The sequence below is a fragment of the Lygodium microphyllum genome, unplaced genomic scaffold (assembly GCF_053477565.2).
Source record: "Lygodium microphyllum isolate KBCC unplaced genomic scaffold, Lygodium_microphyllum_v1.1.10 scaffold_42, whole genome shotgun sequence".
Taxonomy (NCBI): Eukaryota; Viridiplantae; Streptophyta; class Polypodiopsida; order Schizaeales; family Lygodiaceae; genus Lygodium; species Lygodium microphyllum.
The window spans coordinates 484,706-556,794 of NW_028229525.1; the positions used below are offsets into that span (position 1 = coordinate 484,706).

Consider the following 72,089-nt stretch of genomic DNA (forward strand, 5'->3'; position numbering starts at 1 on the left):
AGAGACAACCATTTAATAACTCATAGGGGTAGAACTCACAGACAGGGCACCTCTTAGCAGCGCCAAGAGTAGGCAAGTAGCGGAATCAATTGAACCGCTTCGTCTCAGCGAGCTACCTCGAAACGCTTTACTAACTAGAGATTGCCTTTTTTTGTCTGTTAAGTAAGTCAAGAAACCTCCGTCTCATATTGGCAAGAATCAGGACAGAGAGATCGGATTCAATGCTAACAGATGCAAAATGAATTAACAATCTTTAGAGATAACGTAATAATAATTGGCAATGATTTCTTTTATGGTTTAGGTAGCTCAGTTGGTTAGAGCAAAGGACTGAAAATCCTTGGGTCAGTGGTTCAAATCCACTTCTAAACATAGCGAATTATTAGATTGAAATCTCTGGACAATTATATACTAAATGCAATTAAACCCGCAGCTTATGAGTCTTAGCTAAAGCTACAGAGCTCTCTATTTGTTTGATCCTAACATTAATCTTATTTTGATATTATTTGCAAACGATGCCAAAAGTGATCATTTCATTTTATTGCCTAAGTCTCGGACCTTACACCGGGTAGGTCCTTAACCCTTCCGCCCTGAATAGAGGCCTTTTATGATGAAATGTTCCGGCTACAAGTCAGTGGACATGCAGGAAGAATTGCTCAATATGCATTAGCTCTTGAACGTTTATGGCATTGAAGAAGAGAGAAACGCAAATCAAAGAAAAAATGAGATTGTTTAAAGCTAGAACAACAAAATAACCATCCTGGAAAGAAGAATTACCGACTATTATACTAAATTGTCAGTGGATGAGACCGGTTGAGTGATAACGGTCGGGGATGGAACTGCACGTGTTTATGGATTGAACAAAACTTAAGCAGTGGAAACGGTAGAATTTGCCAGTTTAAGGTGTCAAAGGAATGGCTTCGAACCGGGTTCAAATCCTATAAACGAATCATAGTTGTGCTTTGTTTGCTGTTTGGATTCGCCTTACCTGCTTATGCTTTTATAGCACAAGATTTTACCACCCACTTTATACCCATCACCAATATATTGCTGGGTTTATCATGGTAGGGGCCATATTCTTCATTAGGGATTATGATCCGGAACAAAACAAAGACAATGTATTGTCAAGAATGTTGGAGCATAAAGAAGCAATAATATCCCATTTAAGTTGGGCTAGCTTATTTCTAGGTTTCCACACTCTAGGTCTTTACGTACATAACGATGTCATGCTAGCCTTTGGAACTCCAGAAAAACAGATTCTTATTGAGCCCGTTTTTGCATTTGCATTATTGAAAAAGAAATATGGTTACGGATCTTTCTTAACTTTACAAAATACTTTAACCACCAAAGAATATTTGCTGAAAAAATAAAAGCTTTAGATAAAAGCCAATTTAAGCAACAAACTTGCAATTCACTCCAAGATACTAATTCAAATAATAGCTATAAGAAATGCAAACAAAAGAAACCGCATAATCCGGTTAATGATCATGATTGCAGGGACAAAGATAATGGTAAAAAAAAACAACCAGATTAATAAATATATATTATCATAGCACGCTAACTAAAAGGCATTAGCGCATTGATTATGGCTTTCAGCATCGAGGTGCTAAACCTTCCCTAAGATGTTTTGATCAGCTTGTTATCCCACAGAGTCACTCTTATCCTAAGAGTGACGGCTCTTCCACTTGGTTAGCACCGTTAAATCATAGCAGGCCAACTTTCTAACTATTTGACTGATAAGTATTGCAATCAATCTCCCGCACTCTTTGGCTGATTCCTGTCTCTGCATGTTTTCGTTACTTTCTATCTAAAAGGCCTACGCGCCAATCGCTTGCCATCGCTGCATATTGCTTTGCCAGGCCAGACAATGCAGCTGATCGCGAATATGGCTTATCGCATGCCATAGCAAAGACTGGCTATATCGCATTGATTATGTTTGTTTTCTGCGATCATAATATTTTTTATAGGTCTGGAGATCATAACATTTTTTATAGGTCTAGCAAGTGTCATAAAGCAGCAATCCGGCTAATTCATTTTATTTTGGGCAAGCGGGTGCCTTCGTGGTTAAGATTTTAGGGCGTCGAAACGGATTTTGGAACCTATTTACATTTTCTATGAAAGGAACGGTCAACGAGCCCGCCGGTACGGACGCCATTAAGAGGACCCCCAATAATTTATTGGGAACTGTACGAAGTATTTGAAAGACAGGGAAAAAGTACCATTCGGGTAATATTTCCAATGGAGTCGCAAAAGGATTTGCTGGTTCACCAATCATTGATGGTTCCGGAACCGCAAGACCCACAGTACATGCAAACGTCCCTAAAATGACTACTGGAAAAATATATAATGGGTCGAGTCCATTTATTAGCTTTTTCTAGTGCAGAAAACTTGTAATTCCTTACTATCTGGCATAATTGTCTTGTTTCATCCTGAATATGAAGTTAGTTGCAACAGGTTGCTGGAGGCAGCAAAAATAGTACAGGTTGCCAGGCTAAAGGATTGGTTCATTTTTTTTTTCAAGCCAATAAACTTATTTTTAGTGAAACTATTCATAATTCTGCGACTGGAGAGCAACCAACAAAGAAAGATGGAGATCCGGCATTATGGCGCGTGATCCTCCTAACCCTAGATAAAAGGTGGAAAGCGAGGATAAAGTGCTTTAGTTAAGTGTCATTGCTTATGACGTTATTGCTGTAGCCTCAAGGAGGTTTGGCCATTGCTTCAACCTTCCCGAATTCCTGCAGATTCGGGTCGTTTTCCGCCACCGGAACGTCTTGAAATAATTCCCATATGGTGCGGGAGACTCAATTGATCTAGACTCAGAAGCTGGGATTTGACCCTTTCCATCGATCGGTTGGGCCAAAGCATTTACTGGCTTAAAGGCCTAAGAAAGAATTACTAACTGGTATTTGCGCAATTTTTCCCGTTGCTTTTACGGAACCCCCTTCCTGTATGGTCGAACCATCGCCCATCAGTACTTAGCCAACATTATCAGATTCTAAATTCAAAGCGATGCCTACTGTACCATCTTCAGATTCTACCAATTCTCCAGCCATTACTTTGTTCGAACCATGAATGCGGGCTATTCCATCTCCCACTTAAGGTACAGTGCCAGTATTAACAATTTCCATTTCTGGGGATCGGATGGGTCAAAAACAGCTAATTCGTATAAAGCCATTGAACCCGCAATACTGGCCGGAAACGGCGAGCAGACAGTCTTTGATTCATAGCAGTGCAGCTCTTGACGTACGGGGCTTTCCCTTACTTTGTTTCCGGAGTACAGTAGCTAAAGAGTGCAGTATTTGACTATTTATTAGGCATTTCCTTCGACCGGAAAAGTGGCCATTGGTTCACGATACGAATACTGTTCTAGGGATGTCGCTAATAGTTTCTGCTAGACAGAAGTACTGTTTTGAACGGGCTGGCTCAGCAGCAACTCCTGGTACTGTAGCCGTGGGAACGACGGTTCGGTACTCGTTGCTGTGACTGAGCCTAGGGGTTGTCTTTCATAACAATAGCAAGTTCGTAACTGATAGGTGCAAATAGGGTTGTGTTTATACAAGTTCGACAAAAAAGGAAAAGCAATGAATCCTTTGGTTTCCGGTAGATGGAAGATCTGCATGAGCGATACAAGAATTCTTGTATAATAACAATCGATTAATAAGAACCTATTCTTTTGGCCAATCCAAACTCTTTTAAGGAATAGCTTTTCCTATCCTATGAAAAAATATTTTGTACTCCGAACCGGATGAAATTGCATTATCCAGATAAGTCGCAACCACGCGTTGTCTATGTAAAGCAAATAGAATTGCATTACTACATACAATTTTTTCTCTTCTATAAGTACTGATTAATAACGCTTCATGAGCAAGAAAGAATAAATCTCGTTTACTATAACCCGTAGTTCCAAACCCGGTTCCTTTAAGAAAAGATGGATCAGCCTGTATGTTAAATCCTTTGACACATGATAGAATCGACAATTCTTTCTGACGCTGAAAACTATTAGGTTTACGAAGATTTATCAATTGGTTTAACCGATTTGGGGCTATCAAAGCTGGATCTATCTTTGCAGGTATGTGAGTCGAAGCCATGACAAGATTGTTACAAATGCGAGAATCCCTGTTCTCATTATGAATATTCCTCAATACTAGGCAAAGTAAAAATCTGGGATCAGCTTCTAATTTGTGATACGAACCATGAACACTCAATTCATGAATATCTTGAATCCATATTGTACAGGGAGACATCTCCTTTGCTATTCCAAAAATAGAATTGACTCGACGTACGCTTTCTTTTGAGATAAAAAATCCACGTACATTCTTCTTAAAATAGGATCGATTGTATAGCAATTTTCTTATCGGTAGTTTCACCAACGGGAAGTGGGAATTGGATGCTTAAAATTACGTGAATTGTTGACTGTATCATAAAGTCCTTTATGTCCACGTCCCAATCTGCCCCCTGGCGGAAGATGTGACTCCAGGATCTCCTTTATGCTATGTCCAATCCCAAAGTTTGTTCTGTACATGTGTCCAGCTATGATAAACACAACAGCAATAGCTAGGTGGTGATGAGCAATATCGGTCAGCCATAGACTCTGAGTCTGTGGATGAAATCCTCCCAGAAACGTTAGAATAGCGGTTCCTGCTCCTTGAGCACCATTAAATAAATGATCGTTGGAATCTGGATTCTGTGCGTAAATACTCCACTGACCTGAAAAGAATGGTCCTAACCCTATCAATTTCAATCTTTTTTGAAACTTTGCTTGCAGGATTTCTTTTTTTTTTTTGAATTATACGGAGATCAGCCAAATGACGTATTTTGCCAATCATTCTGGTTTCCCCGCCTACATTTGGAGTATTTCAGGTGGAATAAAGAGATTTTCAATATTGTTTCTTATCAAAGGGATGATCCCAATCCGGAATAAGCCCCATAAAAAGATATTCCCATTAAACCAATTACGAGTATACCGGCTACAGTACCTACTAGCCACAAGGGAATCCTTCCAGTGGAATTGGCCGTTTCTCCTATCCTCCCCCAGCCATATTCTCAGTCTCATTATCTGGTCGCGACTCGAGACATGAACAGTCATAAGTGGTTGGTATGTCAGTAATTCCCAATCAATGTTGATAAATCATTTCAATATTTCATTGAAAAAATAATTAGAGAATGAAACAGCAAGTACGAAGATCAGCAGGAGTCCCCAATAAAGGCTTGTACGATTTAATTCTACGCTTTGTTTGTTCGGATTTGGTTGTGTCATGGATTCGAAGCTCATGTAAGGACATACTATCGTTGAATGAATTGCATTGCTGATATTGATCCCGAGAAGAAAACCGTGGGTATAGCTAATCCGTGAACGGCCAACCATCTAACGGTGAAGATCGGATAGGTTCTGTCTAGAGTCATTGGTACCTCCTAGAAAGATCTGGTGAATGCATCAACTTGTTCTAATGAGTCAAAACGGCCAGTTATCAAAGGAACTTCTTGCCGGGTTTCTGTAAAATACTCGTTTGGGCGAGGGCTTCCGAAGACGTCATAGGCTAAACCTGTACTGACAAATAACCAGCCCGCAATGAACAGTGAAGGTATAGTGATGCTGTGGATAACCCAGTATCGAATACTGGTGATAATGTCAGCAAAGGGGCGTTCTCCCGTATTTCCAGACATGCTTCGCTCCGTACTCCGTTGTAGTATAAATAAGGAATTGGAAGTATTGATATGAGAGGTATAATAAAACTCACCAGGCAAGAACATCTTGCTAACCCTGATTAAGTTGTCATTATAATACCAAGGGTAGGCCGAACAGGGGAAGCTTTTGACCAACCAGTTACGATTGGAAAGGCTTACATAATGAAATTGATTCACCAAGTTGATGATAAGATTCATGCTCGATCCAGTGGACCCTATGCACCTGTTACACAACAACCTCTTAAAGGTAGATCTAGACGTGGAGGACAACGAGTCGGAGAGATGGAAGTTTGGGCTTTGGAAGGTTTCGGTGTATCTTACACACTACAAGAAATGCTTACTATTAAATCCGATCATATCCAAGCTCGTTACAAAGTACTTGGTGCAATTATGACTGGAAAACCTGTGCCTAAGCCCGATACGTCCCCAGAGTCTTTTCGATTGCTAGTTCGAGAATTGCGATCCATGGGTCTGAATTTGGAACATAACTTGATACTCGAAGAAGGTTTGGTAAGAAAAAGTAGAAAGATCTGATCGAAACGTTTTTAGCAAGAACCAATAGGAAATTCTTATATTATGATTCATCGAACCAATTATCAGCAGCTTCGTATTGAAATTGCCTCCCCCGAGCAGATTCGTAGTTGGGCTGAGAGGGAACTACCGAATGGAGCAGTCGTTGGGCAAGTTAATTAACCTTATACGTTGCATTACAAGACTCATAAACCAGAAAGAGATGGTTTATTTTGCGAAAGAATATTTGGTCCCACAAAGAGTGGAGTATGTGCTTGCGGAAACTACCGATCCTTTGATAATGAGGAAGAATCCTCCAATTTTTGCAAACAATGCGAAGTTGAATTCACTGATTCTAGGGTACGAAGGTATCGAATGGGGTATATCAAACTGGCATGTCCAGTAACCCATGTATGGTTTTTGAGAAGAATCCCCAGTTATGTTGCAAATCTTCTAGCTAAACCTCTTAAGGAATTGGAAAGCCTAGTTTATTGCGACCTTTTTCTTGCTAGGCCTGTGGGAGAAAAACCCACTTTATTACGATTGCGAGGGCCATTCAATTACGAGGATCGACCTTGGAAGAATGTTCTTCCCATCTTTTTTTCCACTCGGAACTTCGAAACTCTTCGGGGAAGAGAAATAGCCACTGGGGGGGACGCTACTAAAAAACGGTTGACCAACCTTAATCTACAGAATTTGATGGATCGTGCATACTCAGAATGGCAAATATTAGCAAAACAAGGATCTAATGAAAATGAGTGGGAAGATCAAACAATTCGGAGAAGGAAAGATCTTTTGATTAGACGAATCAATTTGGCCAAAGATTTTTTACAGACACGTATAAGACCGGAATGGATGGTGCTAGATTTTCTACCGGTGTTGCCGCCTGAATTGAGACCTATTGTTGAACTATACGAAGGTGAATCAATTACGTCTGATCCAAATGAGCTTTATAGAAAAATAATCTATCGAAATAATACACTTATTGATTTTTTATCCGGAAGCGAATTGACTCCTGAAGGATTGATGGTGTGTCAAAAAAGACTTATTCAAGAAGCTGTGGATGCCCTCATTGATAATGGTATACGCGGGCAGCCCATGAAAGATGTAAATAACAGGCCTTACAAATCATTTTCCGAATTAATTGAAGGTAAAGAGGGTTTGCCGGTTCCGCGAGAATTTGCTAGGAAAGCGGGTCGATTATTCGGGTCGTTCCGTTATTGTGGTAGGTCCATCCCTTTCGTTGCATCAATGCGGATTACCTCGAGAATTGTCGATAGAGCTTTTTCAAGCATTTGTAATTCGTAAATTGATTGGATGGCGCATCGCCCGTAACCTAAGAGCCGCCAAGTATATGATTCGAAAGGGAGAACCCATTATATGGAAGGTTCCTAAAGAAGTTATGCGGGGTCACCCTATATTACTAAATCGAGCACCTACGTTACACAGGTTAGGCATACAAGCGTATCAGCCTATTCTGATAGAAGGACGTGCTATTCGTTTGCATCCATTAGTTTGTGGAGGGTTCAATGCAGATTTTGACGGGGATCAAATGGCTGTACATGTACCTCTATCTTTAGAGGCTCAGACGGAGGCTCGTTTCCTAATGTTTTCACATGCTAACCTATTATCCCCTGCTACGGGAGATCCTGTCTCTGTACCAACTCAAGATATGCTTCTGGGACTGTATGCGCTAACCATCGAAAATAGACAAGGGATATATGGAAACAGATACTCCCTTATCGAGGGGGATTGGCAATCTTATTTCAAAATACCCTATTTTAATCGGCCAAACCACTTGAGCGCTAGGCTTTACGCGGGTCGGATCATCTAGCCACGCCTCGTAATTTGAGAAACGAGCTCCGTGGAAGTACATACCACTTAACCAAATGAAAATAATGGCTAGTTGACCAAAATGAGCACTAAATATTTTACGGGATATATCCTCCAAATCGTTGGTGTAACTATCGAAGTCATGAGCATCAGCGTGTAAGTTCCAGATCCACGTGGTCGTACTTGGACACTTAGCTAAAGTTTTTGAGAAATGCCCTGGTTGAGCCCATTTCTCAAAAGAAGTTTTTACGGGATCCTTTTCCACCATAATCTTGACTTCTGGTTCCGGTGAACGAATAGTCATCGAGATTCTCCTCTCTTTGAACGGAGGATAGCAACAACCTACCGACAGGAGATACAAAACTTCTAAGAGATTGGATTTCTATAACATAAAATACCCTTCTCCTCTATGAGTTTAAAACTGGAACGGCTATGGTAGAAGATTCATCCGTGGCAGGCATTTAATCTTATTATTACATGGCTCATAAGTGCTTCATGGACCTTGTGGAACGAACTATTTGTTTGAGAAGCTCGAGAGTTTAAATATGGATAAGGGAGGGGGCCAAATAGGGGACGAAAAAAGTTTTTGATTCTTATCAATTCGTTTGCCTCAACTCTTCTTGCTGATTATCAATCTCTATTTACCTCTCCTGGCTTGCGACAAAAATAACCTCAAAAAGTCATGATTATTAAGGACCAAAAGTCAGCAGCTCTATATAAAATTATTTAATTCATTACGGCTCGCGGTCCACTAAAAGAATTCGCCATCATTCCATTGATTCTCAAACGGATACATAGGTTTCAAGCAGCAAAATAAGAAATCACATTATATACCAATCCGGACTATCTATTCCAGTTGTTATGGTTCCTGAGATATCATACGAACACACGTTTTGAAATCCCAATCGATATTTGTGGAGTTGATTATCCCTCTTGGAAAGAAAGATTCAGAATAGTTTATAATTCACCAAGCATTCGATACAACTCATGCATTCGTGTCCAAATTAGTGTAAATGAAATCACTTTTGCAAGTTCGATAACAAGTATATTTCCATCAGCCGGCTGGTGGGAGCGAGAAATATGGGATACGTTTGGTCTATATCCATCTAATTATTCTGATTCTTGGCGTATACTAACCGATTACGGGTTTGAGGGCCATTCATTGCGAAAAGATTTTCCTTTGAGCGGATACATGGAGGTACGTTATGATGATCTAGAGAAACGTGTGGTTTCCGAACCAATGGAGATGGCTTAAGAATCTCGCTATTTTGATTTAGCCAATTTTTGGAAAGTGTAGCGGTGACTTTTGACTCTTATGAAACGTTGTTTTGAAGTGAATGGTTTTGACTCGAAGATATAAATATTTGACAGGCAACTTGTAATCGCTTTGATCCAATATATACTGGCATAAAATCTTATAGCTATCCTGTTAAGGCCAATGGTAAACATTAATTGCTTTTATCCTTTATGTCCAATAGCCATATTTTTTGTCGTGTGCTAAAGATCCGCTTTCACATTACAGACAAAAATAGTTTTTAATAATTGGCCTTCGTTTTTAGCAATAAGGCAACCAACTTGACAAGGATTCTAAAGAGCGTCGAAAACACACAGAATTGGTTATGGGACGGGGTTCTATACCCCATCCCCGAGGGATGGCTATTTGTTAATTAAACATAATTGCGAGTTGTGCAAGCAAAGAGATCCCATTTTTATAAGGTTATTTTACTGTTTACTTTGATGTTCTCCGTAAGTTTATCTTTAGGCCATATTAACTAGTAGAGAGTATATAGTGTTCTTCTTTATATGTTTTGTTTGTTGTTCAAATGATTGCTACATCTTTGCCAGCTATATCTGAAATGCTCTCATTAAGCTTGCCTAGCAAATTAAGTGTTCTCCTTACAAACGTTTCCTATGTCATATTGAATCTAGGAAATTGTTGATTGGGAGGATAGCTTTAGATGGTTATGTTGCATGGTCTTTTTTCCTTCATTAAAGGGGTTTTTTTTAACCTGAAGATAGTAGGAACACACTAAAATGGACTAATGAATGGAAAGCTCCTATTGGTAAATAGAAAACGGTACGAAAATCACAGATTCCTATCTGTCTTCTTGAATCAAATCAAATATCAAATCAATGGCTGGCCCTTAAGCTAAACTTTGCGACTAAGATGTTTTACCTTGACTCTACTAATGTTTCATAGCGTTTAGAGGACGATCCAGCATAGTTAAAGATAACAGGTAAAAATTTTATTACTTTTCTTGGCTTTCAATGGTCATCGATCCTTCCATCATGATAAAAAAGCATATCCGTTTTCTATTAGCCATTACCGACTACATTTTCGGTCTATTTATGAGTAATCAATTGAGACTTATTTTTTTCTCTATCAGTCAAGTGCTCTGTTCTAAAGAGATTAGTGTCCCGTGCTTATATTTTTATTTTTTATTATTTGGAAATTAATGCAAGCTCCTTTAGCTTTCCGATAACCATATTGACTCTCTTCTTTTATCCATGATAAACTTTCATAAGTACGAAGAACGGTATAAAAAGCTTCGGAAACTGTGTAATCAAGTCAAGTCCATGGAAGCCTAATCCGTTTGTTCCTCGTATACAATTGGATACAAAATTAGTACTAACTCATAAGGCTCTGTCCTAAATCTGAAACTGGGGTTTAGCCATGAGATTTGAATTTGAGTTACGCCTTCGGTTCGTGTTTTTTGCTTAAAACCTAATATTATTTGTCGTATTGGAATGGATCCATAAAAAGTCACTTAATTTGTTGCTAGCGTAAGAAGTTGCAAACTTCTCGAGGTTCATAAGGGAAGGGGTATAAAATATTGAAACGAGATTTTGCGCAGGAAGCGAGGAAGAAAGAAACAGATCATGTCATATATTTTAGGAACCAGATTAGTTTCTGACAGATAAATTAAACTCGCTTTGACCAAAATATTTGGAACTGGGCCTAGAAAAGCTATTCGGGTCTGTGATTTATCAGGTCTCAGTGACAGCATTAAGGTCAATAATTTGACTCGACACTAAATCGATGGGATTGGCGCCATAGTGCGCTGAAATGGTTTTTTAATCGATTCGGAATTGAGAAGAGAGATTTAGCGACGTATTAAATGATTAATTAATATTAGTCGTTACCGTGGATTGCGTTATAAAGCAGGATTGCCATTACGCGGTTAATGAACTTGCAGTAATGCTAAGACTTGTCGCAAGTTAATAAGAATCTCAATCAATCAACAAAAAAAAAATAGTAATTCACAGCGACATTTCTTCACGGGCAGAAATGGAAGAAAACAAAGCGCCAAAAAACAAACAAAAGCAAAAAAATAAAAATGAAAAATACAATCAGGCAAAAGCAGCCTTTTAAACACTAGCTATAATAACTATACTGTAACCGTAAACAGGGGAAACACCATTAAGGATTAAAAAAGCACCACGGTATTGCCTATACTTAATTAACTTTTGGTAATACCTTCATTACCATAACAAATAATAAGGGAGAGAAAAGAATAGGAGCTTTTTTCGGTTGTTTAAAAGGGTTTAAGGGTTCCCGTCGCTCAGACAAGTATGCGGCTTAAGCAACTGCGGAACATGTCGCATAAGCTGCCATTTGATTCGGAATTGGTTCGGTCGAAGTATGAATCAAGGGAATTGGTCTTGCAAAAAAGGGATTCTTGCCGAAAGGTTCAAAAGATGGAGGTTTTATTATTACCAAAATTCGCGATGTAACCTCAGTGCCATATAATGGATGCTGACCCCCTAAAAAACGTCGTGTCTAAATATTGTCATCAATTCATCCATTCTCAATGGCTGGACAACGCATAATGTAATCTTAGTGAAATTTTGACGGTGTTTGATTAACAAAAACAGGGAATTTAGAGAGGTCCATAAGCCTGGCAAATTATGCTAGGCTTAGCTTCAACGAAACTGAGCGGCCGCAAAGCGCAAAACAATCTTATCATATGTCGTTTCTCTGAGCGATCCTGTCCAAACTATTCAAAATAGGGGTCCATCCCCTGTTACCATTGCCCGTAAGCAAACATAAGTGATAAAGAGAAGGTTATAAAAAACGAGATTGAAAGTGGTTTTTATAAACTAATCGTTCTTCACTTCCTACTCGGCGTAGCTTGTCATATGGGTTGTAAGTGGGTTTTCCTTATATGTTCGCTATTGCGTATTTGGCTTTTGCCATAGTTGTTATTGTCGTATTCCTAATTTATTTAATTAGGCTTCTCGGATAGTATGCTTTTAGGCATTTTTGATACTTTTAATTCTATGATTATTTTTCAAACAAGGCAAAAAATACGTTGCACAACATATTGAGCATAGCTAGCGTATTTATTTGGTAATAAAAACTATTCTTGAGGAAGCAAAGGAATCTGGCTGTTATTTCATTCAATTCTTTTTTTAGTGTTCAATAAAAACTAGCAAATTTCTTTTTTACAACTAAAGATTGAAAAATCGACTCTTCTTTTTGATGAAAAATCAATCTATAAAACCTCGTGAAATTTGTTTGATAAACTAACGTGTGAAAAAGGAAGTCGAAATAGGACATTTAATATGAGAAATTATTTGATAGAAAAGATCAAGGATGATTATATTGTAGATATCTTGAATACATTAGATGTTTACACAGTAGAAATATTAGTAATATATGCATTAGGCCTAATATTCAATGATATAGCTAATAATAATCCTATAATGAAAGCGGCTACGGTTATAGATAAATTAGGAAGTATAGTGTTAAAAGAAAGAGTTGTTATGAAAACAGAGATATACAGTTTACATGAGGAAGATCTTATTGATGACAATGATAATCGGTTTGATAGTAGTATCAACATATATGAGAAATGCAAAAAGTTAGGTGGATGTATCCTAAACTATCTAATTGATAGGGAATTGTTAGAAATAGCTGAAAACCCCTTGCAACAAAAAGCAGGTTCTAGTAAGACCTTTCAAAAAAAATCATTATATGTGAAGTGCATATACGACCTTAATTTGATACCAGTGAAATTGAATTTACCAATGATTGTTCCACCTGTACCATGACATATAGAAACAAAAATAGAGAATAAAAAAGGTAAGACATTGGTTACAGCGTTAAGCGGAGGATATTTGACTGATTCCGTCGATGTGTATTATCGTTATCGTTTGCTGAGCAGTAAGAACCCAGAACTGTTTAAGCTCCGAATGACAGTCCGATCAGAACTAGATTACTTGCCCGTTATTTCACATCTTCAGTCGGTAGGGTTTAGGATTGATTTAAGTGTCTTGGATTTCCTGAAAAAGCATAAGAAGAAACTAATTAATGCTAGATTGCTATCAGATGTTGATTATATAGATATAAATCCTGATGAATTTGTGTCCGAGTACATGAACTCATCGTTCAGTATCCCAACTAACTTTAATTATAAGACAATACTGCATGAATTTATGGTTGAGTCACAAAGGGCGCGTAATGAGGAAACCGTTATAGCTATGGCTGAGGCTTACAGCGGCTACGACGTGTACTTTCCAGCATTTCAAGATTTTAGAGGTAGGGTATATCGTACTGGAATATTCAACTTGCATGAGTGCGATCTTTATAGAAGTCTATTAATCTTTAAAAAGAGGTATAACTATAAGAAGTTATCATTAAGTGAAATTCCAGCTACTATAAAAGTAGCAACGTCGAAACGATATGACTCATCTTTTAATAACGAAGAGGTATCGATCAAATGGTTCGATAAATGGTATTCAGAAGCGGGTGAGGATATAGATGAGTATATAATAGAATCAATGAAGAAAGCCAAGGAACCATTTCAATTTATGCGTAAGGCTTTGCGTTGAAAGGTGGATGTTTTGAGTCTGAACCAGTTTTTATGGATGCTAGCTCTTCAGCTTATCAGATTATGGCGTACCTGCTACAGGATATCTCAATAGCATCAGACACTAATTTGATTATGAGCAACAAGCGTAATGATCTATATACGATATTAAAAGAAGCTTACCTCAAGCACTTGAGAGATGGTAATCACCTTTCACCCAAGTTGGAAGCTTGCTTTACCAGAAAATTAATAAAACGCATGTTTATGCCTTTGACATATGGAAAAACCGTAAAAGCTATAGCCGACGACATTTATGATGTCATGAACCAATATATATCGTATAAAAGCAGTATGAACCTGGCTACAGAGGCTTATAAGTTCTGGTGTGATCGCTACTCCGGAGTGGACAACTTGTTGAAACTATTTGGTTCGGTGGGAATCTTGTGTTCATCCTTGGGTAGAGCCGTGAAACTATCAACTCCCTTATTCTACTCGTTTCAGGATTATCGCAAATTCGAGAAACAGTCGGTTTGGGTATATTCCCACAAGAAGGGTAAAGATAAACCTACTAGGCATAAGATCACAATGAGCGTGCCCACTACGGAAAGGAATGTGCTTAAATCGAAGTGTGCTACATTCACCAGAAGGATTCATTAGTAGCCATTAATACAGTTCGAAATTATATTGATAAATACGGACATAAACCAATCTATACGGTACATGATTGTTTTGTGTCAGACTATGAAATGTCCGATAAAATGGCAGATATCTATAAAGATGTGCTGTTTAAATCGCTAGATAATCCAATAGGTTTAATAAATGATTTTGTATTCAAAAACCTTATAAAACCCCTGTGTCCATACTATATGTATTATACATCGGATGTAAATGATGATATAGTTGTCTATATGATGGATAATAATATCGAGAGCTTCGTTGTTGTGAATCCTGAGACCCTACCTCGGGATAGGAGATCTCCAGGTTATCATTGGAAGAATGATCCAATTCCGGTTGAGCACTTGAACTTCTTCATGCAGAAGTGGTTTGAAGCTATTACTAAATCTCTAGGATTGAAAAAGGCTAATAAATTCAAAGAACGTGCCGATTCATTTGTTATATTTTACAACCAATACGTGGAATCCTTATGCGGTAAGGTTATAGAGAATGTTTATGGTAATAAAAACTTCACACTTGAACTGAAGACTCAACGACTTTACCTCCAAAAACAGCAGGATTTGTTTAGAAGTACTTGTTTTGATCAAAAAAAAGGAATAAAAAATTATAGTTTAACATGAAAAACTTCAAAGAATTATGGTATTACTTTACATAATCTAAACTTTATGAGAGGTCTAGTTCGAAAGGTAGGTGAAATTTTGGTTTTGTATTGTTTAGAAAGGGTATTCGAGGCGTGTGGTTTCAGCTACTTCTACTAACCGCGATCTATTTAATTCAATGGATCCGGCTTAGTACAAGTCCCGATAACTTCAAGTTTACGATCAATTACATAATTGACACCGGTGATACTGATAATGATCCTTTAAGCGAAAAAGATATTGAAGACTTCTATAATAAAGGGAGACATTCTAGACTAATGCAAGTAACAATTGGACTCTCAATTAAAGGGGGAGATCATTGGTATAGCGAATTGAAACAGAGAATAGCCTTTATGGCAGAGAAATACGAAAATACCACCATATTCGGGTTGGATATTGCGCTCTATGGCCCTAAAAGCTCTAAATCAACGCTTGAGATCCTACCTCAAGAGACAATGAAAAATAGTGTCTGGGAAATTGTCAAAGAACAGCCTGCGGTACAGAAAGAGTTTGGTAAGGACTTCGTTAGATTAAGCAACATGGAGGAGGCCCTTCGGAAACAAGAAAAGGTGGTAAGCATGAAAGAAGCCAAGGACGACACGAGAAAAACCTCAAAAAGACCTGGACAATACATATCTATAAGCAAGCCTGATAAGAAAACTAAGGCATTCATAGTTGGAGACATCGAGACTATCTTAGTAGACGACATACATGTCCCTTATGCCATGGGCTACGTTTATGCCGGTGAAAGAGGTAATTCTATATTGAATATTAAGAAACCAATTACGTATTGCACTGAAAACTTCTACTATAAAGGGGATTTCAAGGAAAGAAGTCGATTGATGTTCAACGACTTCCTTAGCGGTCTAATCAGCTATTCGAATCGTTACGGTACCAAAAGGGTATACTTCCACAATCTATCCCGATTTGACGGTATCTTGCTCTTGAGATTACTAATCGAGTATTCAAGTAAATGGATAGTGAAACCTGTCATTAGAGAACATAATATTTATCAAGTTATGATATATGATAAGAGGAGACCAAAAATCCTGGTACTTGACATCCGGGATTCCCTAAAACTATTGCCCGGCAGTTTGAAATCCCTAGCCGAAGCTATGTGCCCGGAGTTAGGCTGTAAGGGTTCAATCCCTCACGATGAACTAAATTCATTAAACCTTTCGGAGAATAAGGATAAATTGATCAAGTATCTCGAGCAAGATATCTTGATTCTGGGTGGAGTGCTTAGGAAAGCACAAGAGAAATATTGGGACCGGTTTCATATAGACATAACTAATTGTCTGACCGTGTCATCGATGTCGATGAAAATTTATCGCACCCACTATTATCCCAATGCATGTCCTATATATCGTCCCGACCCCAACCAATCGGCGTTCATTCGCCGGGTCATGTGGTGGTCATACCGACGTTTATATACCACATGGTAAGGGCCTTTTCTATTATGACATTAACTCTTTATATCCTTACGCGATGACAAAGCCAATGCCCGGCGGAAAACCTGTATGGGAAGGGAAACTACAAGGTTCCAACCTAGAACCCCTATTCGGCTTCGTAGAGGCAAAAGTAACGTGTCCCGATACCATCAAGGTACCTTTACTACCCTACAAGGACCCCAAGAATGGAACCCTAATTTTCCCCACCGGGACCTTCACGGGCGTCTACTTCACAGAAGAGCTCAAATTAGCGGTAGAAATAGGGTATAAAGTTGAACTTAAGTATGGTTATTTATTCGAGAAGATAGAAAGCCCGTTTTCCGAATTCGTGATGGAAATTTATGGGGAAAGGAAGGAAGCTAAAAAGAAGGGAGACCAGGTAATGTCTGCCCTTCATAAATTGATAATGAACTCCCTGTACGGGAGGTTTGGCATTAAACCCGAATGCAACATAACAGAGATTTGTGATCAGGAAAAATTATACAAGCTAATGTCGATTTACCAATTCAGTATGGTGGAACCGTTGAACGAAACCCACTACGTGGTAAGTTACACAGGCGCACTGCAGAGGTTGCAGGATCATCTGAACAAGGATGATGTTTCGGCTGATAAGATGATACACTGGATGGATTCGTTGCGCAATAATAGCTCATCTGCTGTGCAGATATCTGCAGCAATCACCTCATATGCTCGGATACACATGTATCCTTACATATCCCTACCGGGGGCGGAAAATACAAAAATTAGGAAATTGCCATTACAAAGTAACGGCTACAAACAGAAAGACTAGGAAATTGCGTAAAATAACGATAACAGGCGAAAACACTAAATCTAATATCGGAAATACATGACCCTAAACTTACATTGCAATACTTAGCATTAGAAAATGGTAATCCTAAGTAATTAAAGCATAAAACAATAACCTTCCGCGAAGGTTGTGATAAATTGTCCACGGCTATGAATACTAGAAACGCAAGAGAAATGCACAAAAGAAGACAGAAAGGTTGACCATGACCAGAAAGAAAACAATAGCTATGAATATTAGAAACGCAAGAGAAATGCACAAAAGAAGACAGAAAGGTTGACCATGACTAGAAAAAGATTGACCATGACTAGAAAAAGACAAATAATAAGTTTCAGCATTAGATGGGCCTTTATTATACTTTTTCTGATTATTCTGTTCTATAGTTTCAATGAGGTAGCTGTATGCCAAGGGGAACTTATTAAGCATCCCATTATAACACAATTGCATAATACGCCGTGGCCTATTCAGAAAAAAGAGTCCATCGAGGTTTTAGAATCTTATTGGGGTTCTCTAAATAATTTGAAGGAAATTCCGAATACTGAGGAGGGGAAAAGAATGTGCTTTTTCATACTTAACCCCGAAACGCTTGCTTGGAACTTAGGAATGTGTGATTTAATGCGGGTAAACTATGAACCATATAAAGTATTTTCAGCAAATATGCAAGATATAACCTGTTCGTTTATGGAAACTCTTCGTAATCTTGGGTTTTTAGATATTCCTACTTTTAATGACTTTTATCATTATAGAGAAGTAGAATACAACGATATGTTTACTTTATGTAGACAACTCGCTAATTTACCAGAGTATGAGAGACAGAAATGTCTTCAGATATATCTTCGTTTTGCTCCCGAAATAGCAAAGGTACTTTTACGGTTTTTAAATGCTTTATAGCGGCCATTATGATTCTATTTTATTATATATGACTGGTGAAAATTATGTATTTTGATACGCCTAGAAAATGGATTTTATATAGACTAATAGATTATGAGAAATCGTTGCTACTAGCTATTAGTTTCTTGTCGATCAGCTTTTTTTTTCTATATCTTTCCCCGATCTTTCTAGTTACCCATGGAATGGCATATTGTTTATGCATTTAAGTAGAACAAGCGGAAAATCAATCTCGGACTAGGCTATGAAAGCTAGAGAAGTGTGCTTTGGTCTAAATCCAAGCAACCCGGGAGAGTGGCTGAGTGGTTAAAAGCGACAGACTGTAAATCTGTTGGAAACCCTTCTTCGCAGGTTCAAATCCTGCCTCTCCTAATAAAGTATTTGAACCTTTTCTTTATTCTTAAATAGCTTTCTTGCATTTAATGGGTGTTGGGACAGACCCAAGCACTAGATAAGATTTGAATGCTTAAATAGCATTTTTCGAAAGGAGTTTAAGCGAGTTCGTCGCAAACCATTTATTCCCAATCAAGGGCGCCTTTCCTCCATTCGATGAGAAAACCAATAGTCAAAATCCAAACAAATAGCATCATAGACCAAAATCCATACTAACCTATCTTTTCTAAAAAAACTGCCCAAGGAAATAAAAAAGTTACTTCTAAATCGAAAATAATAAATAGAAAAAGGACCAAATAAAATCATATATCAAATCGACTTCTAGCATCACTAAAGAGATCGAACCCACGCTCGTAAGCTGACAATTTTTCTGGATCTGCCGTTTTTTTACCTGTAAATGTAAAAGAAACCATGATTAGGATAAAAGAAAGTAGCAAACTGAAGATAAAACAAATTGCAATAGGTGCAAACTCATCCATCGTTAAATACTTAAACAGAAAAGGATAAAAATCCACCACAGACGGCTCTAACGTACTACAAATGCTAGGCCATATATAGATTAGCTGCTGTATGCAAGCATCAGACGTTTGTTGGGTATCTCTTAATAAAGGCAGTAGCTGTTTGACTGTCTGCGGATAATAATTATCCCCCATTTCATGGTATTTACGAATGCATAAATTGGCTTTCCTTACAAATCCAGTAAAAGGTTCACCATAAGGGGAACCCTTGGATAAATAATCTCTTAGATTAGGTAATATTACCTGATGTAATTCATTTAAGGGTCTCGCCAAAGCTTCCCTTCCCGTGCTGTTATCGTTTTCAGTAAGGTATATAATATGATTAAGATGAGCGTCGAAAGAGTTCTTCAATGTCTGATATTCTCTCAAATTTCTAAGCAATGGATCCATATTTTCAATTTTTCTTTAAAATACTTAGGTATAGCAAAGACTTACTTAAGCTCTGCGGTCTGTTTCTGATGTTTATGGATATTCTTTGAATAATTTAAGAAATACAACAAATAATTTATATCAAATAGAAGAAAGAATTGATAATAATTTCTTAAAATTTATTAAGGATATCTGATCGTGTATCAAGAGGTAAATCTATTGAAAATATAGATGTTCCAGAAATGGTTAATAATGTAATCAAGAAAGACCATTTTTATTTGAGTCTATAGAAACAAATACAGTATCTACTCAAACTGAAAATATTCAATTAGATAATATTAATTGAATATATCCTTATTCAAAGCCAGTTCTCGTAACCTTTATTCAAAGCCAGTTCTTGTATCCTTATTTAAAGCCAGTTCTCGTAACCTTTATTCAAAGCCAGTTTTGACCAAAATATTCACCTTATCTTACAAAATTGATGTCAAATGACCTTTTTATTAAAAAAAAGAAATATGGCCAGATGGGTTTAGAGCGAATTTTTTTTTTACAACAAAGATTGCTATGGCGCAACCCGTTTGGATTGGCCGAATAGGTTCTTATTAATCGATTGTTATTATACAAGAATTCTTGTATCGCTCATGCAGATCTTCCATCTACCGGAAACCAAAGGATTCATTGCTTTTCCTTTTTTGTCGAACTTGTATAAACACAACCCTATTTGCACCTATCAGTTACGAACTTGCTATTGTTATGAAAGACAACCCCTAGGCTCAGTCACAGCAACGAGTACCGAACCGTCGTTCCCACGGCTACAGTACCAGGAGTTGCTGCTGAGCCAGCCCGTTCAAAACAGTACTTCTGTCTAGCAGAAACTATTAGCGACATCCCTAGAACAGTATTCGTATCGTGAACCAATGGCCACTTTTCCGGTCGAAGGAAATGCCTAATAAATAGTCAAATACTGCACTCTTTAGCTACTGTACTCCGGAAACAAAGTAAGGGAAAGCCCCGTACGTCAAGAGCTGCACTGCTATGAATCAAAGACTGTCTGCTCGCCGTTTCCGGCCAGTATTGCGGGTTCAATGGCTTTATACGAATTAGCTGTTTTTGACCCATCCGATCCCCAGAAATGGAAATTGTTAATACTGGCACTGTACCTTAAGTGGGAGATGGAATAGCCCGCATTCATGGTTCGAACAAAGTAATGGCTGGAGAATTGGTAGAATCTGAAGATGGTACAGTAGGCATCGCTTTGAATTTAGAATCTGATAATGTTGGCTAAGTACTGATGGGCGATGGTTCGACCATACAGGAAGGGGGTTCCGTAAAAGCAACGGGAAAAATTGCGCAAATACCAGTTAGTAATTCTTTCTTAGGCCTTTAAGCCAGTAAATGCTTTGGCCCAACCGATCGATGGAAAGGGTCAAATCCCAGCTTCTGAGTCTAGATCAATTGAGTCTCCCGCACCATATGGGAATTATTTCAAGACGTTCCGGTGGCGGAAAACGACCCGAATCTGCAGGAATTCGGGAAGGTTGAAGCAATGGCCAAACCTCCTTGAGGCTACAGCAATAACGTCATAAGCAATGACACTTAACTAAAGCACTTTATCCTCGCTTTCCACCTTTTATCTAGGGTTAGGAGGATCACGCGCCATAATGCCGGATCTCCATCTTTCTTTGTTGGTTGCTCTCCAGTCGCAGAATTATGAATAGTTTCACTAAAAATAAGTTTATTGGCTTGAAAAAAAAAATGAACCAATCCTTTAGCCTGGCAACCTGTACTATTTTTGCTGCCTCCAGCAACCTGTTGCAACTAACTTCATATTCAGGATGAAACAAGACAATTATGCCAGATAGTAAGGAATTACAAGTTTTCTGCACTAGAAAAAGCTAATAAATGGACTCGACCCATTATATATTTTTCCAGTAGTCATTTTAGGGACGTTTGCATGTACTGTGGGTCTTGCGGTTCCGGAACCATCAATGATTGGTGAACCAGCAAATCCTTTTGCGACTCCATTGGAAATATTACCCGAATGGTACTTTTTCCCTGTCTTTCAAATACTTCGTACAGTTCCCAATAAATTATTGGGGGTCCTCTTAATGGCGTCCGTACCGGCGGGCTCGTTGACCGTTCCTTTCATAGAAAATGTAAATAGGTTCCAAAATCCGTTTCGACGCCCATTGGTGTGGGTGGAAGGATCTCCTTGGCAATGTTTAAAGCGCTAGAACAGAAGGTGCGCCTGAAATTGAGACTTTTGATTCAAAAGGAGATGAACAGAAGGTTCAACACCCTTTTGATTGCACTATTGATGAACAGGTTCAACATAATCCTCCTTTTGCTAAATCAAAAGATGTTGAGGCAGAAGCTGAATCAAAAGCAGGGCCGTTAGGATGCTTAAAAGCAACCTCTCTTTAATGAACGAACGGTTATAAACATCAGAAACAGACCGCAGAGCCTAAGTAAGTCTTTGCTATGCCGTTGTATTTTAAAGAACGATTTGGATTTTAGCAACGACTGCCAAGACATACATTACGGTAAAGTCTTTCGAAAGACTATCAATAGGGCATCTGCATAACACATGCCGGATTGGATTTTTTGGTAAATGGGTCTTATACACAGTGTTATGATTACTGCATATTGATAAGAAATCTAGAGAATAATTTGAGATGAGGATACATAAAGAATTGCCAGTCATCGAAACGGAAGCACATAAATCGCATGAGAAGTTACTTTGGTTGAAACTTCACCATCCACTTGGAATTTAATCGGAAATATCTTTTTCTTATCGAACTGCTCTAGGGCTCTTTGCTATACCCTAGTATAATCAGAAATGAGATATTTATTTGCAAAGGTACAAGATGAAATTTTGTCTGCACAGACAAATCCAAACGCAGCAAAATCAAACATACAGAAAAAACGGTACGTACAAAAAAAGAAAAACGCATTAACAACGCTTAAAACCCAGTCAACGGGAGACAGTCAATTAAAAAGAATCTAGGCCTGTTTACTTTCAAAAAGACAAAATCGCATTGCCTTTTAATTGGCGGCTGTTCGGGATCCGTTTGAGATTGACATAAGTGAGTTCAATAAATCACGTGCCAGCTCCACACAGGCTTGGCCTCAGATTGTATACGGTCATAGCCACATATACAATTATGATTATGCATATATATGAAATCATGGCAGTTGATTGGGCAGATAAGTTGGGAATTGACTAAGAACGTAAGCCCAATTTCACTGCACTAGCCCGGTTATAGATAACATCAACTATATTTTACATTTCATGCTGACAACGTAAAGTGATTGATCTTTGTATCTCTGATTAATGAGGTCAGCTTTAAAGCGTACTCATGGCACTATCTATATTGCGACATTATGGATGCCTTGAGTAAAGGAAAAAGATTAGAGAACTTATGAAAGGTTACTGGAAGGGTAAGGCAGTAAAAAAATTGACCAATAGTGACAAGAGGTCCGCTGGAAGGAATGCGTCAGGGCGTATCACGGTTTTTTACTGGGGAGGTGGATTGAGGTGATTGTAGTGAAGAATTGATTGGAAACGGAGCACTTCATCTTTGGGCATTGCAGAAAGGATCGAATATGACTTAAATTGTTCTTCTTGGATTGCTTCAGTATGGTGGATCGAAGGAATGCTATGTGCCAGTGAGTGCAACTTGCTATCCTAGACCAAGTTGCTGTGCAGGTGGGGGATGCGCAGCTTCCTATGGGTGCAAAGAATTCGGCGCAAAATGCTAAGAAGGGATGAAAAAGAAACTATCAAATCTACGCATAGTCTTAAAAAACAGCCAAAGATAAAAAAAAAGTCAGTTACTGAGGCGTGCAGAGCAGATCGTACATCTTCCGTGTGACCCGTTGGTCTTAAGCAATGTCTTTCGTACAGCGATCTACGTTGTTCGCATAGGCAACGATAACTTCGAACAGATGTGGATATCCAATTCCGCCAAAAGCAAAAATGCGCAATAGATAGATTTTTGGGCCTTGAAAAGGAAATGGCTGCTTTTACAATTATAGAAACAAAAGATCCAAATCATAACGCAATGAATTCATGTGAATGAGCGTAAGCTCCGTAGCCTAAACACGGTCGGTGCTGACCACATTAAAGGCCAGTTATCTTATTGCGATGGCAAAAGAGGCCAAAATGGTGACGACTGAAAGCTTATCACTAAGCAGCCTTCCCAATCGTATGAGAAGAGAGGTCAATTGGCAAAGCCATACGCTCGTAGATTGTCTTGCGGGGTATAGCTCACATTCAAAATCTGATCGAGAAACGGGGCAACGCCCATGAAGCTCCGTAAACGGAAGGCCTGCCGGGCTGCATGCTCGTGAGTGCAATAGGATTCTTTGAGAAGAATAGGCCAACTTAAAGCCCTAAAATCTTAACCACGAAGGCTTATAAATAAAATGAACATACTTTAGGCATATCGATATTGGCGCAATCAACCATTAAAAATGGGTCTTTGGCAAAAGCCAGTGGTTATTTTAGTTCTTAGGAAGAGCCGTATGAGGCCATCAGTTTCATGTACGGTTCGGAAGCCAAGCTTTATCAGTAATAATGCAGCTTAGGCTAACACTCATATATTGGCTAGTTAGTGATTAGAACCGGGCAGGATGATAATAAATTGTAGTGAATCTAATCTTTTTACCTTGCCCGACACAGCTCGTGAAGGCCCAAAATGGTTGCTCCGCCATCTAAATGGTTCTCGGCTGCGCCTTGAAGTAGACTGGGTAAATTCTTATAGTGACAATAAATACGTACTTGACTCATATTTATGAATAATGGGAAATTGCACACTATTAGCTCATATGGCTAAAGGTTCATGGGTACATAGTATTGAACAGAATCCAGGTTAAGGTGCAAAATCGACTTGAGCCGCGGGAATCAAAGCCAAAATAATTGAGAAGGAGAGCACATAATGTATTGTGCGGCCATTTTTAGGTGTTCACAAAGCTACAGATTCTTGGTGTCGAGCCACTCTTGGTATAGTATCCAATTCTAATCACAGTATATGTAAGCTTGCTAAAGCGGGGTAACGCCGGTGGTTAGGCAGACGTCTTATCGTTCGAGGTGTTGCTATGAATCTGGTTGATTATCTATATGGAGGAGGCGAGGGACGTATGAAAGGAGGTAGACCTTCGGTGTCGCCTTGGGGAAAGCCCACTAAATGTAGTTTTAAAACAGTAGTGAGAAAGCGTAGAAATTAGTTTATGGCATGATTTGTATGAAAAAGCCTTTTTATTGATGCCTGCTTATTTGGTCACAAACAAAAAAATAATGTTGAATTTAGGAATTGATCCTTCTTTTAAGAGAGAACCTATATTTGAGGAAAATGGTTTATGGATAGATATCTTACCAAAAAAGATTGTAGACTCAAAAGTCAATGAAACTGATAAGCCAATCAATGGAACCGACAATTCAATTCTTGAATTGCCATTGTCTAATCTATTAGAGCCTTTATTACAATCTGACAAACATTTGTCATTAATTAGTGCCTTAGAGCGGAACCTACATGAGCTTAAAGAAGAACTACGAATAGAACGTTCCAAACGTAAGAAACTTAAAGAAAAACTTAAGGCTTTAGAGCAAAAGAACGAAGAAGACTTAGAACAAAGGGTACAAGAACGCGTAGCACAAACCTTGAAAGATAAAAAATGGCATGAAAAAGAGTTTGCTTCTATATGAAAAACCTCAAAAATAATCAAAATCAAAACGCTAATAATAAAATATGGCACAAAAGGCAAATCCGATTTCGGTCAGACTTAATCCGAACTATCATTCAGATTCAAGTCGGTTTAGTGAGGGCGACTGTAAAGCTATTAAATGACTTGCCTTAGCATGTCAATCAAAACATTACAGATGTCCGCAACGAAACAAACACAATTTCTTTAAAGGCCACCGCAAGCAACGGAAAGCACCCAAAAAGGCCAAAAAAAGGAACCAGAGCATATCATAAAAGACACTGAAGCTAATTGATTCTTAAGAGTGCTTCAACCGACCGTGTCTCCAAAGCGCAATGAAATATAGATATCATGAACGCAAAGTGCTACAGGGCAACCGGACTTAATTTTTCACCAACATTACAGCCTTTTGGTACATGCGTAGATCGTTGGCGGATGTATTTAGACATAAAAGGTCAGAGCCCTTCGTTTGCCCTGCGGCTTTGCGCGTTTGAAAGCTTCGATAAAGAATGAGAGCATTTAATGAAACCAGTGAACCACGCATCTAACCTGCGGGCTAAGACATGAGACCGACGGGTTGTAGTACCCGTTTACCGATTTTAATCTTAGTTACAAGATTAGCGGTGAGAGGAAAGGAACCTAAATTAATGTACCTATTCGACAGGGACATTGTACACTTAAGCAGTATAGAAAGATCGGATCGATCTTTGGATGGAGTTCGAGACATGCTAATTAATTTTGTTTTTTTAGTCCGGTGATTTGTTGAGAGACTTTGATCTGTAAATCAGTCAAGCTGTCCGATCGTGATGCCTTTTTTAAACAGTTAACAGCTCTAATTGTTCTATAGGAAGTTGCCTGTCTTCATTTCGCTTTCATCTAAGTCTCCTTTGCCATTTGGAATCCGTTTGACTAATATAGAAATGTTATAATTATCAGCTAAACCTCAGCTGATTTGTTTGGGAAACGGCAGCGTTTAGTATCTTATTGTGATAGCTGCGGTGTTGGATAATTTTGTTTCATTTAGCAGGCCTGTCTAAGAGACTTTTCTGTTTACCAAATAGCAGGACACATTGCATGCCTTTTGCGAAGCTTACGGTAAATGAGGGGTATGTTCAGAACCAAGAGCCACGGCTCAATTCCTTATCCATCTGCCGCAGCATTGTTATTTGACTTACGATGAAGTATTGAGTGGGTTTTCAAATACGTTTTGCATGCAAATAGCGTGAAATAAGAGTTTACGAGGTGAAGCACTTGATTCGCAGGCCTAATTTCTATGGCTAGGAAGACTTTTAGTAAAGCTATAATCAAAAAGCACGCAATAACGAGTTCAAATGATAACCTAAAACTAAAAGTAATACAAAGGGCAATTAAATGAGATGGAAACGAAATGGGCAAAACATCTCTAAAGGATAAAGAAAAGGCTCTTTCCCACATTGATAAAAATGAAAATTATTAAAATCAAGCCACATTGTCGTTCGATCACTAAAGAGAAGCAGGTGCAAGGAAAGCAAGTGTTTGTGTTTCCTTTCCTTCGACCCATCATGATATAGGCAACTTGAGTGAAAGAGCCGTATGATAGGCGACCATCTCATACGGTTTGGAGAGCACTTCATTCGGCTTACGCCAGTAGATAAAAGTTAAGTTATTTTATGACTTATATTGTAGTGCCGGAAAGTGATGGTCGACTCTATTTATTATTATAGAGAATTGTTATATTAAAATGTTGATCTTAAAAGGTTTTTTTGTGTCATTCTTTCCAGGATTTTCTCTAGGAAAACAACGAATAGAACTAAAGTAGGGTAAGAGAAGACTAGGTTAAAAGGGAATGGGACTAAAGAGAGGAATCGTGGGATTGAATCTCGTCTTGGTAGGTGTATTATTTATTATTTTCCTGAAAGGACATTCATTCATGTATTCTTTTTTCTGGTTTAATGATGTCCATCATTACTTTTTGGTTGATGATACTGTCGATGATGCCAATTGAAAGGGCGACCGGTTTGGTTTTTATATAAACGTATTGTATAAGCTATTGTATAGAGGCTTTGCACTTACCTTTGCTCGGTAACGGAGGCAAGGACCAAGGCATGTGTAATAATAAAAAATGACTTTAAAGGACTTTAGGCGTTGGCAGGACAAAAAAAGACCATTTTCTGGACCAAAGAGTCTACAGGCTTTGAAGGATAAGCCCAAAGCCTGAAGCGAGCCTGCTTTTGACACGGAGATAAGAGCAAGGGCTCACAAATCAAAGTCTTTCTTAGAACCAGCGACGACAGCTAATCATTAGTACGAAGTTCTGGGGCACGAACGCATGCTGCCTTACCCTATGCCTACCTGAGGTTTCGAATGGTTAGGCTAAATGACTTTACCTTAATTTACTCATAGCACAGAAATGGAAGGGAAAAATAGGAGGAACTACCTATATTATTGGGAACAAAAGACTAAATGACATCCCAACGCAGGGCATTTGATTAAGCAATAGACAAGCCATATAGGAAACAACGGTGAGATCTTTGAAAGGGAAAGCCCTGGAGAGAAATCAGAGGGCCCATATCATTTGCTGACCCCCTAAGGACTTAGAAGTAAGAAAGCACTTAGTGAATGTTAAGTAAAAAAAAAGGGGCCTATGTACTTGTTATGCTTTGAAAGCTAAGGGCAGTTGAAAATTGAAAGAAAATAATTTGATGGGGCAGAAATGCCAAAATGCGCCTTATTGCTTACATAATGAACAAGCGCTCTCGCTGAAATGAAGAGATAGCCTTAAGATAAAGCAGTAAAGTGACTTAGTGGTTTTGATTCGCTTTTAAAGGCAAAAAAATGGGGCAAGCCGAAAGCAAGCAAAAGGCCTTTTATTATACAGAATAAAAGCGATTTAGGACTGTCCCCATTCCATTTAACACTAACTAACTATTTTCTCTTCTGATTAAGTGGTTGGGAATTAAGTATGCTTTTGGAGCCTACTAACTTCGTTCGTAACCTCTTTTTTTTCAGGCGGATTTGATTGGAATTTGAGAAGTTTCTCTTATTCAAAATTTCTTGTGTTAAGGGAGGCTTAAATCAGATTATCCTAGCTGAGCCCCTTAAGCCCTCTTCTTACGAAAATAGGTCAATTCTAAAAAGGAACAATGAAAAGAACCTATTTCACGACTCGGAAAAGAAAGGACAATGTAATGTTCGAAAAAGATCTGTCAAGCGCAAGTAAAAAAGCCGTATGATGGGTGACTCGCATGTTCGGCTTGGAGAGCACTTATTTAGCCTGCATCATTCATTTACATAGGTCGGATAGCGTTTAAGAGACATAGATTTGTTTCTCTGAGATCTACATTTTATCATCATTCAGCTAATCATATAAAAATCTTAAGCCCTCTATCGTTAAGCGCAGGTAAACGATTGACTCTATCCTATTGGCCGGGGAACTGTACAGAGAATAAAAAAATTAGCTAGCGGATACGTCGATAAGGCCTCCGGAAACCCTTTGACAACCGCACCTTTCATGCCTTTGGTTGCGCAATATTATCTCCATGCGAAGAACTAAATTCATTTTGATCCTACTATGGTTAACATAATCGACGACAATCTTTTACTTTTCTCTCCTCTCTTCTTCCGTGGCAAAGATGTTACCCGATTTTCCGGTACAGTGGACAAGAAACAGAACTAATCCGAAGGAAGGAAACGATGCCTGTATATAGCTAATGTCTTATGTGAGAAAGCTAAAAATCTCTGCTGTCGATACTATTGTAATAAAGATACCTAATGTGAACGTACGAAACCTGTAGAAAAGGATTTATGCAGTAGTTACTCTTTTTTAAAAGGAGATGTCCGTTGACGCTTGTATGTAGCGAATGCTTGATTTAAGGGGACTAAGAAGATATGCAGTCATCGTTGCCGGAAAAGGATTAGATCTCGGTGGTCCGAAGTGTAATCCTTTTCACTTGATGAAACAAACATCAATACTTCGATTAAGCCGGTAAGAGTTGATTTTCCTTATTAAAGCGCTTTCTTAATTGCTTAGGAAATAGCTTGGGGACTGGAAAGAAGAAAATTATCTGTGTAAATTCGTGCATCCATATTCCAACAGATTGGAAATTGCGGGTATGTAAGAGGAATCCGCATTTGTTGTTCGGGTTGATTAAATGGTGCAGAAATTGCTTAAACTGAATACACCAGATATGGTTCGACCTCCCTACATGTATTTTCCGATTATATCGATTATGTGAGGGCAGAGGCATTTATTTGTTATGGGATCTCAGGCGTAAAGGTGTGGCTTCCACATTCGGTTTCGATATTCCAAAGGCAGTAATTTTATTTGGACGCTATATTCTTTACGTACAAAGTTTCGGAAATGTTGAAAGGGCAGACGTAAAGGTTGCAGAACGAACGGTACATGACTTAGTTATGGAAAATGTGGTATTAAAAGTTGTTTGCTAGGTCGTATTTTATATTAAACCATTGAAGCAGCACGTCGCGTTATAAGCAGACATTTTTAAAGAAATGGTTAAATACGGGTAAGGATTTTTGCAGATATTTTGATTATTCGTAAACTTACAGAAGTGAGAATGGGCAAAGGAAAAGGGAATCCCATAAGTTGGATGGCTCGTGTGGCGACGGGATAGATTTCATTTGAGATAGATGGTGTGCCTTTGTCAAATGCTTGAGAAGCGGCGAGATTAGCGGCGCATAGGCTATGTGTGTCAACTAAGTTTGTTTACTGGTCGTAATTGCAACGGCATTGCCCACTTCGTAAAGTGGGCGCCCCAAAAAAAAATGGTGTTTAATAACAAACAGTTTTTATTAGGTCCGAAAATTACGAATGTGTGCTTACTATTTAGCTATGGCATAAAATATTGTATTTAGTATAGTTTTCGTTTGAAGGTAGGTTTAGGCAAATCAACTGGCTGGTGCACCAATTTTATTATAGTATCGCAGCTTTAGCCGATATCAAATAGTTAATGACGTTAGAAGGTGCAAAATTAATTGGAGCAGGAGCAGCTACCACGGCCTTGGCGGGAGCAGCAGTTGGTATTGGAAACGCATTTGGTTTCTTGATAACTTCTGTGGTGTGAAATCTTTCATTAGCTAAATAACTATTCGGTTATGTGATTCCAGGTTTTGTCTTGACAGAAGCGATTGCCTTGTTTGCTTTGATGATGGCCTTTTTGACATTATTTGTATTTTAAATAAATTCACCGAATAACGAATGGGTTGTACCTGGAGCAGGGATGGGGGCTTGACTAATTCCTTCCTTCTTTTTGGTTTGGCCCTTTTGACCGAAAAGGTTAAGCATGGTAATTGATCATTTTATTTGAAATCAATAGAAACTAAGGTGTCTTTGGATTTTGGGCAATGACAGATTCGAACCACGTAAACGAGGCACTTTATTGACTGGGCTAATTGCCTTCATTATTTGAGCTAATTGAATAGAGGTTTTTATTTTGTTCAACGGTAGTTAGGATGTAAGGATAGATTCATTTCCTCCTCAAAAGACTGCACCATGATACAGGCTATTGTTTCGTCTTTTGGGACTCAACTAATTATCAATGCCCGTGGCATTCATTGGGATCGTTGGAGCTCAACTAACTAAACTATCGATGCCTATGGCTAACAAATTCATTTTATGCCCAAACAAACACGCAGACATGAGGATTTTTATTTATTTCGATCAAATGGATAAGGAATGTTAGCATTATTAATTAAAATAATCTATTGTATTAACCTTGGCTGCTTTCTGTCTGAGAGCCAGAGCAACTATGCAATTATTTGCGTTATCATAGAAATTTCGTATTTGCTTTATTTTCGAGACGCTATCTGTTTTTTTTTGTTTGATTTTTTTTTGGCATAAGGTAGATAATGAATTTATTTAGGAATTCGTATGCAGGAATCGAAAATGTAATCTGGCTGGTTTCCGATGGACAGAGCAATTTTCATGAATGTTGAGCACATACTTTGTGCCGGCAAAGCCGACGCAAGTTCCTTTTTTAAGTGCTAAAGCGTTTTAGCCTTTTGAACCAAAGCCAATAGGATGTAAATCGATCGACCTTTATCACCCCATATTATTATTTATAAGCCATAGCTTACTTCGATCTTATTTATCCTTCATAGAATCTTTGGAACTTTTTTGGCTGCTGCATTGTTAATTGGTATTTTTTTTTTGAAAGTTGGTCATTTTAGCCTTATTTTTGAAAGTTATTATTAATGTGCCTTCTTCGTTGGAAAGCATTTCCATTGGTTTATCTTAGGCCTAGTAAATTTCATTTTTTTAGCTTTGTCTTATTATATGAGTAATGGGGTTTGTCATTTATGGTAAGATTTCGGATTTATTTTAGATCTGTCTTAAGTTTATATTTTTGGAATCGTGATGTTATTAGTTGCGGTTTTTTTGACTTTTTCGAAATTTATTCAATTTTCCATTTTGTAAGCACGGGGAGTAAGCTAACCTCCCCAGGCAAAGATTCTATTTCGACAAACTAAACCTCTTCATCGAAAAATCAAAAAAAATTGAAATTGATCCTGGCTATGATGGTCTATATGTTGATGGACTGTTTCTATATCTTACCAATAAATAAGTTAATGGACTGTTTCATAATGTTCAACGTGTTGATGGACTGTTTCTCTATCTCATAATACTTACTAATAAGCTGTTGATGGATATGTATAACAATGTGAAAAAGGGATAAGAAAGAACCAAAGGACATTTGTTTTTAAAGAAAAAGAAGAAGATCCAATGCATTGGTTATGGTTTCGGTAAATGCATTGTACCATATTTCTTTCTTAATAAAAAAAGATGTTTCTAATTAAACTGTTTATAAGAGTTAAATGGGACAAATACATTGGTTATGGTTTCGGTAAATGCATTGGCTATGTTTTTGATAAATGCATGGGTTCTGGTTTCAGTAAATATATTATCTATGGTAAATGCATAGGTTCTGGCAATGATAAAATCATATCAAATATGTCTTTCATATAGTCAATCTTATTTGAAAGTAAATACATCGTTTTTTAAATGCATTGGTTCCGAGGAAAGCACTAGTTCAGGAGACTATATCAAAAACCAATAAGGAGAAAAGCCACTAAAAAACCAATAAAAACAGTTGTAATGACTATCGTACTTACCTAAAGCGTTAGCTTCTCGTCAATTCCTTCTATTTTCAGCCATACTTTACTCTCCTGCAATGAATCCTTTGGTTTCCGGTAGATGGAAGATCTGCATGAGCGATACAAGAATTCTTGTATAATAACAATCTTTGGTATCCGGAATGTAAGATGATTCGCCTTGCCAGTGGCCGTTCCGCTTACGGTTGTTAGTAAAAGCTAATAACTTACTAAGAAATCATCATCAACCTGCCTCATATGGCAGAAATTCACTAAAAAATTGGGCTTGATCCTGGCCCAGAATGAACGCTAGCGATATGCTTAACACATGTAAGTTGGATGTCATTTCTGTTCCAGTTTTATGGAATAATTGAAAAAAAAGTAGCAAACGGGTGCGTAACGCGCAGGAATCTGCCAAACAGTTCGGGCTAGATCCCGAAGCAACGCAAGCAATAAAGCTATGCGAGAAGATAATAAAGCGCTGTTTGATGAGCCTACGTAGTATTAGGTAGTTGGTTGGGTAAAGGCCAACCAAGCCTACGATGCTTAGCTGATCTTTTCGGATGACCAGCCACACTGGGACTGAGATACGGCCCAGACTCCGCCGGGAGGCAGCAGTGGGGAATCTTGGACAATGGGCGAAAGCTTGATCCAGCAATATCGCGTGGGTGAGTGAAGAACGTCGCAAACGCGAGGAATGGCAATACCGCTTGTAAAACCCTTTCGTCAAGTGTGCGATGGTGACAAAACTTAAAGAAGAAGCCCCGGCTAACTCCGTGCCAGCAGCCGCGGTAAGACGGGGGGGGCAAGTGTTATTCGGAATGACTGGGCGTAAAGGGCACGTAGGCGGTAAGTTAGGTCGAAGGTTAAAGACGCCAGCCCAACTGGCGGAATGCTTACGAAACCAATTTACTTGAGTGAGATAGAGAAGAGTGAAATTTCGTGCGTAGGGATAGAATCTGGAGATACACGAAGGAACGCCGAAGTAGCGAAGGCAGCTCTTTGGGTCTCTACTGACGCTAAGGTGCGAAAGCTTGGGGAGCAAACGGGATTAGATACCCCGGTAGTCCATGCCGTAAACGATGAGTGTTCGTTTTTGGTCTGCGGATCGGAAGCTCAGCTAACGCGTTAAACACTCCGCCTGGGGAATACGGTCGCAAGACTGAAACTCAAAGGAATTGACGGGGGCTTGTACAAGCGGTGGAGCATGTGGTTTAATTCGATACAACGCGCAAAACCTTACCAGCTCTTGACATAGAAACACTTGGCGTATGCACATTTGACATATGAACTAGTGTACTTGTTCTTAACGGGATAAGATAAAAATTCGTACAGGTGCTGCATGGCTGTCGTCAGCTCGTGTCGTGAGACGTTTTTGGTTAACTCCTATAACGAGCGAAACCCTTGTTTCATGTTGCTAAGACATGCTGTTTACAAAGGATCCATGCCGTCTTTCATCAGCAGCCGTACAGCTCAATGGTTGCTTGAGATCGACGGTATTCTTTTTATTGGGTGTTGCACTCATGAAAAACTGCCCGTAGTTTTACTATGGAGGAAGATGGGGATAACGTCAAGTCCGCATGGCCCTTATGAGCTGGGCTACACACGTGCTACAATGGCAATTACAATGGGAAGCAAGGCCGTAAGGTGGAGCGAATCCGTAAAGATTGTCTAAGTTCGGATTGTTCTCTGCAACTCGAGGACATGAAGTTGGAATCGCTAGTAATCGCGGATCAGCATGCCGCGGTGAATATGTACCCGAGCCCCGTACACACCGCCCGTCACACCCTGGGAATTGGCTCCGCCTGAAGCATTGAGCAGGGATCACTTATTAGTAAAGTGCATTATGCTTCCGTTAAGTGTAATTCACTTTAGTTTTAAAGGTGTTTCCGCTACATATTATGGTTGGGTCAGTAACTGAGGTGAAGTCGTAACATGGTAGTCGTAGGGGAACCTGTGGCTGGATGGATTCTTCCAGAAAGATGAAGATACAAGCTAAAAATCTCATATATGCGTTAATTAGCCTATTTTTTATCTGTTATTTTAATGATATTTTACTAGTAGCTAAAGGGCATTTTTGATGAAATCATTGTGGCCATTGTTTGTAGCTCAAGGAAGGAACCTTGCCAAGGAGATCCGGATAGTCCTGCTAGAAATAAGTTTTTAAAAAGCCCACATTACGCAAATGGGTTGGCTGAAAGCTAGCCTACGAGCTTTATAGTATGTACATAATGTGGCTATGTCATATGGTTAAACGATCTGCCATCTGCGAAATTAGGATCCTGGCACTGAAAAAAAAAGTATTGGCTAGTTGCTTAATCCATGCATGACTATATAAAATAAGGAATCTCCGATAGTAAGTTTCATATAAGGCTATAATAAAATTGCCCCCATTGTAGTTATCCATGGGTTGCCTCCATGTAACCGTGGGGCAAATTGAGAGGAAACAAAGCAGCTTAAAATTTTCTCTCAAAGAAAACCTCGTAACATTCCCAAAATGTGAAACCTAGACGGTACCTGTTAAGTGGTAGAAATAGGGTCTCTAACTCAAAGGGGAGCCACTATTACGTACTTGAAAAAAAGGGTATTTGCTTTGACGAATTTGTTGTCTCTTATTATTACACATGCTCGGTAAATTAGTTTTCAAATAACTAGGTAAGGGAAACAAAAAAGTATGTCAAAATCACGTATATGGAAGCGATACGAAAAAGGCGTTATGGCCTTAAAAGCACTCCCTAACCCAGATTCAGACCGATAAGTGAAAGAGAGTAAGTTGAAATGATATGAATAAGGGATACTCCTGTGTGTGTAAAAAAAAGAGCGTTACTTTCCGTTACGATCGTTTCGGATATTCCTTAAAGCTGATCTACGCATAAGAGAAACCAATGATTTAGACTATAAAAGATAGATCGGGTGAAAACATGCCGTCCTAACGTAGCCAAAAGTTTTGTCATTTCGCATTACATAGGGTATGCCATTTCGATATTTTATTTCTGTATATAAAAGGATAGCGGTTGATTAGGGCCTTTATTTAGACAGCTGATTAAACAGAGCATTGTTTAGGATGTAACCCCATTATAGCTTCGAGCTGTGTACAAAAGGTTCTTAACCTTATTGTTTGTTAACATTGAAATGAAGTTCCTTAGCGTTGGCCTTTTCGATGTAACTTTATTGACATTTATTAGTTATGAGCTTATAGGCTTAAAAGATATTAAGCTTGGTCACAGCAACGGATACTGGATTATTACTTTTATGGCTATAGTATAGCGGAGTTGTTGTTGAGCTAGCTTATTTGAAACAATACTTTTGTTTCATAAAAGCTATTAGCGACCTTTAAGCAGGCAAGCAAATAGTATTTCTATTAAATCACGTAAGAGACCAATAATCACTTTCCCGGTTGAAACCACTGGCTTGAACATAAAAGCATATGATGACAGAAACAATTAGGCTCTGCTCCATATCTTAACCATTTATTGGTTGCCATATTAGTAACTTAAAGTCGGTATGGTTAAAGATACTGTCTTGTCACTTTGGTTCCATAATTTGAAGTTCTGGTTGTGTCTAGCGTATCATTAGCGTTGAATCTAATTTCAGTGGTCATAGTCGCTTAGGAGCGGACTCGAATCACTTACTTAAAGATTTTCAGTCTTTTGCTCTAACCAACTAAGCTACCTAAACTGCTATAGGAATGGCAGACAAACCATTGATATTATTATCTAAGATTACTCAACAAAGCATGTATTAATGATTAAAGCTAGCCAAATAGGTTATGAAGTTGGTTTATGAAAAGGACTTTAAGTTCGTTCCATTGCTTGTGACAAATTGATCGAATTGATAGTGCGCTATGGGCTTATAGTTTGAATGGTTAAAACGTGCCGCTCATAACGGCAATATTGTAGGTTCGAATCCTGCTAAGCCCATATTTGTGATGGAAGCTCAATTTTTTCGTCTCTGGCCTTGCCTTTTTTTTTGGGTTACCTTTCTATGGAGTATCGCCAAGTGGTAAGGCATTGGTTTTTGATACCAACAAGCAAAGGTTCGAATCCTTTTACTTCAGCTCTGTACGACTATTATTTGTTTCAAAGGGTTATCATTTACCAAAAGTGTAATTTGTCCCTTTCCGCAATTCCTTTAGGCATGAAAGTTAAGAGGTTTCGTTTTGCCATATTATTGGCTTTATTTCTTAGAAATGTAGAAGCTAAAGGGTTAATGCATATTTGTCTATAAGTTAAGGTATTGGTTTTAGTTAGCAAAACCATCCGATTTGCCTGGCCAATAAGGATTTCATACAAAAAAACTACAAACAATAAAGGTAAAATAAAGTCAATTATCCACCCCAAAGGGTTAACTCCGTTATCACATAAAAAAATAAACAAGTTGCAAATATGCCACTACGAACAGCAAACAGACACGACTACAAAAATTAGAAAAAACCTGTCATCCACGATATAGATGAAGTATAATAGAATCCCTTAAATCTCTGAGTGAAGTATTTATATCCGTTAAGTTTTGACGAATTCCTATTCCTAACTCATTATTCTCAAGGAGAATTATATCTATAGGTATTTTCTCTATTTTTGCATATAAATCTGTTGTGTTTTGATAAATAGAATTGTATTCGCGTAGAAGATATTTCGGGACGGGTTGATAACATGACCAACTTGTAAACTCTTTTCAATAGATTCAGAATCCATGAGAACCCGACTAGCTAAACCATTTCAATCAACAAAGATTTTAGCTTTATTTTTATCTTCTGCAGTTACTTCTATAATATTTCCGATTGCCAAATTTCTTAACTATTAGATCATTTGCCAACTGAAGCCATTCTCTAATCCCTTGATAATGTTGGCCAGTAGCCATGATATTCTCATAGTTAAGAAAAAGACAAAAAGCATTATGAATAACATCTGACCATTCTTTATCATATATTTTGATAGAATTATATATTTCTAAAATATTAATTAATTTCTGACAGCAAGAAAGAGAATTCATGTTATTCATTAAATTCTTTGGTTTATATGCATACAGTCCCGCGGGGAGGCAAAGCCTGCCCCTTCAATAGAAGCTTTAACAACAATGCCTTATATTTGCTTGTTTCAGCGTATTTTGTGGATAGTTTCTCAGAAATCTATAGCATTCTGTTGGAACACATCCTGTCTTTTAACCTTCGTAGTTCTATGCATAGTTGATATTATAGCTCCAATCATGGCTACTAACAAAATAAGACTAGACACTGGAAACGGGACCAGATAATTGGTATAAAGTAAATTGCCCAATGCTTGCAAATTTGTCCAGCCTTATATCTTTTCAGCATACACTGTATATCTTGGATAGATTGTATTTGAATGGCTAGATAATACTGGGATGTAATCATTATCTAGAATGACAAAGATTTCTAACCGAGAAATTAATCCAATAGTACCACCTACCGGTAAATAGCGCAATATATTTTCATGAATTTCCGCTATTTTAATGTCTAACATCATCACTACAAATAAAAATAATACGGCAATAGCACCTATATAAACTATTGAAAAGATCATAGCAAAGAACTCAAGACCTGACAAAAGTAGTGAACCAGAAGTGTTGCAAGAAACGAGGATGAGAAGGGAAACGGAATGGACAGAGTTTCTAGCACATATGACCATAATAGTAAAAACTAAACTCAAGCCCGCAAAGACGTCAAAAAGTAGCATGGTTTTTTCGTTTATTTTTATTATCATATATTAATGACGGTTTGTTCTTATGTCAAATTTGACCCTAAAGATTTGGCAATCACGTAGTAGCACCAAGCTTATCATTACTTGGGGAAGACCCGATGCGATAAGGATACACAATCGAACGCCAAATTGATTTGCATAACCGCAAATGGCAAGCCATCCGGGCATGTTCCATTTGGTGATGGCGGTTGTTCAGGACTGGTTTCCTTTATAGCCGAAAGTTCTCCAAAAGTATGAAAAGCCGGAGGACTTTATATCATCCATTCCAGTGTGGTTGAATCTTATTCACCAGCCCGAGGACTCGAAGCACACTTGTCTTCGCTACTCAGAGTTTTAAGAACAACTACAAAAAGACGAAAGATCCCCAATACAAAGACATAAAAGCCAAAACTACTTAAAGCATTCCATTCGCCGTAAGCATCTGGATAATCGGGAATGCGACGGGGCATACCCGAAAGCCCTAAAAAATGCATTGGAAAAAAAGTCATATTTACACCTTTATTCTATTTATTGTGTTTGGTTCTTTGCATTTTACATTCCATTTTGTACCCTTTTTAAAGCCGCTCCGTAAAAGAAAAGTCTCCCCTCCTGTGTTGGCTGAAGTAACGAAAGTCACTTTGGACTCTCAAAAATGCGCGAAAGTCTCGAAATTCTCTTTCAATTATGAAGGTTCCTTTGACAAAAGAGTGGTGGCGATTGAAGAGTGAAATTCTATCCAATTTCTCTATACTTTGACGGGATAATGAGTAGAGATCATCATAGCAAGTTTTTCAAAAAATTTATACATAATGCGCCCCCGTAAGACGCTTCGCGTCAAATAAGTAACATATGTCGACTCTTGAGTCGGGAAAGATCTTCCAGATTTGTTCTCATTCCGTGTATTTACGCGTTTTTAACCACAAAAGTTCTCTATTGCTGATTCAACATTCCCGATTGAATTAGGAGATGCCTTTGAGATTACAGTAATTTCATGTGGTTTAGGGACTTCCAAGATATGATTGTAATTAGTTTTTGATGGCGAATCTTAACACGATGCATTTTCATAATAGGAACGAAGTATACTTAGGGTAAGCGTAAGGAAGCTCTTTTTATTTCGTTATTTATGTAAAAATTGTAATGCAAAATAGATCATCCGCTCTAAAAGCGAGCTCTTATCGCCCCGTTCACTATGTGAACGGAAGAGCCGGGAATAAAGGTTAACTATCTAATTCCTTTATAATAACTTGAAAGCAGCTGAGTCTCTTTGAAGACCAGTTTACAGTTGAAAATATGGCAATGACAGTATTACGAGGTTTAATCGTTTATATAATATTACTTTATTTGGAAAATTTCTTACCTTGCTGTTCAAAGTCCTAAAAACAACGGGCCCTTTCTATCTAATTTAGATTAGGTTTTGTCGTCTTTTCCGATCTGGATAAAAGGTCATGAGACGAGTGGTCGAATAGTTTGGTTTGCTAAAAAAGGGATTCTATCCGGATCCGTTGGTAAAGTTTTTTAACCTAATCGATAGGTTACATGGCTTGCCTGCTATTGAGCCGGCCAGAGTGGCGTAATATGAAATCTTCTTAGTTCACGTAAGCGAATTCTCCCATGAACCAATAATATCAATAGCGTAAGAGCTTAACATGTCGACAAGCCATTATGATGTCTTTTAGTCGTCCCGTATATACATGGATATATAGAGAAGTTGCTTTTTATGATCATCCTAAGGCGAATTGCCTTTTTTTGCATCATTGTTTAGTTGATAAAAGTGTATCGGAATGCACGGCACGATTTGCCATTGAAATAAAAAACAGAAAAGGCTTTTTTTTTGATCCGCAGCTGTCGTCAGTAGTTAAGCAAAGGTTTTTCTTTTTGTCCTTCCTGGTGCAGAGCAGGGCAATTGGTTTGCTTCTGTTCCGTTAGACGCATAATCCAAGCATACGTTTTTGCCAGACAAAACGAACTGCCATAGATATCGGGAGGTGATAAAAGGAATTCATCAAATAAATAACATGAGCGTTTCTCGAGAACATCCCTATCATTTGGTTGATCCAAGTCCATGGCCTTTATTGGGTTTAATAGGAGCTTTAGCTAGTACCACAGGTGCGGTTATGTATATGCATTCATTTACGGGAGGTGGAATATTTTTGAGTCCTGGTTCGGGATCAATCATGCATACTATGCTTATATGGTGGCGCGATGTTGTACGTGAATTTACCTATGAGGGACATTACACCAAAGTGGTATAATTAGGACTTCGTTATGGCTCTCTTTCGTTTATTGCTTCGGAGGTTATGTTTTTTTTAGCTTTTTTCTGGGCCTTTTTTCATTCCTTCTTAGCGCCCACGGTAGAAATTGGAGCTATTCGGCCTCCTAAAGGGATTGAGGTCTTAGACCCTTGGAGAATTCCTTTTCTAAACACTATTATTTTATTGTTCTTTGGAGCTGCCGTAACTTGGGCCCATCACGCTATACTTGTGGGTTTAAAGTAAGAAGCGATTTACGCTTTAGTAGCTACTGTTTAGTTGGCTTTGGTTTTTACTGGGTTCTAAGGGATGGAATATTATGAAGCACTTTTTACCGTTTCCGATGGTATTTATGGTTTTACTTTTTTTTTAGCTACTGGGTTTTATGGATTTTATGTTATTATAGGGACCATTTTTTTAATAATATGCAGTATTCGTCAATATATGGGTTATTTTAGCCCCTCACATCACTTCGGTTTTGAAGCAGCTGCTTGGTATTGGCATTTCGTGGACGTGGTTTGGTTATTTTTATTTGTTTCTATTTATTGGTGGGGAGGTTTCTAAAAAGGCATGGGCCTGGCCTCGCCATCTTCTAAACGAAAGAAAAATAGCCACTAAACCTGCTTAACAAAACAGAAACGCTTCGCTTTCCAAATTTGGCAAACTATCACAATATTTGCTCAAAAAGGAAGGGTTTCCTTAATTAAAAAGGGGGTGACCCCCGCTTTCTCCCACAGAGTGCCTCAGCTTGCCTATCCTTTTCCTTCTGCCTCTCCTACCCTTAAATCTCCCCTTTGACTCTTTCTATCTCATTATCTTGAACATGAGTAGAAGTACCAATTATGTGACAATTCAAAGATTTCTTTTTTTCAAACTATTCCTTTTTTTATTTCCTTCGACAGAAACAATAATCCAATGAATTTAGACAAGGAGAATATATCGAGCATATTATAGCAACTTTATAGATTGCTAAGAAAGCATAATCAAAATAGATAACAAAATTATATTTTCAAGGCAAAAAAGAGAATTTGGAATGAGAATAAAGCAGTACTAAGTCTTGGGTTTGTATCTAAGCAGCCAATCTCTTTCGGATTGAAAGGGAAATCAGGAAAGATTTTTCCGGATGTTGGAATCCCTCCCAGAGGCAAAACCTTTCCTTCACAGAGAATCAAAGAGATTCTTTAGAATATTTATGAATAGTGATGGAAATCTGCGGGTAGCAATGATCCAGATTAGATCCTCACGAGAAGAATAACCAAATTGCTTAAGTTACGAAAAGTTATATTTAAAAATATATAGAATAAAAAATAGATATATCTACTGTAGATAACTTCATTTTTCTCAATGCTTCCGTTCGAATTGGTCAGGTAAGGAATAGCGGAAAAGGCTAAACCCTTTATTATTACCATATTTTTTTCTTATTAGTTATAATAAGAATTTTTTAAAACACTTCAAAATAGTTTATGGGGGGGGTTAGTTTACCTGGCAGTCCACCCTTGTCATTAATTTTACATTATGATATTAATCATATTCTATTGATTATAGAAAAAAAGAAGTTGAATTGATATCTATAAAAACGCAGTATTGTCGTGCCTGTAGCGCATAGCAGTAAAAAAAAATAGATATAACATATTCATAATATAAAAAAAATATATAAAGACGGGTTGGGGGAACAAAATAATAAACCGAACCTAATCTTGGAATCTAATTCTGCCAGTAGATGTTCAATTAGCCCTTTATCGGACTTGAACCGATGTCTTATGCCTTACCATGGCATTACTCTACCGCTGAGTTAAAAGGGCTTGTAGATATGCATTATTGAAAATGTAGAGTGGAAAACACTTGTAGCAAGACTATCTACTTCAATTAATTGAATTTAACCTTTCATTGAAAGGCTCCCCCCGTTCTTTTTTCTCCCTTGTAAAACACAATTCAATGAAAACTCTTTGATTGAATATCAAAAAGAATGTTTCACCAATTCTTCCAAGATATATAACCTTGTCTCCAACGATAAGAAGAAGATATGACAAAGGAAGCAACTAAGCGTCATAAAAAGTATTGACGAATTTTCGCGTTTTTCTTTTGATTTACAAGATGGAAACCTAAAAGAAGTACATAGAAGGGTTTAATTTAAAAGGATTTTTTGATTGTTTCTTGAAATTCTTAAGAAATAGGGCTTTAATTCGGTAAATCAACGGAGAAAAAGAATTGGATTGAAGGGATTAGGGTCATATTGGACTATTTCAAAGATGAATGAACATATTCCTTTGCGGAGACAGGATTTGAACCCGTGACCTCAAGGTTATGAGCCTTGCGAGCTACCAGGCTGCTCTACCCCGCGTGGCTAACCCCCTTTTCAATGTAATTATTATACATTTTTTTCAATAATTACATTGAACATCAGTAATTCCTTAGTCAAATACTAAATAGAGAAGGGGACTAATGGCTTGTTGAATTACCTCAAGGATTTCCTCTGTATGAAGTGTAAAGAAGGATTACCCTTTAATCACCAACTTGCTTTTTTTAAACCAGGTAACAAACAAGCATGTGCCATTTCACGCAATACGTGCCTGGATAAACCAAAATATCGAGAATTCGATCTAGGTCGTCCGGTTAGCGAGCATCGATTACGTAAGCGAGTGGGAATACTGCTGCGCGGAAAGGACCGCAACATTTCTAGAATCTCCAACTTCTTTTGTATCGATGAACTCTTTTTCATCTCCCGTTTCATGGACTGACGAACACAATCATACTTCTTTACCAATTTCTCTTTCCTTTTCTCTTTTTCAATAAGACTCTTTTTTGCCATGATTAATGAATAAAAAATATTGAAATAAAATTTTGGATTGAACCAACTATATTCATAATTTTTCCTTCTATCCTACTTTTTTTTTCTCAAGAATAAGTTCAAGTCGTGAACGAGACGGGTTGAGCTTACCCTTGGATTCTTTCAAAACAAAGATAAGCTCAACGCAAGGGCAGAATAGCGAGTATACATAAATGGAAACACTCTATCTTTTTTTTTTTTTTGATATCTAACCAAATTTACCGGATGTAGACGCAATGAGGAATGCGGCGTAGGTGAATACGTAACCTACAGAAAAATGTGCCAATCCCACTAATCTTGCTTGAACGATTGAAAGAGCTACTGGTTTATCTTTCCATCGTATCAAATTAGCCAGGGGTGTACGCTCGTGGGCCCAAGCTAGAGTTTCAATCAATTCCTGCCAGTATCCTCGCCAAGATATGAGAAACATGAATCCAGTAGCCCAAACGAGATGACCAAAAAGAAACATCCATGCCCAAACGGATAAACTGTTCATGCCGAAGGGGTTGTAACCATTAATAAGTTGTGACGAATAACGCCATAAATAATCTCTCAACCGGCCCCGGCAGCCCCGTTAGGCCTGCCCGGCAGCTTAGTTCCCTCTACCACTATGGAAGGCCGGGTGTATCCCTTGGCAGATGATCTATCGGGGTGTGTGGAACGGCTGAAACGCCGTTGTGAGAAGAGATCAGCTTGACCTCGAAGAGCTTGTCCGGGTTCTGCGCACCCGCCATACTTTCCTACCAGCGGAACTTGGAAATCCTGGCCCGGGTTCGGAATGACGTGTTTGTTTTTAATAATCTTGTGGAAAAAGTAGATATATTGGTTATTTCATTCCACTAGTAAGTAATTTCTCCTTGAGTTTCTACTCATTTCATTGAGTTTACCTTCTAAAAGAGTTTTACTTTGATTTTTAAAAGGATGTTCTTTGAAATTAACTGGAAAGTGTTGCTGCATTAATCGTAAGGATTTACTCCAATATATAAAGTAATCATAATATAATTTACCTTCTTTTATCATGTCTTGCAACGATAATACAGGCAATTCGTTATCAAAACGATTGCTTAAGTTGAAATCTTCTTCTTTTTTGTCCTCTGGCTCGCCCAACCCTTTTTCATTAACCCGTTTCAATTTTAAGTTGAAATCTTCTTCTTTGTCCTCTGACTCGCCCAACCCTTTCCTATTAACCCGTTTCAATGAATTAACAACTTCATCTATTTCTTCTATAATCCTATCGTCTTCTCCTTTCAGAACCTTATCGTCTTCTTCTACTTCCTTTACTTCAGATGGTTTTATTGAAGAAGGATTATCCTTAACCGGTGTTATTGAAGATGGATTGTCCCTAACCGGTTTTATTGAAGATGGATTTACAGAAGATGAATCGCCTTCAGACTTATCTGAATCAGAAGTATGCTGTTTGCTAATATTTCAATTAGATGCGCTAGTAGATGGTAATGCTATATTTTTTGAAGATTGAACTTTATCAATAAATATATATAGCGCACTCACTATTTTAGATATTCTCTCTTTAATAGGATTGTAAGTCAGCTAGCCAAATGAAATTAAAGTCAACAACAATAATAGCCAATAGGTCAGCACAAAACCGTGTTGCTAGATCAGCGCAGAACCGTTCGTTCCTGCTTTAAGGTCAGCGCACGTTTTAAGGTCAGCTAGCCGATCAGCACACGCATAACGTCTCAAAGTCAGCTAGCCTTAGAAATCGACACAAGTTTTAAGGTCAGCGAAACAAACACAAATGCTAGCCAGCGAAATAAACACAAATGCCATCATTCTTTGATGTTTTCATGAGAGAAGCAGCCAGGAATGCGTCAAAGGACCTTAACTTGGGTGCATCTCAGCCTACATAGTTAAACCACTTCACCGCATAATCGGACGTAGAAAGAATGCGAAACAGCCATTGTTTGGTTGTTTTTGCTAGTAGATGGCATTCTAGTTTCTATCCCTTTCCGCTAGAATTTCTCCATACCTTGAAAGTTCTCCTTGAGCAACTATAGGTTTCTGGTGCATGTAAGTATTATTGTTAGAACGTTCATAGACTCTCAATTGAGTATCCGCAACCTGGCTGGCAAAGAATACAACTCTATTGCCATCAACGTATTTGATTCTTCTTTCTTGTTCGGATACAGCCACGCTTCCTGAATCTAAAGCTACCTAACCTTCTAACCCAGTACCTACAATGCACCTTTCAGGCCTAAAAAGTGGAACTGCTCGTCGCTGCATGGTGGACCTCATTAATGCACGGCTTGCCTCATTATGCTCAATAAAAGGAATAAGAGAAGCTCCGATTGAAAAATGTTGTAAAAGATGCACGTTATGAAAACGGGCTTGTTCCCATGTAACGGTTAGAATTTTTTGTCGGTAACGCGGGGTCGAACGCCATTCAAATCGTTGCACTTTGCCTTTCCCTCTTCCCTTCAGTCGAGTGGCTGAAGCCCCTCTTCTTTTAGTCAATACGCTAAAGCTCCTCAAAGCTTTGCTTTGCAAAGCAGAGCAAAACAAAGTAAAGCAAAGCAAGCAAGAAAGTCTATAAAAAATAAATAAAAATAGCATAACGAATGAGGGACATGACAAAAGGATTGGCCCTTCAAAACATTTCAATATTACGTTTTATAAGCACCTTATTGTAAGTAAGTAAGTTTTTGTGTTCCAACATTATGTTTTTGCCAATACCTTGCGTCTTAACATTATATTTCTAATTATTGCATGCTGAAAAGTTTAGTCTTTGCGTTCTCACGTAGGATATAGCGATTTCTAAACACCTTGCCGTTTAGTTATTGCATTTTCGTCACGTCACGGGTTCGCGATTTCTAAGTATGATTTACTTTAAAGCTTACCATTTAAAAAGCGCAAAATACCATTGAAAGCGAAAAGGCTAAGCTTACCTTATTGTATTGAAGACGTTGCTTATCTTTGAAAAAAGTCGATTAACGATAGCCCAAGCAAAAATACCTTTTTGATTTGAATAGACGTTGCCGACAGCTCGTGCCTATAGGTGTTGGGTTGAGTCCCATGTTGCCGTTGCCATTACCATTTTTAGAACCTGGCAACAGACTTTTACAAAGGTGATAAGCCGGAGGAAGATGAGATGACGTCAAATCAGCATGCCCCGTTATCTCTAGGCGACGCATGTGCTACAATATTGCTAGAGATAAAGAGTCGCGAGGGCGTCCCTGGGTCGTACGTCTCCGCTTATATTGGTTTTTTACGTATACACTTAGTCGCAGAAAGCAGTGTAATCAAATGCCTAAAGGTATTCAGGTTGCCGGGATTGGGTTTATGGTGGTCCACATGCTGATGGACCTCCCAAAATGTTCCTTTCACCCGTTTGATTGCCAAGCAGCTTGTTATCGTTACTCGATTGCTCTTGAGTCGTGGTTTCAGGGGATGCAGTGTCGAATGGTGGCAAAGCGATTTGGCTTGGCTCTTAAAAAGCTAGCTTTCCCAATCAAGTTAGAGGGATGAAAAACATACTACATAAAAATGCTAACTTCTAACCATACTTACGGATGAAGAGGGATTCGAACCCCCGGTATTCAAAAGAATACTTCGGTTTTCAAGACCGACTCTTTAAACCGCTCAGACATCCATCCATTTTTTGGCAAGATTATGAGCCATCAATAATCAACCAACACAGGTTTTTGTAAATTACATGCAACACAAAAGAAAAACAAATAGGTCATATTGGCTGGGATGGGGGCCTAATTGATTTCTTTTTTTTCTCATCACATCTATTTTGGATAACACTGGTTAATAGATTCCTTTTTTTTAAGCTCAGTTATCTTTTTTTGCTTGTGTAAAGACAATCACTATGTTACGCTTTATTGAACACAACAACTAACATAAGGGTTTCTGTGGAAACTAAACTATAGGAATCCTTTCTAGCAAGTAACTAAATGGCTTGGCAAACCTCTAGCAAAGCTTTGACAGTTACGGGCTCCGCTTGACCTTTTCCATTGGCCGTATGGTCGACCAAAATTGATTGCGATTACTGAGGGCAAAAATTTCAAATTGCAGCCTTTTTGCTTGCCAGGTTACGATCTTTTGTCTTGACGCAGGCTATAGCCTAAATTACAAAGAGCTACAAAAGCATGCTGACTTAACGTCATCTCCATTTTTTGTTGCTTTCCATAATACATTGAAATTACTGTAATTTTTAAAGTAGCAATAAAAGGAATATCAGCTAAAGCAACGCATTGCATTGCTTAATAGTTTTAAGTTATCATTTAATGTAATCTACTTTAAGTTTGCAATAAAACAAAACATCAATGATAACGTTGCATTGTGGGATAATAAAGGAGATCTCTGTGATCAAGAAGAATGATTCGTAATAGCTTAAGTTTACTAGAATAACTTTACATGAGTTTGCAGGGGAGAGACAGAAATGTAAAGCTCACCTTTGAAATAACGAACTGATAAGCCTCAAAAGCAGATGTGTCACCTTTTTGTGGCTTCTATAGCGAAAAAAGGGATTCGAACCCTCAACCCCAGCCTTGGCAAGGCTATACTTTACCATTAAGCTATTTTCGCTGGCTCTCTTTGCACCTTGGCTGTTGAGTTAATTGGAATCATTGATTTGCAATTGACAGTTGATTTTGGCAAGTTCAGACCACCAATCTTAGGAAAGGCAAAAATTTATATACGAAACCACGTAAAATGTTTCGCCTTTCTTATCCCCTACGAGAATCGAACTCGTGTTTTCGACATGAAAAGACGATGTCCTAACCATTAGACGAAAGGGACTTATAGGCAGGCACCTGGCCTTATATTTTATGATCAAAATCCTGGCTGAGGATTCGTTAGTTGCTAATGTTTAAATAGTTCTAAGATTTGACAGTAAATAAGTGTGCTAAGGCATTTGCTTTATTACTTTTGTATGTTTTTTGGGCATGTGTTTATTTGTTTACTGGCTATTCTCAATATATGTGAAATTGTTGTCGGTTTATTAAACCATCTAAGCATTGAGTAGAGGACACCATTAAGAACCAAATCGGCCTCATTTAGCATATCACGAGCATTCAACACGGAATTGATTATTATATATTATTGTACCTTTAGTAACTATATCCGTATTAGATATTCTATTTTATCATCTGAAACAAGTAAGAAGATCTAATCCATATTCAACTTATTAAAGAATGTTAAAAAATAGTAATTTACTTAAGTCTATGAGAACATTTGTATAAATATTAAAGCAGTGCAATATTGACCTTGTTGAGAGAATTGGATGATAAAACGCACTTTATGCCAAATCAATTCAACAGTTAATAAAATAAATAGCATAATGGATGCGAGCATGATAAAAGCAAGCATAATTAGCTTTTTAAGCACCTTGTCGTTTTTGCGTTCCAGGATATGGTGCTTTCCAAACACCTTGTCGTTCTTGTGTTCTATGGCTAACGTTTTTGCGTTTTATGGCGTTTTTCAAACAATAAGTTCTTCAGTGCTATAAGAATCAACGATTAGACTGGTCCTTAGTTAGTGGGCCTTTGGCCTTGCCGATGATAAAACGTTTTATTGTTAGAAATCGATTTTAGGTTGATATAGAAGACATAATAAATTATTGACTCCTATTCAGTTAAGTGACGTTTTGTCGTTGATACGCTAAAGCTCTTTGGCAAGCGGTTTTCTTATAGTGTCGTTAGCCAACATCCGTTTTCTTGCATAAAGAAACAGTCATTACCAATCGAATAGAAGATAAAAAAAATAAACTAGCATTGCTTTGAAAGGTTTGTATAGATTTGTTTCATATAAGTATTGGTAACGGATGCACTAATCAATCGTTTTGCCATCAAAGTCCTTGAAACAATTACTTCACATGTGCCGGCAAAGTGCTGGCAAGTCATATCCTATTTCTTGCCGGCAAGAACTTAATATTTAAAGCCATAAAACGCAAAAACTAAACGCCATAGAATGCAAGAACTTACCTTTTTTAGAAAACAAGGTATTAGTGAAAATGCCATAAAACACATTAATGGCAAAGTGTTGACATGTCATATCCTATTTGAAACTAAATAACTTTAGCCTAAAGAATAACGTGGTTAAAGTTATAAAACACAAGGTACTGACGAGCCATAGAATGGCCAAGTATTGACGAGCCATATCCTATTTTTTTAGGCAAAAACAACATATTTAAAGCTATAACATGCAATAACTAAACGTTGTCGAAAATGCCATAAAACGCATTACATTGAAATGTTTTTAAGGGAAGCATGTACATTTTTAAAGGAACTGGCTACTCTTAAAGTACTAATATGGGTTTGCAGGGCCAGCGTATATCCAATAAGCTAGTTTCATATTAATTTTCTTCATATATCTTTCTATTTATCCAATACCCGAAAAAATCGTTTTGAAATAAAAAGGTTTTCTTTTCAAAGGGAAAAGGAATTGAAACCGATGCGTTGTGACTTTAAGATCTTTTACCTTTGTTTGCCGTTCATTCCGGCCTCTTTTATCTTTATTCACTTTATGGTTATCCTTACGGGCACGTTTACCAAATAACATAATCTGAAACAAAAGAGATTCGAACCCTCGACAGCATGGTTCGTAGCCACGTGTTTTAATCCCCTGGGGAGAGGAGAGGAAGTGAAATGAATGAGGATAAAAACGTGTCCTTTAGCAGGCCTGACATTGCCGCTAGGTGATCTAAGCGAATCGCCCATCTTGCCTTAACATACCAGGCTAGACAATCTAGCAAGGTGATGAACCAAGGCAAAGCAATTCCGTCAAGAGGTGTGCCAGCTTATATGACTTTAATAGTAAACAGCAAGAATGGCATCATTTTAGCTAGGCCATCAAAATCAACGATTTAACCATCAAATAAAATCTATCACGGATCCAGTTAAGGTGCCATCCAATCTCGCAGAAAAAAGATTATTCCAATAGCGCCTTAAGGTGATTTGCTTAGTATGCGCGAAAGCCAGCGATAGCACGTAAAATTATTATTTAAGTTTGAGTCTTGCATCCGGAGAAAATGGAGTTGAACCCTTCTCGCCCCGATCTTTTTGAATAAAACTACCAGATGGCTAACATCCTGTTTATCATACTATTCATTGTACTGTCTTAATCTTTATTCCATATATCGTGATATCTGGTTTAAAGTTTAAACCAATTCTCATACCATCTAAACTGTCGAATCCTAAACTCATTCTTTTCTTGTTGAAGAAACACTGTCCTCGATGCTAAAAGAGCTCGCGAACACTAAAGCGCTGATTACTCGAATAGCCTTCCGTACTCTCCGAGGGCACGCTTGTTTCGATCTAAGAAAATAAGCTCATGAACTTGATCTTGTTTCGTCGCCGAAATCGGATTTCATTCGTTAGATGACCGAAAAAAAGAAAGGTCTGACCCAAATATATCGTAAAGCTTCAGGTCATGCCTCCTGTATAGAATCGCCATGTGCTTGGTTTAGGGTTTGCCCCATTTTTTCTTTTACATGTCATTTTATCTCCCGAGATTAGTCTTCTTAGGATGGAACACTGGGCGCCATTAATAGCGGGCGGAATATCCGGAAACATAAGTAGATATTTATCTTGTATTGCCCTCATCTCGAATCGATGGTTGAGACAAAGCAAATCCAGAGCACAACATGTCTCCCTAAGGATGTGCTCTAGCAGCCGCATTAAGGTGAATTTGCTGGTTGCTCTGGGCCCCTATATATACAAACTGAAAGCAAATCGGAGTTTAAATTGAGGGACCATGTCCTATTCGACGTGTTGCCAGATAAACGTGGATATGTTTTCTGCTTGCTATGGGCACATCATAGTCAGGCCCAAGTGCCACTTCTTCAAACCTCCTTTCGTTTACAGAGAGCGGATTATCAAGAAGTGGCTAAAGCCCCTTGAAACGGAACAGATTTTAAGTATGTCATATTTACCTAGAAGTGTTTATAATGCATAGCATCCTTAGCTCAATCGGATAGAGCAACAACCTTCTAAGTTGAAGGTCACAGGTTCAAATCCTGTAGGATGCGGAAAGTCATTAGATCATATACCATAGGGAATGCTTTGCTTTTGTTTAGGGCTAGCAAGTGAAAACTATTTTCAACTGAACCAATTTCATGCTTCGGTCACTTTTCGCTTAATATATAAGGTTACCTGCCTTCCCTTCACTTCTGAAACAGCCATGAGTACAAAGAACCAATGCTCGGATTTTTAGGAAACGAAAAAAGACCTTGTCTTACGGATCTGGTCAAATATTTGACATTTTCCATGATTCTCTTTCTTTTAGGTATTCGGGAAATTCTACCAAATAAAAGAAATATCATTATCATGCCGACGTTAATTGGGTCAATGCCATTGACTGTCAATTTGAACTTTCCAGTATTTTCTGTTTATTTGGATGATATGATGGGTCAATCACTCGCTTTACTAATGTTAACGATGGCAGTTGCGGAATCCGCGGGCTGGCCATTCTGGCGGTAACTTTTCAAATTCGCGGAACCATTGCCATGGAATTTTCCAATCGCATAAAGGGTCGAACGCCATTCAAATCGTTGCACTTTGCCTTTCCCTCTTCCCTTCAGTCGAGTGTCAAATAGTTAGAAAGTTGGCCTGCTATGGCAAAAATGAATTATTATCTATTTCAAAGTGTGAAACAAATAATCCGAAATAATTTTCTTTTATTGTTCACTGATGAATTAATAATGAATTGATTTTGCCGGGATGTGTGCTGCCAAAGTGTCTAACAGTTTTTTACCCCGGCCCGTTACGTATTTTTAATCGTTCACCACCATCTATAATGTACGAAACTTTTATTGGCTTCTGCTAGTTCGTAAAGGTCATCTCTCTTTTTACGAACATTTCCCCTTTTATGATAAGCATCCGGTATTTCGGCAGATGAACATTTACTCAAACTCTAGCCGTTTCCGTTTATAGTGTTTCATTTGACAGCTGCTTCTATGATCCAACGAAAAGCTAGGGTTTCTTAACGTTCTTTAGCAATAATCTTAGGTACGTTACGAGTAGTCCCTGTGATTCTCACTTTTTTGACCTCGCAGGTAGGTTTAATGTTTTCTATAGCATTAGTTAAAAGTGTGATAACATGAATATTAGGTTTAGCTTGGAAAGGGGGACAAAAGGTCCGGAAAACAATAGCATAAGAGTATGTTCTCTTACCATCGGTCATAAGGGAGTAAACTAGTTTATTAACCAACCTTGTTTCTCTAATATCCAATTTCCAAACATAGCCGAATCTATTAGAACAATTGTATGTGCTTTGCTTGCGGCCTCTTTTAAATGACAAAAGCCCTGTTGAAGGTACATAAGGAGAGTTGCAATGGGATTAAGGCAGATGGCTCTTTGTCTTTGGATTTTTTACCGGTCGTTCTGATACAATTTCCAATAAGTTAGACCAGTTTAGGGAGGATGGACAAAAAGAGTCACCATTTGTTGATTTGACTTGTTTATTCGTATTGAAGCTTTAGGTCTTTTTACACCATACTTGAATCTGCCTTATTTTCAACCCGGCACTCCTTACGGATCTTTTACTCCTCAGATGCGATGGTGATTTACACCAGACAGATCTTTTACTCTACCTCCTCTAACCATAACCACGGGATGCTCCTACAAATCATGACCTTCGCCGAGGGTGTAAGCAATGATATTCCGTCGATTGCTTGAACGTGCTTTAGCTATCTTACATGAAGCCAGATTAGGTTTTTTTGGTGTTCTTGTTGAAACACGTGGGCATACTCCAAACTTTTAAGGACATTAATTCGAAGCTCAAGTACGTGTTTTGTGACGTTTCGCTTCTCTACGATGACGAAGCAATTGATTTATGGCGGGCATGTTTCGTAATCCGTATATTTTCTATCGCATACAGCCCCATAAAGTTATCGCTAAGGGTTTCTTTTTTTTGCTCAGCACTGTTAGCAAAGCGGCAAATATGATAAAAAACGTGTTACATGCTATACTGCCTATTTAAGAAGGGAACTACAAGGTACTTCCAGAGAAAGTGCCCTGTACAACGGCCATTCGCAACTTCCTACCACGATTTGGCAGTATACCCAAGACTGGTTCCCCAGAGGTTCTGCAACCATAGCGAACCCTAGAAGGGACCTGAAAGGGACTATTAAAGAGTTTTTAGGGTGGACTACCCTGCCACCAGAGCTGGTTCTCGAGGAATTAGACATGCCACACGGGTATCTAAGCTGGACTTATGGTTAAGTCTAAGGCTCCTAATACGTGGGAGGCCTCGGGTTCGGCCAGAAATTCCAACGCAGGTGCCCTGCCTGTCCGTTCGGCGAGTGTCCTGCCTGTCTCGTTCGGATGTGCAATAATCCAGCACCTAAGGCATATGCCACTACGCATGGCACTGAACCAAGTCATTCCAACCCATCGGCACACACGGAACAGTAAGCTATCGGAAAAAGGACAATCAGCGCTTGTCAAAGCCAGCTGCCATATATGCTCGCAAATGAATACTTCCGGTTGCCAACATATGTAGCGGTGCCCCGGGCAATGACCTGGCTGGGGATAATATAGACTCGGAACTGCATGCAGTTTCGGGTTCAGTGGCTCGGGCATTGCCCAAGCAAACGCCAGGGTCCATCTTAGAGTTAGGATTGAATGGGTTAGAGAGCTAGAAATCCACTCGACAGTTGTTTTCTGTTCCATGGAACGGTACGTTTATTTGCCGAATTGATACGATCTCCATCAGCAAGTTCGGTTCGGCACAGGTGTTATGGCACTCAGCTAGCCCAGCCATTCCCTCAGCAGGAACAATGTGATTCTTGGCCGGTAGACAGTTTCCAGTGGCAACTTTTAAGCCCTGTAACGGGAAACACAAGTAAACTAAGGTCAATGATCTCTCACTGCTGGGCTAGCAAATACATAGATTGAAAGCAGAAGGTCCACCCACGGTGTGCCTCGTGTGCTTCTGTGCACTTCGGCAAGCTAAGCCTCTGTGTGCCGTGCCAGCCCTTAGTGAGCATTCCTACGCCTTTGGCAATCACCCCGAAATTGCCAGCATCCCCTACCAAGCCCTGCCCTTCTTGCCCAAGAAGCTGGAATACCTAGCCTAAGCCCTTGAAAAAAAGCTGGAATTCCTAAACTTTAGGAGCCTTCAAAGGGAATCCCGTAGGCTACTGCCTTTATTCCAAGCTCTGGAACCGTTGGCGAGGCCTTGAAAGAAGACCTTTAAGGCATTCTCTTTCAATGAAGAACTTCCGTAGGCTACTGCCTTTAAGCAAGCTTAAAGCTGGAAGTACTAAGCCTTCGAAAGCCTTTCAAAGCCTTCTGAAAGCGGGAATACCTACCCGAGTGCTTCCCTATTATGGGGCCTCAATCCCGGGTAGGAAAAGGAGTAGTTATCACGAGGGTCTGCCATTATCGCACCCTATTTTCTTATTCTCATTTCTTCCGAAATCATCCTTTTTGCTTTAGGTATAGCACTAAGCCCACCATTATTAGTATCACTATCATCATATTCTCCTTCTCCTTCTCCACCTCCATCTCTTTTACTATATAGATAAATAGCCATCAATACACCAGTGAAACAACCCAGGTTTATAATCATTGAATTTTACAAATACCAGGGATAGTTGGACATTACATCTACCATACTTGTAGTTGCTTTTTCTACTACATCTGATGCTTTTTCTACTACATTTACTGCTTTTCCTAGCATATCCGTTGTTTCTGATGGTTGTGATAGTGCTGGCTTTTCTATTATGGTTGTTAACGATAACGCCTTTTCAAATGAGTTTACCGGATTTTCCTTGCCTCCAAACCTAACACAAAAATCTTAATACACATAAATTGTAACTAAAAAGCTAATAAAAGGACTAACCGTTTCTTATTCTCATTAGGATGAGCATTGGAGCTAATGAAAGGAACGTAACCAAACATACGAGGCTAGCTGACGGGATTCAAGGCCTGAAACTCTTAATCTTAACGTTGCACTAATTCAACTTTTGGCTTTGCAAGTCCAACTTTTAGTGTTGCAACCCATACTACAAACATAAAAACTAGGAAATTGCTTGAAATAACGACTGCAAGCCATACAATACAAGATTGTTTGAAATAATGACTGCAAGCCATACGGAAAATACAAAAACTAGAAAATTGCCATTACCCGCCTGAAACTCTTAATCTTAACGTTGCACTAATTCAACTTTTGGCTTTGCAAATCCAACTTTTAGTGTTGCTAATCCAACTTTTGGCATTGCAAACCATACGTAAAAATAAAGCATAAACACTAGGGAACAGCTTGAAATAACGACTTAAGGCAAAAACACTAAATCTAACATCAGAAAACCATGACCCTAAACTTGCATTGGAAAATGGAAAGCTAGTAAAGGAATAAGCCTTTAGTAAAGAACTAAGGTAAAATGGAAAGCTAATAAAGGAATAAGCCTTTAGTAAAGAACTAAGGTAATATGGGAGGCTAGTAAAGGAATAAGCCAAACGTAAGGAACCAAAATGACATGAAAGGCTAATAAAGGAACGAACTAAACTACAAGCATAACCCCAAGGGTATGGATAAAAAGGAGTGCCTTCGGGAACGTGGATACAGGTGGTGCATGGCTGTCGTCAGCTCGTGCCGTAAGGTGTTGGGTTAAGTCCCGCAACGAGCGCAACCCTCGTGTTTAGTTGCCATTACTCAAATTGGAACCCGGCAACAGACTTTTACAAAGGTGATAAGCCGGAGGAAGGTGGAGATGACGTCAAGTCAGCATGCCCCGTTAGCTCTGGGCGACACATGTGCTACAATGGCCGGGACAGAGGGTCGCGACCCCGTAAGGGCAAGCTAACCTCAGAAACTCGGCCTCAGTTCGGATTGCAGGCTGCAACTCGCCTGCGTGAAGCCAGAATCGCTAGTAATCGCCTTAAGGTCAGCCATACGGCGGTGAATCCGTTCCCGGGCCTTGTACACACCGCCCGTCACACTATGGGAGCTGGCCATGCCCGAAGTCGTTACCTCAACCGCGAGGAGGGGGATGCCGAAGGCAGGGCTAGTGACTGGAGTGAAGTCGTAACAAGGTAGCCGTACTGGAAGGTGCGGCTGGATCACCTCCTTTTCAGGGAGAGTTCATACTTATTTGGCACTTCGGTTTCCTGCTCACTCTTCCAAGTCTTGGAAGAAGTGATTTACACACCCCGAGTTTTTCGAAGCGATTGCCTTGTTTGCTTTGATGATGGCCTTTTTGACATTATTTGTATTTTAAATAAATTCACCGAATAACGAATGGGTTGTACCTGGAGCAGGGATGGGGGCTTGACTAATTCCTTCCTTCTTTTTGGTTTGGCCCTTTTGACCGAAAAGGTTAAGCATGGTAATTGATCATTTTATTTGAAATCAATAGAAACTAAGGTGTCTTTGGATTTTGGGCAATGACAGATTCGAACCACGTAAACGAGGCACTTTATTGACTGGGCTAATTGCCTTCATTATTTGAGCTAATTGAATAGAGGTTTTTATTTTGTTCAACGGTAGTTAGGATGTAAGGATAGATTCATTTCCTCCTCAAAAGACTGCACCATGATACAGGCTATTGTTTCGTCTTTTGGGACTCAACTAATTATCAATGCCCGTGGCATTCATTGGGATCGTTGGAGCTCAACTAACTAAACTATCGATGCCTATGGCTAACAAATTCATTTTATGCCCAAACAAACACGCAGACATGAGGATTTTTATTTATTTCGATCAAATGGATAAGGAATGTTAGCATTATTAATTAAAATAATCTATTGTATTAACCTTGGCTGCTTTCTGTCTGAGAGCCAGAGCAACTATGCAATTATTTGCGTTATCATAGAAATTTCGTATTTGCTTTATTTTCGAGACGCTATCTGTTTTTTTTTGTTTGATTTTTTTTTGGCATAAGGTAGATAATGAATTTATTTAGGAATTCGTATGCAGGAATCGAAAATGTAATCTGGCTGGTTTCCGATGGACAGAGCAATTTTCATGAATGTTGAGCACATACTTTGTGCCGGCAAAGCCGACGCAAGTTCCTTTTTTAAGTGCTAAAGCGTTTTAGCCTTTTGAACCAAAGCCAATAGGATGTAAATCGATCGACCTTTATCACCCCATATTATTATTTATAAGCCATAGCTTACTTCGATCTTATTTATCCTTCATAGAATCTTTGGAACTTTTTTGGCTGCTGCATTGTTAATTGGTATTTTTTTTTTGAAAGTTGGTCATTTTAGCCTTATTTTTGAAAGTTATTATTAATGTGCCTTCTTCGTTGGAAAGCATTTCCATTGGTTTATCTTAGGCCTAGTAAATTTCATTTTTTTAGCTTTGTCTTATTATATGAGTAATGGGGTTTGTCATTTATGGTAAGATTTCGGATTTATTTTAGATCTGTCTTAAGTTTATATTTTTGGAATCGTGATGTTATTAGTTGCGGTTTTTTTGACTTTTTCGAAATTTATTCAATTTTCCATTTTGTAAGCACGGGGAGTAAGCTAACCTCCCCAGGCAAAGATTCTATTTCGACAAACTAAACCTCTTCATCGAAAAATCAAAAAAAATTGAAATTGATCCTGGCTATGATGGTCTATATGTTGATGGACTGTTTCTATATCTTACCAATAAATAAGTTAATGGACTGTTTCATAATGTTCAACGTGTTGATGGACTGTTTCTCTATCTCATAATACTTACTAATAAGCTGTTGATGGATATGTATAACAATGTGAAAAAGGGATAAGAAAGAACCAAAGGACATTTGTTTTTAAAGAAAAAGAAGAAGATCCAATGCATTGGTTATGGTTTCGGTAAATGCATTGTACCATATTTCTTTCTTAATAAAAAAAGATGTTTCTAATTAAACTGTTTATAAGAGTTAAATGGGACAAATACATTGGTTATGGTTTCGGTAAATGCATTGGCTATGTTTTTGATAAATGCATGGGTTCTGGTTTCAGTAAATATATTATCTATGGTAAATGCATAGGTTCTGGCAATGATAAAATCATATCAAATATGTCTTTCATATAGTCAATCTTATTTGAAAGTAAATACATCGTTTTTTAAATGCATTGGTTCCGAGGAAAGCACTAGTTCAGGAGACTATATCAAAAACCAATAAGGAGAAAAGCCACTAAAAAACCAATAAAAACAGTTGTAATGACTATCGTACTTACCTAAAGCGTTAGCTTCTCGTCAATTCCTTCTATTTTCAGCCATACTTTACTCTCCTGCAATGAATCCTTTGGTTTCCGGTAGATGGAAGATCTGCATGAGCGATACAAGAATTCTTGTATAATAACAATCTTTGGTATCCGGAATGTAAGATGATTCGCCTTGCCAGTGGCCGTTCCGCTTACGGTTGTTAGTAAAAGCTAATAACTTACTAAGAAATCATCATCAACCTTTACGAATAGCCAATTTAAAGCTCTGGCTATTGTCAGAATGCACTGCTGTATAGATTCAATAGCTAGCCGAGAATACATAATGGGTGCCGGTTTTTATTCTTCTCATTGAATTTCATGCATATGGAAGATAGGAAAGAAAACTGAAAACCGAGCAAACTTAGGAATCGTTAAAAGGATTATTTAAGCATGATTTCCTTGTCTCTTTCCTGGAAATTTATCTCGTTAACGCAACTATTATTTTGCTTGTGTATGGAACTTTATTCAGTACTTCTAAGCGATATGACTATCCATTGTTAGTACGCAATGTGACTTGGTTAGGTCTACTTAGTGTTATGCGCCTAGGACGGCACGTTTTAAGAGGCAAAGATTGGAAACTGTTGTCTAAATGGACTCTTTGACCCACAGGAATTGAAAACTGTTGTTGGGAACTATAGCATAGGAGCTATTTACTCGCTGCAGGACTAATTGCGCACAGTAAAAGCAAGGTAACTTTTTTTGATGTTTCGGAAGGCACTTGGGTTTGAACGCTACTGTTTATGTGCGGTCATTTCTTTATAGGTTGTTACGATGAGCGGCTTTCGCGTGCGTGGCGCTAAACGGCGAATTAAGTTTCGGATGTGCAATCCAGGGATCACCTAAATAAATCTCTTATATACCATAACAATTAACTTTGATAGTAATAAGGAATAGCTGTCCAATTTTTGACAACTGGAGCTTTGTAAATCAGTAAGGTGAAAGATCCTGCCATAATGTATTCCAGAAATTATATCAGGCAATTGAAATTGGGCATGCAATAATGTCTTTTGGCATGGATAGTTTTGGGGAAAGGGTAGTGGAAAATAACTTAATGTTTTATAAACGGACGTGCTAGAGCATTTTTAGGATGTTGCACTTATTCGATTAGGGAAAAAGAAATCATATAAAATGAGCAAGCCAGTGAAATATCGATAAGAGCTGACAAATCGATAAGTTCATCTAATCAATTTCGGCTGATGAATCAAATCCATTTCTCCGGAGGTTGGCTAAGAGAGTCGCAATGAGACCTTAACAATCGGATATAAATCAAATAAATTGCAATATATATGGGTTTTCAAACATCGAACTTCCTGGCCTATACAGTGATAATAATTAGGTTATTTTAGCAATTGAACTAACAAAGAGAGCAGCCCAGAGACGAGACTTTTTTAGCTTTGTTTTAAGTATAGGCTCTGGATATAAAATAATAAAGATTTTTTATATCCTTTAAGTGAATGGCTACGTTTAAATCGTTAGACAATATGCTTAGCTAGTAAATTTTATTGCGACACACCCATTTATTAGCCTCATTATATATTTGAAATTGGCGGCTTTAGTGTTCATAGGGATGAAACAACATGATATGAAATTTCATTTATGTCAATGAAACCCCCTTAGTTTATTGTATAACTAAACATTTTCTAATACAAAATAAACCTTTTTGTGGAATATGATTGAAGCCCTTGGGAAACGGGTGCAACAACATTTAATAACGTTAAGTGCATTGCCTGAACACGGCAAATGGACGGACAATGAACGAAGGCATAATATAGGCTATATGCATTGAATATAAAAATAGATGTCCAAAAGGTTAGCTTATGCAAAAAGCACATTCCATTATATACAGGTTTGGTCTTTTTTTGTTTCGTCAATTCTTAGAAGTTATCATAAATGAGCCATATGCAAGGAAACTTGCATGTATGGTTCTGACCGGAAGATTAAAATCTATTTCACCGGTTTCTAATAACCTTTATACTGGTCGCTGCCGGCGCACCTATAATGTTTGCTAATTTACTTTATAATACTTGTATAAAAGATGATTTAACCTATTTTTTTGAAATCTTTTTATTGTTAAGTACAGTTAGTATTCCTGCTATGTGCCTTGATTATTTCGGACGGGAAGGATTAAATGCCCCTGAATCTATCGTGCTGATTCCACTTTCCATCCGCAGCATGCCTTTTATGATTTCAGCTTGTGATTCAATTGCCATGTATCTAGCCATCGAGCCCTAAAGCTTATGTTTTTATGTGATCGCAGCCTCGAGAAGAAATTTTGAATTTTCTACAGAAGCTGGCTTAAAATACTTTATTCTAGGTGCATTCTCTTTTGGAATATTATTGTTTGGGTACGACTGGCCAATTACCGATACACATATTTATATGTATTTTTGTCTATATACGTATAGAGGTTCACATACAAACTATTCTATGTATATATAATTTTATTTGTTAGATAAACATCCTTAAGCAATGTCGACAGGCTGATTGACTATGCAGGGAGATTCGATTTCGATCCATATAAACATGGCCTCTATTTCATTTCACGATGGATAAAGTCCTCAGCGCAGAGTTGGAATTAGAAAGAATAGAGCGGAATAGATATCTTTAAGAGTGGAAGTTCCGGAGGTGTGACCGGCGGTAGGGAGGCACACAGAAATTAAATACTTCGACTAAAGGAGCGACCTTGGCTAGTCTACTAAACCCTAAGCTAATGTTATGTGTTTTCTTGGGTCCTTCCAAGGATCCCTTAAGTGCCCTTATCTTTACTTTCTTTTGGAATGAGCGTGACCGGAGACAAGCTGGGAATGGTCGAAGCGAATGGATATCTATTTCATCGGCTGGAGAGGCCCTCTTTAAGACATTCACTGAGATGTCCACTGGGGCTAGGAACACTTAATTACATAAACTTTTGTATATCTATTATGGATTGCTTTGGAGCATACAATAACCTAAACTAAATTGATCGGACAAATTGAGTCTTCGGCCTTGATCATATAAGCCATTGGTCCGATTTAATGTAAAAAGATGAACTATTTATCGGTTAGGATAAGAGCTGGTGATTACATCTAATAAACCTTATTTCTGTTATTTAAGATTAGACATTGCAGCATTGAGTGGTTAGGTTTTTTGAATATATACGTAAAGAAAATTCCACTGATTTGCTTATAAGCAAAATATCCCCAAATAAAATAGAGAGTACGCTATAAACCCTAACCAACACTCCGCTATGATATAAGGTTATATTAAAAGCTATGAAAGTACGCTTAAGAGCCGTCTAAAGACCCATCTTTTGTCATCGGGCAAGCGGAGTCTGGACAAAAATGTTGTACAATAACTTATAACTATGCTTTAATTAAAAAAAATTACTATATGAGCTGGCTGTTGTGAGGGCAAGGGTCCATTTAATTTGCATCGCGATGCATCGCGAATAAAATCAGCTATCTTTCTTTTACGGTTTGGAAAGCCCATGGTGCAGATTGCTTGGAATCTTAGGACCTAAAAATAGCTTTTTTTGGCTGAATGTAATAAACTTTTTTTCGTCTGCTTGCCATACTTGACCGAATGGATAGGGTGAAAAAATGAAAAGGCAATGCAATTCAAACTTGTAACCAAAGAAAATAAACTGTCGTCTATTTCTATGGAAAGCAAAATTTCATTAGACAACATTTCCAAACCACCCGTATACGCATACACGAATAAATAAATGTCTAATCATAAATATATCTATAGACATAAAAAGAAATCTATTCGCATATACAAATATTCTTGTGCGGTTGTTCTTTGAGACCTTTTTGAGGTTGACTTGGTGTCTCTCTATTGAGTTATCTCCATGATACGCGCAATATTATTATGGCTTATATGCGTTGCGAAGAGGAACTGAAAATGGATTAACCTAAGAGATTTAAATAAAGCAGGTTTTCTCTCTTTTGCCTCGGAAACGCTGGCAGACAGAAAGGCAAGCAAGATTAGGATCCATTTTTGCAATAATATCAATATATGTTAGGATAAGAACAGCAAGGAGTGCTTCATGTCAGTTATGATAGATAAGTTGGGAAGGAAGAAAGACAAATCGGCCAATTATATCCTGTATGAAAAAGAGATAGCTTATTTGATGACTAAAGCCGGCAAAATTTCTGTGCATCTGATCTGGCTCCGTATTTTTGGAATGATGTTTTGTGTGCTGATGAAACCTTATTATGTTTGCAAGGTTTCAAATGTGAAGGTGCAAAACCATTTGGCTATGAGATATCTATGGGTTATAAATTATGGGCTCTTGTTTTTACGCAAGTATCATTAGAAACAAATAGTCTTTAGCTTAGCACGCAGTGAGCTTGAAAAAACGGAAATAAGATTAGACACTAGAAAACCACTTTATATTGCCGGAGCAAGTGAGCCAGAGGCTCCAAGGTGCTATCGGCAACTTATTGATTTTGTTGGGTGTCCTGAAAGAAACTCTTTTATTTGTTGCCGCTAAGGGGGGAAGCCCTTAGTAAGCGCTATATGTCAATTTTATGATAAGCCATAAAATGCATAACGTTTTAAAACGCAAGTTCCCGGCCGGAGGTTCCCTCCAGATTTTCTGGTGTTCGTGCAAGCCGTATGCGACAAAAGTCGCACGTACGGTTAAGAGGTGGTTTACTTTTATATCGGCTGGAGGTATGGTTAAAAGTTTACGTTGTCCTATTTGTTCTATGATTTATGGGTTTACCGGAACTACCAATTTTGAAGAATCGGCGAAAATCTTTATTGGATATGAAATCACTTCGTTTGATGTTTAGTCCAGTGGTATTTTTATGGGGATTTTATTTATTGCGATAGGGTTTTTATTTAAAATTACTGCAGTTCCTTTTTGGGCGGCCGTAAGATGGTTTATGGGCAAATATTGTAATCAATTTTGGTACTATTAGGGCACTTCGTTTGTGTCAGGGCATGGAACTTATCATTGCCTCGCAAGAGTATGAAACTATAGCATGTCACAGAAGCGCGGTTGGGGGCTCAGAGTACTTATTGCGCGAGCTTTATTGTGTTATATGAGATAAGCCTGTCTATATGGCAAATCAAAGTTATCTCCTTTATCTTTTAGTTGACTGGCTATCCAATGAACTCATGTTCTAAGCACAATAAAAACATGCGAACAAATGCCGGTGCACTTTTTGCTTGTCGAGGTAAAATGGCGATAAGGTATAAATTAGACAAATTATAAGCAGCTCTATAAAAGCCAACTCCTTGCTTGCTTAAAGACAATTAACGAAACGGGATCTCAAGACACCAGGACCATAAGCTATATCGGCGAAATCCAAGGGTAAACTAAATCCCCAATTGGCGATCATAGGACCTTTAGTACCCAATCAAAGCTTCGTCTCATTTTGGTCTTTGTTTCACAAGCTAACCGAATTGGATAGGTGGCTTGGAAACTATCTGATTTGAATGGCTGGTTAGGAAACTGCAGAGCGCATAAGAAACTATTTTGTTTCATAGCACTCAAAAAAAGGAAGTAACGAATTCTTTTAGTTTATTTTGTGACTGTGAAAAACTGACCTTTTCTCTTCACCCTTTGTTTATGTTTGTTTTTGGTCAGAGTTATATTGAAATAACGAAGCTACCTTATTACAAGTAATGCCGTCGTATGTCAGCGGACTTGTTTTTTTAGTTTTGCTTCGCCGTCGTTTGGCTTTTTTTTTTGGGTGATCAGATATGGGAAGCTTCCTTTAGACAAAAAGGCCCAAAAGAATCGCAAGGGAAGCGTCGCTTTAGCGTTATTGATTCTTTTTTTCGAAATGCTTTGGATGTTGACAAAAAAAAGTAGACTCCTTTGCCTGATTGCCTATTTCTTAATTTTGAAAAGTGGTGTAAGGGTTTGAAAAATAAAAAAATTTACTGTTGCTGATAACTCCAAATAGTCCTGTAAAACAATTCCTTTGCGGTTTACCGAGACCAAATAATTACCTGTTCATAGGATACCTTATCTATTTATTTCACATCATATCAATTTCAAACGCTTAGTAGGTGCTGGCAAGGCACTTAGGATAAATCTTTCCGAAGGCTAGAAAGCATAAAAAAGCTTCTGTAACACTCTCCCATGAGTTGAAGGCTCTGAACCGAACAGAGGCTCTAGCCCTGACCCGGTTCATTGACTGGTTGGGAAGCAGTGTTTTTTTAAGGAAACCAATGATACATTATCGTCATTGGCAGATTTGTGATCTATAAACCAGGTTTCATTTTGGACCTAGAGAAACACTGGAGATAATGGAAGGGAAGAGGTTTATTTATATTAAATGATTTCTATTTATTTGAGTTTAATAAAGTCGTTCTCAGTGACCCGATTGGTTATATTTGACAACGTGTAGAATGGCTAAAAACAGTGAACTTTTGATTTTATCTGATCTAAATGTCGTAGGATTAAAAAGCCGTACGATAGGCAACGATTATGTACGGTTTGAGGAACACTATAGTAAATCATTGCGGAATTTCCCAAGTGTTTAGCTAGGCAAATTAGGACTAGATGGCTACGGCATGGTCTAATTAATGATTTACTTTTGACTCTATATGTATGGGCACCTGATGTATACGAGGGTTCACCTGCTTCAGTCACGGCATTTTTTTCTATTATACCTAAAATATCTATTCTTGCTAATATGTTACGTGTTTTTCTTTATAGTTTTTATGACCCAACATGGTAATAACTCTTCTTTTTTTGCAGCATTGCTTTTATGATTTTAGGAGCACTGGCTGCTATGGCTTAAAAGGGAGTAAAAAGACTTTTGGCCTATAGTTCTATAGGACATGTAGGTTATCTTTTGATCGGTCTTTTACGTGGAACCATAGAAGGGATTTAATCATTACTGATCGCTATATTTATTTATGTATTAATGACTATAAATGCATTTGCTATGGTTTCAGCATTACGTTAAATTCGTATCAAATATATAGCGGATTTAGGCACTTTAGCAAAGACTAATCCCATTTCGGCTGTTGCCTTGTCTATTACCATGTTTTTATATGCAGGAATATTTCCGTTAGCCGGTTTTTGCAGCAAATTTTATTTATTTTTTGCTGCTCTAAGTTGTGGGGCTTACTTATTAGCCCTAATAGGAATCGTGACTAGCGCTATTAGTTGTTGAGCGGCCGAAATGGGTTGTCTAAAGGCAGTATAGAAGACCTCAACACGAGGTCGTGCACCGGACACATAGCTTACTAACACGTTGCAAGACAGATGAGAAGAACGCATCTATGAAAGGACAAGTAAAGGGATACCGTTAAGATCTCATGAACTTACCCAAGATCCTTATACGAGTCCGCTGTGATCATTCTACGAGATGGACCTGAGTTGTCGTGAATTGAAGTACCCTTTGATGTAATAATACTTTCAATTGCAATGTGTGATTACCAAAGTACTCTTTGCCGGCGGTCGAAATAATGCGAGCTGGACAAAGACAAACAGAGCAAATTACCCATATTATTGGGGACAGGAAACAAATCAACATCTTAAAGTGATCATATAGCCTATAGGAAATAACGGCGAAGTCCATGTAAGGGAAGAAACCCGCAAAAAGAAGCACCAAGAAACTAGCGAAGCGCATAAAAGAGGCTTTGCGTCTATAGGGCCTTTTTTGTTTATGGATTAAGCAAATTCAACTGAAAAGAAGCTACGAAGCCAAGCGCGCTCAACAGCGTTTCCTAACAGGTTCCAGGGATGTGCGAAAATCAAGAACCAAATCACAAGTAGATAAAAATATTTATTTGTATCTAAGTTTACACATATGAAAATCTACATAATGATTAATTAATATCTATATCTTTTTAAAACGATTTAAACACAAATAAATATTCACATAAATATACATATATATATTTATTTATATGAATATCGCCATATCTGTGTCTATTTTGATTAACTTATTTATAGATCTATTTTATTTTCCGTCCATCGTATAGAAATTATTTTCCTTTGACTATTCATCACGCCTAGCGCTTTAAAGGGCCCTACAACGGATGACAGAGGACCCATAGTACTTGCCTATCAGCCTTTTGCATTGTTTTTGTTTTTTGAAAAGCAGCATTGGAATCATGATTTAGTCGGCAGAAAGGGGCCTAAGTGGCCATAGGTTTAAATGGATTATACTTTATACATTCACTATGTTTAATTTTTGATTTATTGGAGATGCTTGACCAAATAGGTTTCAGTAAAAAATGTAATTTTTATTAGGCTTTCCGGACAAGACTACAATTGGGCCTTGTCAGTTTCGCTGGGTCATGGCGTGTATGAGGACCTAAGATACCCTAGCTTCTATAACATCGAAACTAGACAGTTAACGGTACATCATTGAAGCGACTGAAAAATCGTCAAGGGTGTCTTTTGGGGGATCTTAGTGGGATAAAGTTTCGGGGAGTGAGGAAAGGGCTTAATAAATAACTCAAAGAAAATTATTTCCCATACGAGCAAAGAAAAAGGAAAAGAACGGGTCAATGAATTCGATTGAAAAGGAATCGAATCCTTGCAAGGCAGGCTCGTTTCTTTCCCTTCTTGCTCTCTCGTCCATAAAGCTAACTAAGCGATTTGAACAAAAACGGTGCAAAACTAACATCTAAAGCAAGTAAAGTAGGCAAGCCGTATGACGGGCAATTTTCTTTTACGGTTCTAGGAGGACTAAGTGCCCTGAAATATGCACGAGAGGTTACTCTATTTTATTATATATGACTGGTGAAAATTATGTATTTTGATACGCCTAGAAAATGGATTTTATATAGACTAATAGATTATGAGAAATCGTTGCTACTAGCTATTAGTTTCTTGTCGATCAGCTTTTTTTTTCTATATCTTTCCCCGATCTTTCTAGTTACCCATGGAATGGCATATTGTTTATGCATTTAAGTAGAACAAGCGGAAAATCAATCTCGGACTAGGCTATGAAAGCTAGAGAAGTGTGCTTTGGTCTAAATCCAAGCAACCCGGGAGAGTGGCTGAGTGGTTAAAAGCGACAGACTGTAAATCTGTTGGAAACCCTTCTTCGCAGGTTCAAATCCTGCCTCTCCTAATAAAGTATTTGAACCTTTTCTTTATTCTTAAATAGCTTTCTTGCATTTAATGGGTGTTGGGACAGACCCAAGCACTAGATAAGATTTGAATGCTTAAATAGCATTTTTCGAAAGGAGTTTAAGCGAGTTCGTCGCAAACCATTTATTCCCAATCAAGGGCGCCTTTCCTCCATTCGATGAGAAAACCAATAGTCAAAATCCAAACAAATAGCATCATAGACCAAAATCCATACTAACCTATCTTTTCTAAAAAAACTGCCCAAGGAAATAAAAAAGTTACTTCTAAATCGAAAATAATAAATAGAAAAAGGACCAAATAAAATCATATATCAAATCGACTTCTAGCATCACTAAAGAGATCGAACCCACGCTCGTAAGCTGACAATTTTTCTGGATCTGCCGTTTTTTTACCTGTAAATGTAAAAGAAACCATGATTAGGATAAAAGAAAGTAGCAAACTGAAGATAAAACAAATTGCAATAGGTGCAAACTCATCCATCGTTAAATACTTAAACAGAAAAGGATAAAAATCCACCACAGACGGCTCTAACGTACTACAAATGCTAGGCCATATATAGATTAGCTGCTGTATGCAAGCATCAGACGTTTGTTGGGTATCTCTTAATAAAGGCAGTAGCTGTTTGACTGTCTGCGGATAATAATTATCCCCCATTTCATGGTATTTACGAATGCATAAATTGGCTTTCCTTACAAATCCAGTAAAAGGTTCACCATAAGGGGAACCCTTGGATAAATAATCTCTTAGATTAGGTAATATTACCTGATGTAATTCATTTAAGGGTCTCGCCAAAGCTTCCCTTCCCGTGCTGTTATCGTTTTCAGTAAGGTATATAATATGATTAAGATGAGCGTCGAAAGAGTTCTTCAATGTCTGATATTCTCTCAAATTTCTAAGCAATGGATCCATATTTTCAATTTTTCTTTAAAATACTTAGGTATAGCAAAGACTTACTTAAGCTCTGCGGTCTGTTTCTGATGTTTATGGATATTCTTTGAATAATTTAAGAAATACAACAAATAATTTATATCAAATAGAAGAAAGAATTGATAATAATTTCTTAAAATTTATTAAGGATATCTGATCGTGTATCAAGAGGTAAATCTATTGAAAATATAGATGTTCCAGAAATGGTTAATAATGTAATCAAGAAAGACCATTTTTATTTGAGTCTATAGAAACAAATACAGTATCTACTCAAACTGAAAATATTCAATTAGATAATATTAATTGAATATATCCTTATTCAAAGCCAGTTCTCGTAACCTTTATTCAAAGCCAGTTCTTGTATCCTTATTTAAAGCCAGTTCTCGTAACCTTTATTCAAAGCCAGTTTTGACCAAAATATTCACCTTATCTTACAAAATTGATGTCAAATGACCTTTTTATTAAAAAAAAGAAATATGGCCAGATGGGTTTAGAGCGAATTTTTTTTTTACAACAAAGATTGCTATGGCGCAACCCGTTTGGATTGGCCGAATAGGTTCTTATTAATCGATTGTTATTATACAAGAATTCTTGTATCGCTCATGCAGATCTTCCATCTACCGGAAACCAAAGGATTCATTGCTTTTCCTTTTTTGTCGAACTTGTATAAACACAACCCTATTTGCACCTATCAGTTACGAACTTGCTATTGTTATGAAAGACAACCCCTAGGCTCAGTCACAGCAACGAGTACCGAACCGTCGTTCCCACGGCTACAGTACCAGGAGTTGCTGCTGAGCCAGCCCGTTCAAAACAGTACTTCTGTCTAGCAGAAACTATTAGCGACATCCCTAGAACAGTATTCGTATCGTGAACCAATGGCCACTTTTCCGGTCGAAGGAAATGCCTAATAAATAGTCAAATACTGCACTCTTTAGCTACTGTACTCCGGAAACAAAGTAAGGGAAAGCCCCGTACGTCAAGAGCTGCACTGCTATGAATCAAAGACTGTCTGCTCGCCGTTTCCGGCCAGTATTGCGGGTTCAATGGCTTTATACGAATTAGCTGTTTTTGACCCATCCGATCCCCAGAAATGGAAATTGTTAATACTGGCACTGTACCTTAAGTGGGAGATGGAATAGCCCGCATTCATGGTTCGAACAAAGTAATGGCTGGAGAATTGGTAGAATCTGAAGATGGTACAGTAGGCATCGCTTTGAATTTAGAATCTGATAATGTTGGCTAAGTACTGATGGGCGATGGTTCGACCATACAGGAAGGGGGTTCCGTAAAAGCAACGGGAAAAATTGCGCAAATACCAGTTAGTAATTCTTTCTTAGGCCTTTAAGCCAGTAAATGCTTTGGCCCAACCGATCGATGGAAAGGGTCAAATCCCAGCTTCTGAGTCTAGATCAATTGAGTCTCCCGCACCATATGGGAATTATTTCAAGACGTTCCGGTGGCGGAAAACGACCCGAATCTGCAGGAATTCGGGAAGGTTGAAGCAATGGCCAAACCTCCTTGAGGCTACAGCAATAACGTCATAAGCAATGACACTTAACTAAAGCACTTTATCCTCGCTTTCCACCTTTTATCTAGGGTTAGGAGGATCACGCGCCATAATGCCGGATCTCCATCTTTCTTTGTTGGTTGCTCTCCAGTCGCAGAATTATGAATAGTTTCACTAAAAATAAGTTTATTGGCTTGAAAAAAAAAATGAACCAATCCTTTAGCCTGGCAACCTGTACTATTTTTGCTGCCTCCAGCAACCTGTTGCAACTAACTTCATATTCAGGATGAAACAAGACAATTATGCCAGATAGTAAGGAATTACAAGTTTTCTGCACTAGAAAAAGCTAATAAATGGACTCGACCCATTATATATTTTTCCAGTAGTCATTTTAGGGACGTTTGCATGTACTGTGGGTCTTGCGGTTCCGGAACCATCAATGATTGGTGAACCAGCAAATCCTTTTGCGACTCCATTGGAAATATTACCCGAATGGTACTTTTTCCCTGTCTTTCAAATACTTCGTACAGTTCCCAATAAATTATTGGGGGTCCTCTTAATGGCGTCCGTACCGGCGGGCTCGTTGACCGTTCCTTTCATAGAAAATGTAAATAGGTTCCAAAATCCGTTTCGACGCCCTAAAATCTTAACCACGAAGGCACCCGCTTGCCCAAAATAAAATGAATTAGCCGGATTGCTGCTTTATGACACTTGCTAGACCTATAAAAAATGTTATGATCTCCAGACCTATAAAAAATATTATGATCGCAGAAAACAAACATAATCAATGCGATATAGCCAGTCTTTGCTATGGCATGCGATAAGCCATATTCGCGATCAGCTGCATTGTCTGGCCTGGCAAAGCAATATGCAGCGATGGCAAGCGATTGGCGCGTAGGCCTTTTAGATAGAAAGTAACGAAAACATGCAGAGACAGGAATCAGCCAAAGAGTGCGGGAGATTGATTGCAATACTTATCAGTCAAATAGTTAGAAAGTTGGCCTGCTATGATTTAACGGTGCTAACCAAGTGGAAGAGCCGTCACTCTTAGGATAAGAGTGACTCTGTGGGATAACAAGCTGATCAAAACATCTTAGGGAAGGTTTAGCACCTCGATGCTGAAAGCCATAATCAATGCGCTAATGCCTTTTAGTTAGCGTGCTATGATAATATATATTTATTAATCTGGTTGTTTTTTTTTACCATTATCTTTGTCCCTGCAATCATGATCATTAACCGGATTATGCGGTTTCTTTTGTTTGCATTTCTTATAGCTATTATTTGAATTAGTATCTTGGAGTGAATTGCAAGTTTGTTGCTTAAATTGGCTTTTATCTAAAGCTTTTATTTTTTCAGCAAATATTCTTTGGTGGTTAAAGTATTTTGTAAAGTTAAGAAAGATCCGTAACCATATTTCTTTTTCAATAATGCAAATGCAAAAACGGGCTCAATAAGAATCTGTTTTTCTGGAGTTCCAAAGGCTAGCATGACATCGTTATGTACGTAAAGACCTAGAGTGTGGAAACCTAGAAATAAGCTAGCCCAACTTAAATGGGATATTATTGCTTCTTTATGCTCCAACATTCTTGACAATACATTGTCTTTGTTTTGTTCCGGATCATAATCCCTAATGAAGAATATGGCCCCTACCATGATAAACCCAGCAATATATTGGTGATGGGTATAAAGTGGGTGGTAAAATCTTGTGCTATAAAAGCATAAGCAGGTAAGGCGAATCCAAACAGCAAACAAAGCACAACTATGATTCGTTTATAGGATTTGAACCCGGTTCGAAGCCATTCCTTTGACACCTTAAACTGGCAAATTCTACCGTTTCCACTGCTTAAGTTTTGTTCAATCCATAAACACGTGCAGTTCCATCCCCGACCGTTATCACTCAACCGGTCTCATCCACTGACAATTTAGTATAATAGTCGGTAATTCTTCTTTCCAGGATGGTTATTTTGTTGTTCTAGCTTTAAACAATCTCATTTTTTCTTTGATTTGCGTTTCTCTCTTCTTCAATGCCATAAACGTTCAAGAGCTAATGCATATTGAGCAATTCTTCCTGCATGTCCACTGACTTGTAGCCGGAACATTTCATCATAAAAGGCCTCTATTCAGGGCGGAAGGGTTAAGGACCTACCCGGTGTAAGGTCCGAGACTTAGGCAATAAAATGAAATGATCACTTTTGGCATCGTTTGCAAATAATATCAAAATAAGATTAATGTTAGGATCAAACAAATAGAGAGCTCTGTAGCTTTAGCTAAGACTCATAAGCTGCGGGTTTAATTGCATTTAGTATATA

At 38.2% G+C, this 72,089-nt stretch overlaps 4 non-coding genes and 1 pseudogene across 4 annotated transcripts; 3 read left to right on the top strand and 2 right to left on the bottom strand.

Annotated features, from left to right (window-relative positions):
- The first annotated feature begins 32,646 nt into the window (after positions 1 to 32,646).
- On the top strand, positions 32,647 to 34,338 carry LOC148008988 (18S ribosomal RNA; annotated as a pseudogene).
- Positions 34,339 to 36,213: 1,875 nt separating this feature from the next.
- On the top strand, positions 36,214 to 36,287 carry TRNAM-CAU (transfer RNA methionine (anticodon CAU)). Its single transcript has one exon. It is a non-coding gene; the product is annotated as a tRNA-Met (tRNA).
- Positions 36,288 to 42,045: 5,758 nt separating this feature from the next.
- Positions 42,046 to 42,117, bottom strand: TRNAT-GGU (transfer RNA threonine (anticodon GGU)). The gene has a single exon. It is a non-coding gene; the product is annotated as a tRNA-Thr (tRNA).
- Positions 42,118 to 46,666: 4,549 nt separating this feature from the next.
- On the bottom strand, positions 46,667 to 46,753 carry TRNAS-UGA (transfer RNA serine (anticodon UGA)). The gene has a single exon. It is a non-coding gene; the product is annotated as a tRNA-Ser (tRNA).
- Positions 46,754 to 51,058: 4,305 nt separating this feature from the next.
- TRNAR-UCU (transfer RNA arginine (anticodon UCU)) lies at positions 51,059 to 51,132 on the top strand. Its single transcript has one exon. It is a non-coding gene; the product is annotated as a tRNA-Arg (tRNA).
- The last annotated feature ends 20,957 nt before the right edge of the window (positions 51,133 to 72,089 follow it).